This window comes from Mixophyes fleayi, chromosome 4, assembly GCF_038048845.1.
Source record: "Mixophyes fleayi isolate aMixFle1 chromosome 4, aMixFle1.hap1, whole genome shotgun sequence".
Classification (NCBI taxonomy): Eukaryota; Metazoa; Chordata; class Amphibia; order Anura; family Limnodynastidae; genus Mixophyes; species Mixophyes fleayi.
In genome coordinates, this window is record NC_134405.1 from 62,386,457 (window position 1) to 62,458,545 (window position 72,089).

General features: G+C 42.4%; 1 protein-coding gene across 1 annotated transcript; it reads right to left on the bottom strand.

The window, feature by feature from the left end:
• Positions 1–14,387: 14,387 nt before the first annotated feature.
• LOC142151515 (NPC1-like intracellular cholesterol transporter 1) lies at positions 14,388–44,890 on the bottom strand. The gene is made up of 20 exons (XM_075207245.1): positions 44,837–44,890; positions 42,948–44,276; positions 36,280–36,494; positions 33,665–33,765; positions 31,857–32,029; positions 31,609–31,737; positions 30,834–31,016; positions 30,184–30,298; positions 28,788–28,915; positions 28,530–28,670; positions 26,823–26,912; positions 26,278–26,468; positions 24,296–24,411; positions 22,774–22,900; positions 21,975–22,030; positions 21,729–21,879; positions 17,369–17,600; positions 16,602–16,715; positions 16,110–16,272; positions 14,388–15,002 (listed from the first exon to the last, which is right to left on the bottom strand). The coding sequence occupies exons 1-20, from the start codon at positions 44,888–44,890 to the stop codon at positions 14,653–14,655; spliced, it is 4,158 nt and encodes a 1,385-aa protein (XP_075063346.1). The 3' UTR covers positions 14,388–14,652.
• Positions 44,891–72,089: the final 27,199 nt, after the last annotated feature.

Genomic DNA, 72,089 nt, shown 5'->3' on the forward strand with positions numbered 1-72,089 from the left:
ACAATTGGTGCCAAGCACTGGAGGGTAGCACCAGTGATGGGAGCGCGCCCAGGAGTGAGCAGCAAGGTAGTTTCCGATGCAGGTTTACCCATACTTGCCTAGACGCTCCTGAATTTCGGGACTCCCGTAAGAGTAGGCAAACCCCCCGGATTCGCCAAAATTCACTGCATTGAATAGCGGGGGTGGGTCTTACTCGCGTCATTAAGCCCCGCCCCGCTGTTCAATGCCGTGGATTTCGGCATTTTATAGAGGGAGTGGAACTATGGAATCGGCAATGTGGGGACCCCAAAGGTTAAGTGCTTAAACACTTAACTACACATTGCCTCTTTAAATTTGGATTGGCAAACGTCGCAATGACGTCACCCCACACTGCCGAAGACTTCTTCAATCGGAATCCTTTGCTTTCAACATTGTGCTTTAATCGCTCACCTACAGCGTTGGATTCAAAGTAAGTCTCTTTATTTTACAGTCAGAATTTTTTCGCAGCGGGAGGAATTCGGAGTGGTGGTAATCGTATAAGCGATTACCACCATGTTTAACTATAACCTTAAATAACTGACACGAGACCTGAGTGTGGCAAATTTTAATTATTTATTTAAATATGGTGGTGGAAAAGAGAGCAGTCTGTCCGACATCTGCCAGGTAAAACCCAACTGTCCCAGCATTAACCATTGGGACCTCATCAACTGGGGACAACCAATCAAATCCCTGGGTTCAAGTGTGGGACAACCAATCACACCCCAGGCGCACATATCTACCTTAGCGGGACACCGCATCCCGGGCTTACAGAACCCGCCCATCCTCTGGGCTAGACGAAAAGCAACCACAGAGCAACCAACATGAGCGGTAGCCGATTCACTCAAAGAGAGGCAGGTTCAGCGTGCCCACTACCATAATGTGCACCCAAACCACTGGCCGTCGAATGTACTGCGTTTCCTGACCACGCCCGGATCTCTAAGAGCCGTGACCCGCCACCATACCTATACCTACCTATGCCACACTCCTACCTGTCTCCTACAACAAAGCCAGTGCCCTCATCACACAAGCGAACTCCAACCCGGCCTATAGAGGGACAGGCACTGGAATCCAATTTGCGGGTGCTCCATCCGGAAGCCAACTAAAGGGCACATGAACCAAGACAACATGAGACAAACTATCATTCCGGTTCACAACTGCCCCGCACTTCAGGGAAGAAACGCCAGGCTCTCCTAGGCAGTACATCGGACCAGCATAGGAGAAGGGCAATCCACAAGGCATGGACCTAAGCTATGACGAATTGCAGCAATAACATCAGGTCCATGGATTTACAGCGGCCCAAATAATTTCTCTGAATGTATCACCAAGATATAGGGAATCCCGTGTCTAGCTATGTCAACTTCCCGAAACACCCTACTCCTGGGCCATCATAAACCCATATAATCTCTCCCATAGACTACTACTGACCCCGGAAATGTAAAGGTGTCCCCAGCTGCCCTCTGCAACAAGGGCCATTGTACATCTAAGTGTACCATCACTCAAATCTGCAGCGTGCTCCGGTTGTCTATAAGACAGGAAAGAAACCAAAATGTTAGCATACCTAAGCAGAGGCAAATTAAAAATAGGTGGAGTAGGGAAAAGGAAATTGAAAAAGAAAGAAAGAATAGAGGGACCAGTGGAGAAACTCACACACCCAGCAGCACCAGCAGCTCACCATACCAGAGGTGTACACGCTCACAAGGCAAAAGCGGAAACAAAAGGAGGGGCGGAAGACACAAGCAAAGGTAAAATCCTAAAACTTTGTTATGCCAAGTGCAAATCAGGCCCACATTTTAGAGGAAAAAATGGACAAATCCCTTCACGCCTTGCTTCCAAATGCAACAAGCAGCCGTAACCCTATGTCATCACAGCAGCGAGAGTAAGGCAGAAGTAAACTAGGAAGTGATACCCACACATAACACTTGGCAACGTTAGTTTTCCATCTGCCTAGTGCCTTAACATACTAGACAGAAGTGCCAGCAACCTCTGCAGATGGGGCGGGCCCAGTCTAGAAGGAATGTGTGCCGAATTGAACAACTATCCAAGTCTAGTGCAACCCATATCTGCCTGAAAAAACTATCAAGAACGGGTACCTGGTGAGGGGAGAACCATCACCACTTCCCCCCGCCATGGAACCACAGCCGAAGGTTGCAAAATTCACCGACAATTGCAACCAATCTTACAGAGAAACCAACCCTGGTCACTAGCGTGATCCAGCGTCCCCTACTCAGCTGGCCTGAGTTGAACCTCCTCAATGTACAGGTGACCTGGGAGTGTGCAACACCATGTGCAATCACTTTGCTCATCTGAAACCCAAGTACAATCTCAAAAAGGCAGCGCAAACCAGTGAACTATCACACACAATGCCCGTCAGCTCGTGGAAATCCCTGCCATAAGGAGTAACCCGTAACACGCCTGCCATGCCTAATGGAACCATAAGGGACTGCAGTGTAAATATTGTTCACCAAACAGTATAAATGAAGTGAGCAAAGCATAAACATAAGGGACTGCAGCGCCATAGGAGACTGCATTACAAATACTGTATGCAAGATTAATCAAATGCGCAGGCTATGGTGCAGTTCCATTTACTTCAAGCAAAGCCCGCTCATACAAGAGTAACACCCACACCCAAGCTGAAAATGAGAGGCCATAAATATGGGGCTATGTTTATACCATGTCCCTGCAGTCTCAATGATTACCAGATAACATTGACACCCATAAGGTGAACTGAGCCGAATCGAAAGACCTTGAGGGTGAGCTACACCCTGGAACTGGAGTGATCAGTGGCTCCTAACAAGACTACAAGGACATTTGTTTAAATTCATATATACAAGTAACGTCCAGCTCCAAAATACCACTTCCCATCCATATAACTAGGGTCCAAACCCAGATCCATAACCAGGAGAAGGAAGAACCTCCATGCTGCAAAGCATCTTGTCTGCCCCACAGGGCATGAGGGAAACTGTATCAACCCGACTCCTTCACTCGACCTATCCTTGTTCAGTAACTGCAGATGGGTAAATTTGTATTGGAGATATTAATGAAAAAATGGCTCTACGTAACCTCCCCCCAGAAAACATACTTTACTGAGTAGCATGGGGAAGTAAATCAGGGAAGAAGTAGGGCTGCGACACCAGGTCAGAGGCCCCCCTTGATGACCTACTCCTGTAGGAGGGGAAAGGCGACAGCGTCGTTAACAGAGAAGACTACTTACAAAATATCTTCAGCTGATGGGCTCAATCCAAAATGAAAGAGTGCATCCCTACCGCCTGCCCCAGGAACACATATTACCATACGTAAGGAAATACTCTGAAAGTAAAGCCCTCTTCTTTTTAACTAGTACTTTCGCTGATAGCCAATAGTTCTCTGCATGTACTATATCCAAATGCCCTGTGCCTTTTGTAAATTAAGTCTAAAATTCAACAATTCTGTCTTGGACGCTCTACAGACTCTGTAGCTTTATATGAGGAGCACTGCTTGATCACATGCACCCAGCGGTGCCAGGTCCCCACGTGTATCCATATCATCCTATCGTTCATGTATCTGTATCCGATTATCATATCTGAATCAGTATCATGTCTCTGCATATGTATCCGTATCTGTACCTATATTTAACAACACCAAAATATTCACTTAACAGAAAAATAGAAAATGAAATTAAAAAAACCTGTCCCCACAGATGCAGATAGAACAGTAGATACAGACTTGGGGTTAAATGTATCAATATGCGGGTTCTTCAACACCCGCGTGTTCAGCCTCTTCCGCGATTAAATTTCAAGCGGCGCTGCATTGTAAAGGGAAGTTAACCCTTTACAATGCAGTGCCGCTTGAAATTTAATCGCGGAAGAGGCTGAACACGCGGGTGTTGAAGAACCCACATATTGATACATTTACCCCTTAGTGTTATATAAAGCTGAGTGATGTTATCCTTTCACATTGCAGCTAAAACAGGTTTGTTCCACCGTGTTAGTAGTGTAAACAGCATGCATAGGCCTGCACACAAATAAAGTTAATATGCCATAGTGTCCTTGACACGTCCTGAGAATATTCGGCCAGTGTAGCTAAAGAAAAAATTAGATCGGGTGGATAGCCCAGTGGCGCCTTAGGTGATATATCAAATGGCACTATCTTTAATAAAAGATAACCTGTTACCCCGTGGATCATAGAACACCTAGCAAATATAGTAAATCCCACTGAGAATTACTGTTAGGGAATGTATCACAAAGATCATCTGCCTCCTCTATTAGCACAGATGACACAAATTGGTCCTGTCTTTCTCCAGTTCATTGGGGTATTGCTCCAGTAATTGGCCCTCAGTGTGTAAAAATCGTTTCACTGTTTACTCCCTTTAACTATGTTACTCCCAGGAGGTTCTGTTTAAGTGTAGATCTGTATCCACAACAGATGGATACCTGATCGCCCACAAGATGTCCCTAAAAATAACAATGGCCCAGGTTGGCACAATAAACCCATATGGCCCCTGCTGGTAGAATATTACAGAATAGTGTACTACCTACACACGTGCAAGAACAATCCCACATATACCTAATAAGTGAACCAGGAGGAGCCCGGGGTGTCGCTACCCACCATCAACTGAATGTTATAGATAAAAATTATCATGTGATAACTGCTATACCCAGGAAGAAGTCCTAAAGCTTTGTGTACCTAATAAGTCTGCACGCATCGTGTCAACTGCGAAAATAGAGGGAACTTGCTAAGGACACACCCCACTCTAAACCTGTAAGCTATGTCGCATAGCTGGCAGCTTCTCCATAATCTTAAATGTACTCCCTGCCCTTCCTTATAGCAGATCCCATCCTTATGAACTGCATCTGTTACCAGGACAAAATGAAAGTGTAAGAAAATATGCATACATATACTGATATCCTTACCGTATATGGAGATGTGACAGTACAAAAATATACATCACAATTATATTATGGACAGTCAAACCTTTAACCATCACATAAAATCATAGTTGCCTACTCTCCCGGAATGTCCGGGAGACTCCGGAATTTTTCGGAGTTCTCCTGGACTCCCGAGAGCGCAGGCAAAAATCCCGGATCCAGCTGCCACCGTTGCTGAAGATGGTGGGGGCGGGGCTAAATGCGCCATTGCGTGGCCATGCCCCCCTCGATGGACTCCCTCCCGGACAGCTGCCTTCAAAAGTAGGCAAGTATGCATAAAATTACATATAAGTTCAGCATGGATTCTGCGACACAACTCACAAATCCTGTCACAAAGGCAGTAATGAGCTGCCAGCTATGAGACATAGCTTACAGGTTTGGAGTGGGGTGTGTCCTTAGCAAGTTCCCTCTATTTTCTATTGATACAATCCCTAATGGGCACGTCCCTACATGTTATATAAGCAATTAGCTCATGTAAATTGATATATGGTAATGAGAATATCAGATGTTACACATCAGGGGCCCTGACACTGCAGGCATCAAGCAGAGGTGTAGGGCCATACGAAATTTATACCTGTGGAAGGGGGAAACTGTTGGCAGAAAAACTGCGATGGGCCCTGCATGTGGAAGCTGTGGGCAGACACCCCTTTCTCCGCATGCAGGTAGTGGGCGCACTTATAACCGTGGGCATTGCTGCCAATGAGGGGGGGAACACAACCTTATTAAGTATTTGCAAATCAGTATCTACATTTAAATACAATAGGTGGGGCAGCATGTATGGAGCATCCCAATGTATGCAAGCTATAAGCAGCACCTTAAACGCACAGGTCAGTGAAAATAAACCTCTTTTTTTTTTTTTTTATTAAATTGACATTTGAAGTGTGAAGTAACTACATAAGACGGTTCACATACCCCCTTATTGCCATGAGCTATGTGTCTGCCTAGATGGACAAATAAGATGTGGCAAGTAGAAAAAAACAGCACACGTGCAACAGAAACTTCTGTGTACACTGCATATGTCTGTGAACTGCATGTTCCTATGTGGCTAAAGAAAAGCTGGAGGGGGGAGGGAATCCTTGATGCATGATGAGTGCAAATATTGATATCACATAAAATCTTAATTAACCTGAAAATTACCACACATGTATTCTATAACCACTGACCCACATACCATCAAATGGCTGGGAGGGGGAAGTAAAAAAGCACAGAGGACAATGATGAAGACTAAAATAGGTGTTCTAAAGATTAGCTGCAGGCAAAACCCTTTTGGAATACAATATCATAACTAGAACAGCCATAATAGTACACTTAGCTCTGTGCCTCCTGCAGCCCACATGCTGAACTCAAGAGGAAAAGTTTATGCAAGTGTGGAAACTCTAAGGGAGGGGAGGGCTAAATTTAAAGGGGGTTTGCAAAGTACAGTTATGTGGAAATAAACAGGGAGGAAAAAACAGTAAAAGACAGGAGAGGTATAGAATAAGAAAAGGGAAAGAACAAAAGGAGAAAGTCACAGGACGGGAAATACAAAGAAAAATGCAGCAAAGTACAGGCAGGGGACATATACTCACCCAGCAAGGTGCAGAACTGCAGAGACTGATTAATTCTCTGTCCATCCCACTTATAGCCCTGTCTCCCCCTCCTCTATGACAATAGATGGGCATACTCCCATAGTTAACTATTAAACTCCAGAGAATAATCCAGTTTGAGGATATAGCCTCAGCTTTTAAATTGCCTTCAGGCTTATTTTCAGCCCTCAGGGCCTGATTCATTAAGGATCTTAGCAAATTAGTATTCTTTTTTGCACATAAGTTAAATACTGACTGTTTTTTCATGTAGCACACAAATACTTGATAGCTTATTCGTACACTGAAATTTAAAGTTGATATTTGGGTGCTACATGAAAAAAACAGTCAGTATTTAACTTATGTGCAAAACAGGATACTAATTTGCACCCCTTGCATTGTAACATGGTTTTGTCCAGGAGACTGAAATAAGAAGTTTCTCAAGTTAAGATCCTTAATGAATCAGGCCCTCAGTTCTTATTCTTGATAAACTACTTGAATGAGCTTGCTGCAAATAATGTAACAGGGAGATTGTAAGCTTGCGATCAGGGCCTTCTCTCTGTCTGTCTGTATTAGACACGTACACACTACAGGAAAATACTAACGATTATCAATTTTTCAACGACCGGTGGGGGAAAAAAAGTCCTGGTCCCCATGCCGATTCACGTGTACACACTACACACGATTTGCATTCAGATCTGTGCTCTTCATCTGGTCCAAGAGCAGTGTAGTCATTTAGAAAATGACACAGTTTTATTTTCTTTGGCACCCATATACAGAACTTGCATCACTGTTACAAGCCTGGGAGAGAGGCTTAGATACACACCTTTGATAGAAGCATGGTGACAATCTATACTCTGTCTAACATTATTATTTATTATTATTCATGACTAAGCAACTATGCGGTGATCCTTAAATTATTTGAGGTTATTACTTTGAATACCTTCAATAGTGGGTTTACTAGGACACCACAATTAAAAATCACTGAGTGTACTACCATAATCTACCCCCCTTATAACCACTTCACTATGCCCGTATCCCCATTAACACCTCTATGACCACTCTCACTGCTCACTCCATTCTCTTCTAACCCCCCCCAGTAACTGCTCTCCCTCACTCTCATCTTTGCCCCATCTCTCGCTGTTCACAGTTCCCTCGGTATCTCCCACCCCCTGTAAATGAGACCAGGTTAACTCAAGAAAAAAAGGAGGATACTATATTCTGGAGCAGATATGTCCCAGATGAAACAGGTCAGGCTGAATGCAGCATGTGCATCATCTAGAATTGGGATGGATTTCAAGGTCAAGATTTTTTTTTAATGATTAATACATTTGGTAATATTTACCCCTCATAAAACCAACAAATAAAATAACTGACTAGATGCCGGCAAAAGATTAGGCAGCTGTCAGATGATTGCAACTGCTAATACTAAGCAAAACAAACGAAATACTCAGGTATATGGGTGTGCAAGAATACTGGAGCCTAATTTACTTTTAATTAGCAATTACACGATCAATAAGCAAGTTTTTAGATCTTAAAATATGTAGTGTAGGACTAGGGTTAGGAGAGCTACGTGAGGGAGATGAAGGTGGCACTGGGGAGCAGAATTGGAGACTGTGGGACAGGGGATCTTCTCTGCGAGATGGGAGATGGGCACTGTGGGACTGGGGAGCGGCGCTGTGAGGATGGAGAGTAGCAGAGAGAGGAAGGAGAGTACTGCCGTTTAGCTAAATTGTCGTTCCAATTCTGCAGAGTGCATACACACAGCAGAATTGGAACAACATTGTTCCATCGTTGACCGAAGCGAGATTTTTAAGTTTGAAAATCTTGATCAACGATTTTATTTGCTTTGGAACGATAATCTCTCATCGCTCCAGAGTACACACTACTGTCATATCGGACCATTAAGTCGTTTATCGTCTGATTGGCCCAATAATCTACTGAAAACACTGTAGTGTGTACCTAGCCTTGCCCAGTATTGTTTTATTACTGTGCTTGTTTCCATTTGTAAAGTGCTACGGAATATGCTGGGTCATTCCACATCAGATCACCCAAAAAAACATGATTTGTCCACCACCCGTCTCAGATTTTTTTGAATTTTTTTTAGTTAAGAGAGGATGTCAAAACAACTATTTCTGCCAAATATCTCGACTGTCTGACAATTAGTTGATTATATATTGATTTTTCAATGTATTAAATAATTTACTAATCGCAGCTTCTTTATCCAGTTTATTTGAAGTATTATGGGTGTTTATTAAGGAATCAACACAAAATTTGGACCCCTAAGATAACTCTTCCTCCCGAATCCAAAAATCCAAACCAAATTACTTTATCTGCCTCATGTTTTGCGTTACGGCAAAAACGCACGTTTTTCGAATATCATTAAAAACGCTAGATTCAATTGACATTAGGGATCCCATTTTTGGGGGGGGGGTGTTTAAAAAAGGTGTAAATTACTACCACAAAAAAAATCAGCCGGGTACTCTCTTTCATAGTGGAGAAAAAAAATAATGAAGTTGATGCTCGATTACTGCTGTACAACATACATAATTTACACATTGTTAAAAACCATACCAAAAAAGTGAACTAAACTGAAGCAATGGGATAAACCTCCCATACAAGGAAATGAAACAAACAGACTGATGGGAGGGGATTCCTTTTAGAGACCAAAACTGAAACTTTCCAGAGAAAGAGAGAGGGAGACACAGAAAGAATCAATCATGGCAGCTGCTCATTTGGTAGTCTTTTACATACAGACTGCCATATTACTATTTACTCAAAAACCATTGGATTCTATAGCTGGGACCACTTTACATTTCACATTAGGGATCCCGTTTTTGGGGGGTGTTTTAAAAAAGGTACATATTACTACCACACAAAAAATCAGCAGGGTACTCTGTTTCATAGTGGAGAAAAAAAAATAATGAAGTGGATGCTGATGTTCGATTACTGTTGCACCGCATACATAATTAACACAAGAAATCATGACATTTAAAACCTTTAACATAACTTAAGCCCTTAACTGAAGTTGAGTCAACAATCTCATTATTTTTCCCTTGTTTGGGACTTGTAACGGTCTGTAATTTTCCTTAAAGTGTCAGCAGAAAGGGTATACTGCCTTCCAGTACTTCCTTGGATTGTAGGCACTTCCGTTACACAGAGGACGTGAATAAAAGGAACAAAACTCTTATCTCTTGAAGGCCAGGACAGCACATTTGTTGATTGGTTTCATTAAGTGTATCAGCACATCTTGGGCCTGATTCATTAAGGATCTTAACTTGAGAAACTTCTTATTTCAGTCTCCTGGACAAAACCATGTTACAATGCAAGGGGTGCAAATTAGTATTCTGTTTTGCACATAAGTTAAATACTGACTGTTTTTTCATGTAGCACACAAATACTTGATAGCTTATTTGTAAACTGAAATTTAAAGTTGATATTTGTGTGCTACATGAAAAAACAGTCAGTATTTAACTTATGTGCAAAACAGAAAACTAATTTGCACCCCTTGCATTGTAACATGGTTTTGTCCAGGAGACTGAAATAAGAAGTTTCTCAAGTTAGATCCTTAATGAATCAGGCCCCTTGTTCCTCCTCATTACATTGAATGATATACCCAATGTTCCAGATATTATAATACACTGCTGCTATGTATTTTCCAGGTTGCAGATCACTTTTGTCCACATTTTTTGTGACTGTGGTCATAGTGACACTAACTTTGGTTCCTCCTGTCTTTATGTCGTCTGATGACAATCGATATATGTGTAGCTCATCATTACTAATAGGCCGAAATCTGTGATGAGAAAGTGTTCCTGCCACAGTGTTTGCTGTTTCTAGACGGCTATGCAGCTTGGTTTCGCAGTCTTGTATTTCGTTTTGTGACACATAAAAAAAACTTTATGCCATGGACATTTTCATTTGCCCAGGTCCAAAGGCATCAAGATGTGAATGGTTTCCACTGCTTGCAGACTGGTGCGTGTGTGGCTAGATGTTTAACTGTCCCTCCAATGCCATCACATGGACTCTTACCATGAGATTTCATTCTGCTTGAATGTTGAAGTCATCCTTATTGAAGCATAAATTAAACACGTTTTTGCAGTTCTTATATTGTGCTAGTGCACCATCACTAAATTCACATACTACAATTTTGACAATAATATCGCTAAGTGTTTCATAACTACCCTAACGAAGGCATGCACAGTTATAGCTACATGGTCATGGGTATCGCTAATAACGCACAGGCTCACACAGTTTGAAGTGTCACAATCATCTTGCCTAAAATATACAACAAGCTGACAGTTACCCTGTTCTTTGGTGCACTTCAGTGACATAACTTTTAAGCTTTTTTTTGTGAGACAAAAAAGGATTACTGCATGTTTTCTGAAATTCTTCATATCTTAACTTCAGTTCTCAGAATCAAAAGTTCTTTTTCTTCATCTGTAAAGTGGTCCCAGCTATGAAATCCAATGGTTTTTGAGTAAATAGTAATATGGCAATCCGTATGTAAAAGACTACCAAATGAGCAGCTGCCATGATTGATTCTTTCTGTGTCTCCCTCTCTCTTTCTCTGGAAAGTTTCAGTTTTGGTCTCTCTAAAGGGAATCCCCTTCCCATCAGTTTGTTTGTTTCATTTCCTGTATGGGAGGTTTATCCCATTGCCTCAGTTTAGTTCACTTTTTTGGTATGGTTTTTAATAATGTGTAAATTATGTATGTTGTACAGCAGTAATCGAGCATCAACTTCATTATTTTTTTTCTCCACTATGAAAGAGATTAACTGGCTGATTTTTTTTGTGGTAGTAATTTATACCTTTTTTAAACACCCCCCAAAAAATGGGATCCCTAATGTCAATTGAATCTAGCGTTTTTAATGATATTCGAAAAACGTGCATTTTTGCCGCAACGCAAAATATGAGGCAGATAAAGTAATTTGGTTTGGATTTTTGGATTCAGGAGGAAGAGTTACCTTAGGGGTCCAAATTTTGTGTTGATTCCTTAATAAACACCAGTAATACTTCAAATAAACTGGATAAAGAAGCCGCGATTAATAAATTATTTAATAAATTGAAAAATCAATATATAATCAACTAATTGTCAGACAGTCAAGATATTTGGCAGAAATAGTTGTTTTGACATCCTCTCTTAACTAAAAATTTTTTGTAGAAATCTGAGATGGGTGGTGGACAACCTTGGTTGAACTGACGTGGAATGACCCTGCTGGTGCTATATTGTCACGAATGCCCAGCCTGTCCCAGATACAGCAGTCTGAACAGTTGGCCGTGACTGGTGTTACCTTAGTTAATTAACAATGAATACACCTTTTCTGCCACCACAAAGGATTTATTGTGGTGTCCTTCCGTTCACCAGAACCACTTAGTAATGTTTCACACTTAAATACTTAAATCACATACATGTGTAGCATGAACCGCCCTGGGCTTCATAAATTCACAAAGAATCACGGAGAAATACGCTAAATTAAATATGTTTAATCTGAAAAATATTTCCAAGGCTTATTTACAAAAAGGTAATAAACAGACATACATTAGGTTGCACATAAGTTTCAAAAAATAAAATAGTAAATAAAATCAGATTACTACTTACGAGGTAGTCTTGCTGTTTGTGAGGGAACACAAAGAAAAGAATGGGACATTTCAGTCTTGATAGACCCCTTAAATGCACACCTTATTCTCTAAGGTAGAAGATTTTAAACCCTTCTTACAAGCTCTTCACCCCCACCTTAGGAATTTACACTTTCAATTAAATTAAGATTGATTCCCAAAATGACACAGAGTTTTCCCGAAGTAAATTATTTATCACTAAGATATATGTTTGGGCACCTCAGAGAATCTCTCACCTCTGATGCCTGGCTAAGCCTAGCTCCACTGCATACACAAACTACTCAGATATCTGTCTCTGGGCCTGGCTGCTTTCAAAATACCATTGAAACATGCCTAGGTCAGACTCAGGTCAGTTAACCAAATACACTTTGAAAGGTTACATGAAATATTCACAGTGTTATACATAGATTCAACAGAAAATAACAATCAGTCATTAGATATACTACATTTTGTCACATATATAAATAAATGATGCTGATGTTGAAGGGCGGAGGTATAGATATAATATGGGAAATACCAAGCGTGTTCTTATTGCCATGCAGCTGGTACCATATATAACATGGGATATATATAACACCGAGCGCGGGCTTCTTATTTCTCTGGTTTTGTCTCAAACTATTGCCTTATGTTGTCTTAGCAGCTGTCCATCAAGCCTATTTAAGGCTCATTTGGGTGTTCTTGATGCCATACTTACTATCTGTCCTTATCCTATATGTAGGGACAATCGCTCCATGGACAAAAATTTGGACCCTAAAAAATGCTACAAATGTCATCCTTGCCATGCACTAAAGTCAACTCTGAAATACACAGTACCACTTCCCTAGCAGTTTATGTTAGAAGCAGTTTCACTATTTGTTATCATTGTTTGATGGTATAACTTTGTATGTAATGTAATGCAGCGGCTGTTCACGTATGTAATGCCCATGTCACAGTACTTCTCCCGAATGAACACTGGACATGATCATAAAACAATGTTATATAAAATTATCAATTTCAATGTCTGAAATAGAGTACAGATGTAACACCCCCTCTGGTGTTGTTCACACCACCCAGTGGCTGAGTGTGTGGCCTAGCACTAGGACCCAGAAGCAACACACTGGGAATGTTACTTAGCAATATCAGACTGGTATGAGCTGAGGGAATCAGAACCTGTGCAGAGAGAGTGTGAGCCAGGGACCAGGACAGAGGGGAGAAGATCCTGGGAACCCCCATGTAATCTGGGGAGCTGGTCCATTGCCTGCTGCCATTAGGGACTATAGTACTACATCACAGACAGAATACCAGTGACATGGGGCAGATTTCAGGGATAATTTACCTCAGAAAGTGACAGGATGATAGAAAGGAGCAGCACACAGGGAGTGTCTGTCAGCGTCCGACTGAGAGATATTACCCCCATAGAGCATGGGAGAGAGATGTTACCCCTGCAGAGGACGGGAGAGAGGTATTACCCCCACAGAGGAAGGGTGAGTGAACACTGCTGTGAGAGAGAGATGAGGGTGAGCTGGAGAGCCACCATTTTGGATGTGACCCATTGATATTCTGCCCATGTAGCCCTTAAGAACTGTGCAGGAGGAGACAGGAGATGTATATAGGAACTGTATATATTTATCACTGTAACAGTTTTAGAATGTGCTTGAGTGGAGCAGTGTAAATAAACAGTTTGTTTTGCAATATAGAGATGGTCTGGCGCCCGCATTATTGAGACATCTGATTGCACTGCACCACCCAATTACATCACTTGTGTCCCAACATCTTCACAGAGACTCTATAAAAAATAACCTGCATGTGCTGGGACCCTCTGGTCATCTACATCCACACCAATCAGGGAGACCGACCCGGATTTGGGGAGTCTCCCGGAATGTCAAGTTGGCAAGTATGAAGCACTTACAGGGACAAATCTAAACAGATTTCCTAGATATTAAAGTTGGCAACCATGCCAACTTTAATATCTTTAATAACTTTACCACAGGTAAAATCTATCAATGCTGAGCAATTAACACAGGTGCAGCTCTCCAGCGGTGATAGAACCACAAGTACCAGCATGCCCAGCCTGCCAGAGGCTGGAGGACCACAGGTCACTTACCTCTGTTTTGAAATATAACAGAATTATATTATGAGCACGTCTCCCAGATGTGACATTAGCAGGTAAGCCTGCAAAGCAGAAAAGTGTCCCTGCAAATTGTGTTTGTTTTGACAACCTTTAAAAGCCGCTTGCTAAAACAGACAAGGTGCAAAAATAATGTTTTATTATACAATCTTGGTCTTTATAATAGTAATGGAAAAAAACAAGCAATTAACTGCTCTCCCCTTAAGTGTCCCGTCCTCAGATGGTATTGGTGTGTTTTATGATCCTTCCTGTTGGTTTATGTAATGTCCATTTGATACCTGTATTCATGTGTAAATACACTTGAGATGCTGCAGTTAGTGTGAGGTTTTCTGTGATGTCCCTGTGTTTAGGACACTAATTGCAACAGTGTGCTGGTTTGTGGTGCATGGCAGTGGCCATCTTGAAATAGTCCATGAGGCAATCCAGGGCTGCTGAGAAGTGACTTTAAGATTTGGTTTCCTTCTCAGGTATGTCCTGACCCTTTATGACTTTACTGTATACATGAACGCCATTCTCCCCTTTTTTATCCATCTCTTTCTCTGCTTCCTGGAAGGTCATGTTATCGTATACATGAACGCCATTCTCCCCTTTTTTATCCATCTCTTTCTCTGCTTCCTGGAAGGTCATGTTATCGTATACATTAACGCCATTCTCCTCTCTTTTACCCATCTCTTTATCTGCTTCCTGGAAGGTCATGTTATCGTATACATGAACGCCATTCTCCTCTCTTTTACCCATCTCTTTCTCTTCTCTCTCCTGCTGCTGTAATAACACTGCTCGGTTCACGTTAGGACCTGCGTGTGAACAATGACCACAATCAGTCACATAATGGAATGCATGAAGGTTGGATGCTTTTTTTTAACAATATTGTATTTCTAACAATATTAGCAGCTGAGATGCCTTTTGTGGTGGATGATTTATTAAGTTTAGAAATGTGATGACTGTATTCAGGGGTGAAAGTTGACATTTGTGGGCCCCATAGCAAAATTTGATAAGGGCGCCATGTACCACCCAAGGGAGAAGAGAACACATATACACATGTGGCTTTGACAAGGGAGTCACCTCCCTCAAATGTGGGCACGAGAGCAGATGCACCCCTAGATACAGGCCCGCATATAAATTCTCTCTAGGACACATTTCTTTGCTGTCCCGTAACCTCACCCCATCTCCATAATCTTCTACAGTCTAACAATTTTCTATATCCCATATGTATAAAATAAATAGATGGATATTATTCAGCACTACTTTAGTCCACAGTTTCATTTATTAATTAATAAATTATTATTAGGAAACTATGAAGAATGGTGTATTTCACAATTAATGCTTAAAATTAAATAAAAATATATAAAATCTATGTGGAAGAATAATAGAAAACACAATTAGAGCTCAAGTGTACTCTGGTCTACAATGTATACAAAGCTTATACTATTTTATTGTGTACGTGTCTAATATACTTTAGAAATTAAAAAAATCTTCTGTAAGATTACTGGCCCTATTTATACCTTTTATGTTCCTGAGCTATTGTGTACCATACTTCATATACTGCGATGCTCCATACACCCAAGACTGTAGAATACCATATAAGTCATCCACTCAGAAGAGTATATAACAATTTTATATCTAATACATTCAGTTGGTGGTATTATTGGGCACATGATTTAACAGTAGAACCTTACACATAGGTAGAACCTGACACGTTACAGAAGATCACTGCCCTATCCGGATGAGGGAGTGAAGAACAGATTTGTAGGTTTTATTGCCCATTATTACCTAAATACGCTACACTGTTTATCTTGCTGACTTGAGAGCTTCCTATTCAGGGCATGTTATTACAATGCCTATTTTTCTTTTATCTAAGTGTATCAGCTAAACTGCTAACAGCACAGCCAATACTAACTTACCAAAGTAGCTGAGTGCGACGGGCAGGAAAATGAGGCCATGTACAAGTCCCAGCAAAGTTATGGTAAGATTAAGTCGGAAGAAGAAAATCTGAATTAGCTGAGCTTTGGCAAATGCTAGGACGATGATCCCGGGGAGATTGGTCATTGCTACTCCAGCAAACACCTGTTTTCAAAAAAGGGAGAATGAATCAGGGACCAAGATAGACATTGTGTTAGCCTATGCATAGAAGTGATATTGTCTGTGATACTTGTCCTGCCTCATTTTTCCTGAAACAGCCAGTTATATTCTCTCCCCATATGCTGGCTGCCTATAGTTCCTCTGAACTGTTTCCATATCTGCTACTTCCCGTGCCTTATAGATCTTCCTATCCAAGCAATCTACAACATGTGGCAATTTTTTATCCTCCTCACAAACCCTGTACTCCCCCAGTTTCATGTCACCCTCACCACATACACCACCATTTTGCTATAGATCCCATCCCATGTACTTACAGCACTGCCCATATAGATAGTGGCGTCTTTTGCTCGAGCCACTTTGGTAGGTTTGTTGCTCATGGCAAAGGAACGAGTAAGATGGGAGACAAACTCGACTGAGATCCCAATGGCCTGTAGGGAAATGACAAGGAATTAAGTCGGAGGGGAAGGAAGACATAAGTCATAAGTGACAGACATGTTATGAGAAAGGACAGGGAGGTGAGATAGTGGGGGCCAGTCACTTTGAGAGCAAAGAAACCTGGGAAAGGAAACACAGAGGAAGGGAAGAGGAGCATCCTGATAAGGTAAATAAGTTGAGGAACATTTGTAGGGGCAGTAATAGGAAGAAAAGTACATAAAGTGAATGGTAACTGACGAGTGATAGGAAATGAATCAGGGGAACAGATGAATTAGAGAGAAATAGAGACAAGAAAGAGAGAAATAAGAAACAAACACACATAGGCATTAAAATACCATCACCTACACATAGTGGAGGCAGCCATGTTGTGGGTTGAACCATTATTCAGGAGAATGAGAAGTGCCTCATTACCTCCGTGATGTTAATAGTCAGTGGTTGAAGTGGAAATTTAGAAGTGGTGGTGTGGAAAATGTATGTGAATGGAAATTGATAGTATTACAATGAAGGCAGTAGGACAATTGCTGGTTTGGCATACCACCCCAGCCCCCACTGTTCCTAGTAGACTGATAGGCTTCATTCTCATACCCACACAATGGCTGCCTCTGCTGTTTATAGGCAACAGGTGCACTAAAGAGTGGTTACTGACCGTCACCAGATTGATGAGAGAGATGGCATTATAATCTATGCCCCAAAGAGTCATAACGCCAACAGTGTCTACGATGATCATGAAGATGGTAAACAAGTTAATGAAGCCGGAGCGCAGGTCCATGCCCAGCAGGATGCAGCAGACAGCAAAGGTTGGCAGCAGGCAGAGGGCCAGCGTGAAAAGCCCCTCTTGTACGATGGTCAGATACTGCTCATAGAACACGTATGTGATCCTGTGTAAAGAGGTGTTGTGAGTATCAGAACATGGGCACCACAAAGTATGTATGGGTCCATATGTTTTATCCATGGCAGAACATTGCTATCACTATATTATTGGGGTAAAACCCAATAGGGCACTTCACATACAACAACACACATATGGGTAATATACTTAATGAAACACCCAGAGGAATAATAGAAAGACACATTGAGCCTGTTTCAGAGTGGGAAGCAAAAAAAAGTATAACTTGCAGATGAAATAGTTTCACACTCTCTAACGATCTCTCGCGCCTATACGACCTCAACTTTAAACCACTTCTTGGGAATCTCCGGGCTGATTTGAGAGAGTGGCAGAGCAAGAATTTCACATGGATAGGTAGGGTTAACATTATAAAAATGAATGTTCTACCTCGACTTCTCTACCTTATACAGACGTTACCTATTTTAATCCTCGACTCCTGGTTTCAGGGCATCCAACGTTTGGTGCGGGACTTTGTGTGGAGTGGGAGGCGCCCAAGATTCAAGCACGAAACTTTATTTAGACGAAGACACTTGGGGGGTCTCCAGCTTCCCCACATACCCTCATATTATGATGCTGCAATCTTAAGAATAATGGAGATGTCAGTTCAAGAGGGTAGGAAACAATGGGTAGCGATCGAATCATCATATCTCGACTCCTCTAGTACTACGTTAATTTGGTTAACCAAATTACCCAGAATCTCGCACCCTACCCTAGGGCCCACTCTTATTAAATGGTCTAAGTTAAGAACTCTTACTCATATATCATCTTTAATATCTCCACTAACGCCATTGTTCAATAACCCTAAGTTCCCCCCTAGAACTACTCCATTAGCGTTTAACCTGTGGTTGCGAGCAGGAATCCATCGTGTCGGCCAGTTGGTGGGAGCTACTGAGGTCCTCTCATTTGTAGAGATTCAAACTAAGTGGAAACTACCAAATATAGAGATCTGGCGATATCTCCAGCTTAAACATTTTCTCTCCTTTAGTCTCTCAAAACATGATATCAATAGGAATTTGACAGTCTTTGAATCCCTTTGTAGCAAACCTCACCACACCCCACACTCCTTATCGACTATCTACAAACTCTTAATCGAGTTTAGCTTTAGATCTCCCCTGAAATTCCTCTCGGAATGGGAAAGGGATCTAGGAATAGAACTACGAGAGACTGATTGGTCGAAAATTTTCCAGGCAATCCATGCTTGTTCACCTAACGTCTCAATATTAGAGACCCACTTTAAGGTTCTTACCAGGTGGTACAGATGCCCGGGACATCTTGCAAAAATGTTTTGCGGACTGTCTAGTTCCTGTTGGAGATGTAGTTCAGGATCAGGATCTTTATTACATATCTGGTGGGAGTGCCCCGTACTAAAACCCTTTTGGTCACAGGTTATAGACATCACACGGAAGATGCTTGGCCAGGCTATTCCCGATACCCCGGTGTACTGGCTCCTCAATAAAGTAGATATGCCAATTTCCTGCTTTAAAAAATCTCTGTTAAAATTTGTGATATCAGCCGCCAAGGCAGTCATACCTGTGAGATGGAAAACAACCACGCCACCAAATGTTCGGGATTGGATCAGGAGATTAGAATATTACAGGTCCATGGAAGAATTATATTTGTCAGATAGGGACTCTTTTGTAACATATTATACTATATGGAGACCTTGGCTGGACTTTATAGATTCGCCAGAGTTTGCGGCCTTGGGCTTATCCGTCTGAAACATGTATCTTTAGGTTACAGGGGTGAACCAGCCGTCTGTAATGGTTGGATTAGGCTATGTTTTATATTTCCTCTGTATATGCTGTAGGCCTTTTATTATTATGATGACTTGCATCATGCCATCCCCCATTCTTTCCTTATGTTTCTTTGTTATATCCCCGCCCCCCTGTCTGTCTTTATGTTTTATATGTCAGGTCAGCTATACCCACCTTTCGTGGATGGGAATGTTCGCACTCTCTGACACATTTAGCCACCTTTGGCTTAGTACTATGTTGTTATGATGTTATAATCTCTTTATTATTCGCCATCCAAAACGAATATTGTTGAAATTGCATATATGTAACCTGTGTTTGTTACTAAAAACCTCAATAAAATCTTATTTTAAAAAAAAAAAATAGTTTCACACTAAAAATGCTTATTTCTGCCCTTAATTAAGTGACGCATATGGAGGACAAGGTCACCAGGGGGGGGGGGGGGTGATCTAGTATAGTGATGGTGGAGTGTCACATAGCATTGTGCCATCAGGGGAATCTTAGCCAGCACTGACTATGGGAGCCCCACATGGGAGCCAAAGTCTATAAAGTCTCTGGCTTCCTGCAATTGGAATGGTAGCCATCTTGCTGGGGACCCGAGACAGGAGGCTCCCCCGGCATTCGGGAACGGTTGCATTGAGGACGCCGCTAGGCTGCAAGATTGGAGTAACCCATTAGTGGGGTAAGTAAACAAGGATCCCCACTATCAGGATTACCCAGGAAGGGTCACCAGATGGGTGGGTGCGTGGTGGTTAGGCTAACTATTAATGAAAGTAGGGATGTAAACTCCAATAACAAGAAGAGCCCTAAATAAATGTTTAGAGTCCCCATGACAGTTGAAGTGTGCCCTGATGTTAGAGTCCCTGTGGGGGATGGAAGCAGCCTGCAGAGAGGAGAGCACTGTGAGAAGGCAGTGTGGCTAAACTAAGTACAATGCTCTGAAGCAGACATTTGTTTAAAACTGGAAGTAGCTGATTCATAGTGCACAGCAAGATACCGGCTTCAGGAGTACCCCAGAAACAACATCACAGCAGACATAGGTTGACACTACAGCGTGAAAGACAGTGAGAGTCTGAGAGCGGCTTCTACCAGGTACCCTAATGAGTAGCCCCTTGGAAAGACCCCCATACCATGAGGGGGCGTCGCTGCACGGTGCAGAACAACTGTGGGATGGAAGTCCTGAGGATCTGTAATTGTCCGTTTGTATGCCTGTTATTCGATGAGCTGATCAAGTTTGAAAAGCCTGTGTAATGCAATCTGTAGTCTGTGTTTGTGAACTACCGTTACCAGCAGCAGTGGCTGGTATGTAACGGCTGTAAAATTTCTACTGTGCAGGAGTGTGAGGGAATGATGAGAAAGTGTTACCATCTGCTTAGATGGCCTGGCCCCCAATATTATTGTCATTGCACCATGCACACACTAGTATCCACTGCACACCATGACTGTGTTAAATACCCGTGTATTCGGGGGAAGAGGGGGGGGGTCATCCTCTGAAACTGGTTGCCTGTACCCACCAGCTAGCAGTGGCAACAAGGACTGCATGTAGTTACATCATGTATTAGATCAGGTCACCAGGGGCACCCTTCACATTCAGAGTTGGAGATGCGTCCAGATCTGAAAAAGTAGCACATGCGTCCTCTTTACTACAGACACACCATTCAGACACTGACGTCCCAACAATGTAATAAACTTTATATTTTATATGTTACAAATGCTATGAAGCATAATTTAATCTGGAATAACCTATCTAATGAAGTAATAACAACTGCCCGTCGTGTGTCCCAAAATAAAATTTAAAAAATGTATTCCTACAAAACGCTCGCAAAATCCTAATCTATGCCCGAGAGACTACTAAATAAGCCTCTACAAATCATTTGCAAACAGCTATTTATAAGTGATTCGCTAGTTCCGGTGGTCATCATCATAACTATCCGCTACTTACACCTGCCTCTGACCACACGCAAATAAAACAACTTTTTCTGCCATATCTGTGTCTTTATCCCAGTCTGAATTGGTGCGTAATTGCTCAAAAACACCCTTACTGTATATTAGAACAGCCATACCCTCCTACATTACGCCTCTTCCATCGTAAAGGAGTCATAAGTGCCAAAAAATTGTAGGTGTGCATCACTGCATTTTGCATATGTAGACTTCTGGGCGTGCACAGTGCGAAAAATGCAAGATACGCTATGCAAACGGGCGTATGTCCCATTCTGAATCAGGTCCAATATGTCAAGAGGGTCCCTGTATGTATATATTGTAAGGAGCACCCAGAATTAAGAAAATTATACACTACAGAAACAGCATACTGAAAAGGTACAAGTCGGGATCGATAGCAAATCTGAAAATGGTGCAAAAATATCACTCACGTGTACGGGAAGACTTCAAAATTCGGATCTGTGCCATTCACCTTTCTTAAAGACTTTGTGATGTCCGCTGCCAGTTCTCGTGTGTATTTCAGGGCACCTGTATATTCTTGTGAGTTCTTTAAAGGAGAGTGATACGCCATGAAACGCGTTGCTGCAGGAGAATTCCAAGCCAAAGAACATTTATGAAGTGGGTTCCAGTGACATAAAAGGTCGCTTCATACACACAACGTAGAAAAATCTACTTACCGATTATCTCTCCCTGATCATTGAATTTAACAGCAGTATCATAAGCACCCAAACCCCTGCAGAAAAATAACATATTAGGTGCATATAGACTCTGCGGCCAATATACAAAACTGTCCCTGACTGTGTACCTGTATGTTGGACATTTTTTGGTTATACTATATATATTTAGTTTGGTTATATTAAATGTTAGCACTAAGAATGTGTGTCATGTATAACAGGCACGTGAACTAGGTAAAAAGGTGTATGTCATATAACAAATACATATAAGTCTTATCATGTAAATAAATAAGACTCAATAAGACTGGTTTAGATTAATATGTTTGTGTTACCTCAAATATTTATCAATTTAACCCACTAAACATTGCTCTGTCCCTAGTTTCCCCACATATTTCTATACTGAATACACCTTAGTTGAAAGATGTTATTTAAAGAATCTGACTCAATTTAGACAAGATTAACAGAGCTGTGAAATAGGTGAGGAAAACTAGCAGAGCACAATGTCCTGTGATAAATGGGTCATGTTGGGAGCTAGGCATTATGTGCTATTTACAACTATTACACAAATAGTCGACATCACTGTGGGTGTATTCCCCAAATGAGTGCAATTAAATAGAATAGATCCCCTTGTGATCCACTAACTCAGACTAAACACCAAGTGGCTGGTTCTATCCAACAGCGCATATGTGGCTTAATAGGATTCTGGTGTTCGTGCTTGAGCTTATCGGCTTATGTCCCATGATCTACCAAGGTTTCTTGTATTACCTTATGGAAGTACCATGTAATGTTCCTGTTCACTTACCCCTTGGAACATTTCAGATTTGGATAGTCTCCCAGAAAAAGTGGCAAATATTTTTCAAATTCTTCCAACGTTGGTCTCAGGGGCCCAGTCGGAGTTCTCATACACCTTCTTATACATCCAGGAACCGCTGTTTTTAAAGGAAGGGGATAAATATAAGCACTTTATAGTGACAAGACCAACACAATAAAGTGCACGGAAATCAACACACCACAAGCGAACTTCACTGTGTCCAGGGGAAAGTTCACCCGCTGTATAGAGCAAGTATACTACAACCACTCATCACTAAGCAACATCTAGGGCTAGATTTACTAAGCTGCGGGTTTGAAAAAGTGGGGATGTTGCCTATAGCAACCAATCAGATTCTAGCTGTCATTTATTTAGTACCTTCCACAAAATGACAGCTAGAATCTGATTGGTTGCTATAGGCAACATCCCCACTTTTTCAAACCCGCAGCTTAGTAAATCTAGCCCCTAGTGTTAAAATGTAAGCAAAGATTTATACTTCAACGAAGAATGTAGTGCCTACCTCGGATTTAATTTGAAATATACTGTAGATTTCTTTAACTGCATACTGTCCAGCAACTTTGCTAAAATAATATTGAGTTACATGTGTCTCCATATAGGTCACAGAGACAGACTGATGGAGTTCTTAATTTAGCTCTGCTGTATAAGTAAATAGTAGTATTAGATCATTTGTTCATAATGTACAATGTTGAGTGGTGTAGTATTCAGTGATATATTCTTTATTTGGAATAAGTTCATTTTTCAGGGAAAGCTTGACAGATGGCTGTGGATGTCTCCAGCAGTACTACGCAAGATCTGGGGGTAAATGTATCATACTCTGGTTTCTTCAACTCGCGGGAGTTCGGCGAGATGACAGCTAAAATTTAAAGCGGCGCTGCCTTGTAAAGACAAGTTTCCCTTTACAAGGCAGCGCCGCTTTAAATTTTAGCTGTCATCTCGCCGAACTCCCGCGAGTTGAGGAAACCAGAGTATGATACATTTACCCCCTGGAGTGATTCAACAGCTGTTGAATCACTCCAGATCCAGAACAGAACAGCTGATGTTTTATATTTGAAGAAATGAAATGATCACTTGAAAATATGAGCCGCTAATATTCCAAATGCAATATTCCAATGAAATAAGTATTACCAGTACTTTACACTAAAGAAAAAAATATAGAAGGTAAAGAATAAAAGATATAAAAATACATGAGATTTGAATGGTTTAAGAAGTATGGAGCAGTAGCCACAACTAAACAGAACTGAAAAAAATTATAATACAACCTCTACAATATTATTTCAGCAAAATGGCTAACTAGGTACATCATGCTAAGTATTATTACTATTATTATTATTATTGTTATTATTATTATTATAATTATTATGTCTGACAGTTTCAGTTTATATGCATTTCTTTTAATTAAAAAGAACTGAACCATGATTTTTCATAGTGTCCCCTACAAAGGTCTGCAGCAGTGTTTGGAATGTGCGATACCTCTCTACAATATCCTAGTACTTACTGCTGGTGGAGGAGCAGAATGTCCCATTTAATAACAGTCTGCAGCAGTCCGATGAGGGGTTCAGCCAGTCTATGAAGTCATCCACCCAGGAGGATGCTGGGACGGCCACGTAAGATCTGGGGAGAGACAATGGTACAAAAGAATGATGTGTGTATTTGGACAAGAGGAGGACAACAAAGGTGAATACAAATCAGGAACTGTAATAGGCCTTATAGAATAGCAAGCTTACCTCCCATCAAATTGAAAGTGAAGCGTAAATCAGGATTTTGGGTAAAAGTGCAAGAATAGTAATCTCCCCATTATGTTTTAACCTGTCATTATTGTTTCTACTGGTAGGTATGGTTAACCCAGGTGAGCTGGGTTAACCATACCTACCAGTAGATACAATAATTTTTAATTACTAGTGTAATATATTCATTTATTTTGAAGGGATGTGGTAAAATATACAGCTATGTGCCAATAGCAGGTGGAGGACACTGTAAAAGCCTAGATGGGGCAAAAATTTTAGTTAGAGCTTAACCATAATGTCTAGTAGGCAGGATAGATAATTAAGCACATGTGAGACGGGAACCATCTTTTCTGGGGTAGTTAGAACCCAATAAAATGCACTAAATGGCAATTATGAAATAACTCTTAAAAATGGCTGGCAAATGCAACTTTTGGGGATACAGCACAGCTATAAGGTGAATAATATTTTACTGCATCCATCCCTCTGTGGCATGGAAGTTGCAAATTGGATCCAAAAAATGAATGTAATATACAATAGCACAAGCTAGATGGCCCATCATAAGGTTCAAAGACTATTTATGAATTGTACATAATCAAGTAGCATGATTAGATTAGAGTAACTGCAGAAAGGTGACAGGGCTGTCTCAAGAGATAATTGGTGACTCAGGGTGTGAATATTAGATAACAGATGGGTTGAATGAAGAACAAGGAATAACAAAGATAAGGTAGAGCTAGCAACGTCAGAATTACATGTAAGTTGTCTCTACATCAGGTTTCACCCTCGGTGGCTGCACACGCCAGGATTTTTGTAATATTCCCACTTAAGCTCCCTCGAGTTAATCACCAGCTCTTGATTATGATTTAGCCACTTGTTAAAGAAAATAGAGACTGGAAATATGGCCTGTGCGTAGCCCCAACTGATAACCAATAATCATGAATGTTTCACCTGGGTGGAGTCAGCATAGGACTGTCTTTTCACTAGTTTTCTCTCCTGCTCTCCAAGCTTGCTGAATCCATAAAACGACCTATACTTCTGAATTGCCAATAAGATTGCCATTCATGGAGCAATAGGGCTTAAGTTGAAAACACAACTAATCTGATCAAAATCCAGTTGGGACCTGTCAGATTTTGATTGGTCTTGTTGGAAATTTTGATTGGTAGTTGACAACTATTTGCCCATGTATGGATTTTGCTTGTTGGACATTTAAGTTTATGTACTATTCCCAACTGTACAGCGCTGTGGAATTTGTGACACCATATAGTCCATATAATCATTAAGCTTAAAAGCTTAATCACCTCCTCACGTGGAACCGCACTGAATTAGGAGATCTGCCGGTGTGAGGCAGTTGTACTAAAGAAGTGCAGTGCCCCAATTAAAATATACATTTTTTTTAAACAATTTAAATAAATATAATTTTATTGATAATGAAAGGTTTAATATATATCGAGGAGTCCTTGCTTATTGCTGAACATTATTACCAAACATAACGCAAAAAATTAAAATCGTTAAACAATCACTACACATACAATAAAGAAATATAAAGAAATAATTGTGAACCAATTTGTATCCCCTAATACCATTTTTTGTAACCAAATTCACCTGCAGTATCTGGTTAGGGTGCCCACTACTGGCTGTTAACAATATAACAATGGTTATACCGAAGCTCACTAAATAATATGTTGTATACATCACACTTGCTTAGCAGAACAGCACAGGTGGAATGAGTTGTCCTGGGACAATGGGTGGCACTTACCGATCAGAATACTCAGTGGCATACCGTATCTTCTGTGTCAGTGAGTAGTCATCGCAGCCAGCACTGGAGCAGATACCATTCATTCCTTCTATACTGGAAAAGTTATACCCAGATTTGGTCACAAAGTATGTGGGGACACCAACCTCAAAATACACGTTGAGATGGTTTAAATACTCCAGCACATAGGAGTCCTGTGGAGAGGTAAGTCAGGGAGGCATTAGCTGTATAGTGATTTGCACAAAGAATTCTCTATGTATAAATGTATAGGGCTCACATGTGGGCCTGTTTCCCAGGGCAGACCACTTTTTTTCCAACAAAATATTTAGCGTACAATAATTATTTTCCCAAAATATTATCTCCCGATGAACCAAAATATACCAGACCAGTGGGAATAGGCTCTTATAACAATTTCCCCTTATCTGGGACATTAAAAGACCTATGGAGTGAGTTTTAGAGCCACAGCACACTTCAGGTTACATGTGTGCCATGATTCTTTATGTCAGAACAGTAATTAAACAGAACTGCCAAAGAAATGTAATATTTACCAGGGGGACAGACAGCTCCTGATTTAGACCCACACGAGAATGCATCATAAAATATATCCCACAGCAGAACAGGAAGATGAAAAGCACCATCTGTGGACAGAGGAGGAGACATCAGAGAGATAAGTGGATGAGTACATGATATGTACAGAGAATTAAAGAGAACCTGTAAATATCATAAACTGTGCAGTGGAATATACAACTAACTGCATGAAGTGGATAAAACAGCAACGAACAATAGCTGTGTACTAGATTGCACCGTATGGGATATGAAATGTATGCTGGATTGCACCGCAGGGAATATGAGATATTGTGCAGTGGATTACACAGTATGGGATATGAGATGTTGCGTACTGGATTACACAGTATGGGATATGAACTCTTGTGCAGTGGATTACACAGTATGGGAGATGAGCTGTTGTGCGGTGGATTACACAGTATGGGATATGAGATGTTGTGTACTGGATTACACAGCATGGGATATGAGATGTTGTGTATTGGATTACACAGTATGGGATATGAGATGTTGTGTACTGGATTACACAGCATGGGATATGAGATGTTGTGTACTGGATTACACAGTATGGGATATGAACTCTTGTGCAGTGGATTACACAGTATGGGAGATGAGCTGTTGTGCAGTGGATTACACAGTATGGGATATGAGATGTTGTGTACTGGATTACACAGCATGGGATATGAGATGTTGTGTATTGGATTACACAGTATGGGATATGAGATGTTGTGTACTGGATTACACAGTATGGGATATGAGCTCTTGTGCAGTGGATTACACAGTATGGGATATGAGCTGTTGTGCAGTGGATTACACAGTATGGGATATGAGATGTTGTGTACTGGATTACACAGTATGGGATATGAACTCTTGTGCAGTGGATTACACAGTATAGGAGATGAGCTGTTGTGCAGTGGATTACACAGTATGGGATATGAGATGTTGTGTACTGGATTACACAGTATGGGATATGAGCTCTTGTGCAGTGGATTACACAGTATGGGATATGAGATGCTGTACAGTGGAATACACAGTATGGGATATGAGCTGTCTGTTGTGCAGTGGATTACACAGTATGAGATATAAAGTATTGTGTACTGGATTACACAGTATGAGATATACACTGTATGATATGACCTGTTGTGCAGTGGATTATACAGTATGGGATAGGATATGAGCTGTTGTGTACTGGATTATACAGTATGGGATATGAGCTGTTGTGCAGTGGATTACACAATATGGAATATGAGGTGTTGTGCAGTGGATTACACAGTATGGGATTTAAAATGTTGTGCAGTGGATTACACAGTATGGGATATGAGCTGTTTTGAAGTGGATTACACAGTATGGAATATAAAATGTTGTGCAGTGGATTACACAGTATGGGATATAAAATGTTGTGCAGTGTATTGCACAGTATGGGATATGAGCTGTTGTGCAGTGGATTACACAGTATGGAATATAAAATGTTGTGCAGTGGATTACACAGTATGGGATATAAAATGTGCAGTGGATTGCACAGTATGGGATATGAGCTGTTGTGCAGTGGATTGTGTGTGAGTGTGTTAAGGAATTTAGACTGTAAGCCCCAATGGGGCAGGGAGTGATGTGAGTGAGTTCTCTGTACAGCGCTGCGGAATCAGTGGCGCTATATAAATAAATGGTGATGATGATGATGAGAGATCACTACTCACCACTATGACCCGACTGACAGGGTTGAGTATAATGGGACAATACACCTTCTTCATGAATGTGACCAACAGCCCCTTAGACTTCTTCTTCTTAGGTTTTTCACTTTTACTCTTGATGCAGCAGCAGATGTCAAATCGAGAGCCCTGGTGACAAGAGGAGACAATGATTTCTCACAGTAAGTGGAACTGTATGAAACATAGAATATAGAAAGTGCATAGAGCAATGAGGTATCCCCCATATCTCCACATCACTTGTTTTACCTCTTGTCGCTTTGTATCCAGTGACACAAGAGCCACAAACATGGAGATCTGAAGAAAAAAATCAAGCAGGATGGCAAGGGCCGCATTCAGGGCAAAGGTACGAACAGCGGGCATCTGTGTGAGGGCACCTGCAGCCAAGGTAAACAGACATCAAAATTGCAAATAACACAGAATTACAAAGCAACATTATGGTTTTGTTGTTTTTAACTTGCCAAAAGGGATGTAGTGAAAGAAAGTATTAGGGAGCTGGACTATGCTAGCAAACATTTGTTAAAATGGGCTGTCCTGCATTTAATAAAACAGCTGCAGGATGTATCCACTGTACACTCTGCAACTGGCCCCCACTAATGTACTTGGTAAGCTGTGCTACCAATAGACTGATGTAGTTACACCGTGAATGATGGGGCCCTTTGTGACATCATTAGACTGGACAATGTGTTTTTGGCTTTAGGCCCATACACCAATTTGGACTGGTGTAGTCCATATGCCAGGACTGTTTTTGAGTCTAAGTCTAGCCCTGTTTGTCACATACAAACAGTAATGTCACTGGTTGTTAGTGAATTCTTTGGTTACTTTTCATGAATTTTAGTGCACCCCACAAAATTATCCTTTGATGGAAAAGTATGGCTTATTTTAACCAGTTTCTGCTATTAATTACTAAAAGGTTGTTTAGTAGTGAGCTGTACTATTGCATTCTGTAGATGACTTTAATAGTGTTTGATGTATAAATCAGTGGTTCCCAAACTTTTTCAGTTCGCAGCACCCTTAGAGTCTCCATAATTTTTTCAAGGCACCCCTCCAAAATAATTACCAAGCAGTCCCGTTTTATAAGTAGTTGGGTCAAAAAAACGTAATAAGTATTTAGGTCAGGACAGAAATACTTATTTAGTTGTATGCTAAAATAATACACATAAATCCAAGGGAAAAGAATATTTTTATATATTTTTTTCAATTATATTTCTGTCAAAGAATAATTTACAGCTAACTCACTCTGCCCCCTCTGCATCCTGGGTGCCAGGACGATAAAAAACGAAAAAACTTACCAATCCGGTGGCGCCCGGGACCCAGCATCCTCCTCTCTCCTGCCGCTTGTCACTTGAATGTCGGGCGTGATGACGTCCCACCCGACATTCAGTGAGAAGCGAGGAGGGAGCAGGATGCTGAATCCAGGGCGCCTACGGATTGGTAAGTTTTGTTTTTTCTCTTCCTGGCCGCGGCACGCCTGTGACAGCGCCGCGGCACCCCTGGAGCACACACTTTGGGAATCGCTGGTATAAATACTTCCTACACCTGATGTAGCACCACCTACTGTCCATCAGATGATTCTACACCCCACCTATAAAATTAAATCAGCAGCTAATGGAGTGTTGTGATGCTGCTTCTGTGAATGTATTACCTAGAAAAAAACAAAGGGACTCCGAGAGGCTGCATAGCAACATGCTAGGGGCCACTTGGCCAAGGACTCTTCCGATCTGCTCCTCCCTTTGCTCACCCTCCTTCCGCTCATCTCTCTGGAAAATGAACAAAAAAAGAGCAAATCACCAACAGGCATATAATGATGGAAACATGCTCATAATTGATATATAACGCTGAACCCATGCTGCTGCTCAGCCCATGTAAGATATCTGCATACAGGTTTTACAACATCAAATATCTGTTTATATTTCTGTTCACCTAATAAATTCACATACAGCAACTCCTGCCATGCCAGCCTTCACCCTGCACAAGTGCTGCTAGATGTACTTTACACTTTACAGGGACAAGTGTACATTGCTTACACTGGATCATCTATAGGTATATCTTGTAGGTGGATAAATACACATGGTTGTCTATTACAAGCTCAGACAACCTATGGATCTCTAGTGGTTGTGGAACCACAAATGCCAGAATATCCTAGGACATAATGTGACTTGTACTTTTACAACACATGGAGAGCCAGAGATTTCCTGTGCTCTATGACATGTCATGGTGTACCTCTTCTATGTAGCAGCCACAGATAGGTAATGACGGAGCGCTCAAGCTTGGTCTTTGGTTGAATCGTAGTACCTGTAATTCCAGCACAAAGATGAAGATGTTGTCAGCTCCCACAGCCAGAACCAAGAACGGGACGACCTCCACAATGATGAGTGTGGATGGTATACCAAGGTAACAATAGAAACCCATTGAGGACAACACAGCCCCCAGGACAACCATTATTCCCCCAAGGCCTAGGGTCACTTTAGAGTCCACCTAAGGAGAAACAGGAGTGATTAAAGATCACAATCTTTGGCTTTTATCCATAGAGGAAGAATAGATTAGTTTTTTATTTAGAAAGAGTAGATTGCAGTTGTTATAATGGGTGTGGCTGCCATCTGATTGTTAAACTCGAAGTTTGGTTGTGATATGGAGTTTTGTTGTTCGTTGCAGCACATTGTGTAGGAAGGTACTGTGCGCCGGGACGGTGCTAAATGTTTCAAAAAGCTTGCTCTGTTTAAGGGAAAAATTGAAATGTTTTATAATTTAGCCGTCCACATATAAGGAGGGGCCATAAATCTATGATCTGCAAGTATACCTAGCTCTTTATTCATCATAGACTTCCCAATATTGTTCCACTTAGGGTGTAAGCTGCATCGATATTTTTAATCCTTTAATGTGTAACCTTAATTTTATCCAGAAAAGGATAAAATTGAAAAGAGCCATTTTGAAATACATGGGGTCTTTATGTCAGATAGCTCTATGATGAATGAATCTGTACTTTGTATTTAAGAAAGGAATCTCTGATCATTCAAATTTCAGAACAGGTTGGGAACAAAAACAAAATAGCTTAATTGCCATCTCTCACCAGCACCCTCCGGCAGCTGCTGTACTCCCCTAGAGCCAATGCTATGTACAAGAAGATCACCAAGTAACTGATGGCAAAGATGGGAATGTCTTCTGTGGTGGTTCGGCTGATCTCATCCTCCAAAGATCGCTATTGAAAAATAAGACTTAGAAACCAGACACAGTCGAGCAGAAAGAGGAATAGCATGGGGCGCTAGGTAGTTTTAAATTTAAACAAAAATAAATAAGGCAAAGTGGGGAATCACTTACCTCTGCCATATATGCAAAGGTCAGTTTACTATTTGGGTTACTTCGATATTCTTTCAAGATATCCAGGAGTTTTTGTTCCCAAAGCAATGCGTATTCAAACCGGGGGTCCGTACGGGCAAAATTGTTAAGCGATATGGTCAAAATCAGAGCTTCTGATTCAGAGTAGCGATTGTCTGTGGGGACATAGAAAGAGGATGGAGGTTTGTCAGACTAGCAAAAGGGAAGCAGCATTCTTCCTGACAGTCAGTTCATTATGTCACTGTTATTGCTTTATGTGATTTGCAAGGAAACAGTACTTTCTAACAGGCATAAATGCAGTTACGTTTTGTTGCTAGTTATTCAAAAGAATGTACTAAACCACACACCTGGTGGCTGAGAGAAGGTACTGCACCCATAAGTGACATCTGAGAAAAACTCATGCTGTACAAGCAATAACTCAGGAATGATTACATTTTTGGCAGGTCGGGTTCATTAGATTTTATTGGCAGAACTGTGAGGACAGGACATTTCAGAAAAACAATGACAGCAAAATGACAGTAATTATGATAAAGGAATAACAGATTTATTTTTTGGTCTCCTTTTCCTAAAAACATTGCTTTATATAAACTGCGTCCCTCCAATCTTTTCAGCCATATTTTCATATTATTTATACTTGTTGCCCTTGGACATGACACAGCTCTGCTGTGATCTGTGCATTGGATACATTTTTATCCAGAGAACAGCTCTGTGATGATCCTATGGCAACAAAATAACAGCCAGATATGATAGTATAAATACAAGTCTGCAAACCACCAAAGGAACAAATAAAGGAATGTAGTAGTTAGTAAAATTTAAGGGAACTCATGCAAGTTAATACATTTTAGGAATCTAAAAGACCCCCTTCTAAATAGGGAATGCATTTAATGCGGGTGGAAAGGAGAAAATGAACAATCTCATATAATAAGGATGTTCTACATGGATGAGGAAGTGTATAGGTAATAAGAAGAGGACAGACATGTGATGTGAAGTAGTGACAGATGCCAGGGACCTGATTCATTAAGACACACATTCTGAGTACGCGCGCTTGGTGAAAAATGCACGTAAAAGGCCGCTGCCTACTCTCGAATTCAAGAAGGAGCGAATCTGAAGACACGTGCGCTAATAAATTCAGGTGTAGGTCTGCTCTTCTCTACTACACAAGACACTGCAAGATACGTCCAATGCCTATAAGGATTATATGTGGATTATAAATTCACAAAAGAGCACACAGAAAAAAAAATATTAAATGAATGTTACCAGGTAATAATATAGGTATTAGTGATAAAACAGTACAAAAATATGTTTTTTTCCATAAAAAAAACATTTATTAGGATGTTCTTAATATCTACTGAACAGGAAAAACATTTTTACAGTTGCTCCTGATTGCAAACACATGTTATAGCATGCATACAAGACTGTCATAACTAGTGATCAGGACTTAGACTAGATATGGCAGAAAAAAACAGGTAACTTTGAGATGCTCAGAGCTTGATTTGGAGTTTGGGTTTAGCACGCCCTTACTGTACATTGACTACGGCCAAATGTCCCTTCACCCTGTTCAGTTCCCAAATGATAGGCTGTAGTAAGTGTCCTTTGCACATGAAGACTGAGCGGACATGGCTGCGTTTACAGACGTATCTCCCGATTCTGGACATGCAAGTGATTTTGCGTACAATTTGCTCAAAATCGGCAGATACGTGCCTTGATGAATCAGGCCCAGGGGTTTATAATGTGTAAATCGGATAGAAGAGAGTATTATAATACATTAATATAGAATGAGCAGCTTTTACCATCATAGCCTCCCACAGCAAGGAAGGGGAAGACAGGTGCACCATACTCAGATATGCAGCTCAGTTCCAAGTCTGTTATGTCCTTAAATGACAGCGGGGTGCTGCAAAGAGAAATCATAGAGATGAGTAGCTGAAATTAGATCGGGAGTCATGCACCGATTTAAAACCTAAAAACAGGGACGGGTTATTACAGGCCGAAATGTCCTATTGCTGACAAAAACGGCTGTATCACAGCAATACTTATTCTGTTATCCCCAGGATGACAATAAGAGAAGAAAATCATTAAATTGAATAAAGTCATTTTTTTTAACATGTAAAGGTTTTTAAATATTTTTACATGTTTTAAATAGTTCATCTATTTTTTAGCACTTTCTTTTTCAGGTCCACTGCAATCTGTATGAACTAGAGATGTTCACTGACCCCCGTGTTCTAATTTTGGTTTTGGATCAGGATTAACTTTGTGTTTTGGTTGTGGCTTTGGCAAAACCGCCCTTGCGTGGTTTGGTTTTGGATCCCGATTTTTTTCTAAAATCCCTGGTTTTTTTTGCTAAAATCACATATTTTTGCTTTTTTTCCCCCTCTACATTATTATTAACCTCAATAACACTAATTTCAAGTCGTTTGCAGTCAATTACATTACTGTGGCTTTACAAACGCTACAAATGGCTAGACAACTGTTATCAGGATTTGGGTAAAAATAATTCCACACATAAGTGGTGGATTTTTTGGTCTTATGCCGAGGCATGACAATGGCCTTCTTCTTATCACGTGCAAGAACTGCTTCCACTGGGGCAGGACTTACACAAACAACATCATCCTCATCAACATCCTCATTAGCGCCCTTGTCAGCCACCCAAATATCCCCCTCATCCTGTTGCAATTCCAAAGTGGCATCCTCAACTTGTGTATCACCGGCTACATTTTGGCTGTTCAAGCACACATCTGCAGATAAGGATTACACATAGCACTTGTAGATAGACTCTCCTTAGGGAATTGTGTCATTTCTGAATCTGAACATACATTTTCCTCTAATGCCTTACTGTTTTCTTCCAGCTCGGCTTTTACACTTAAAAGTATTTGGACACCACATTTGGAGTCAGAATGACAAGGTCTTGCTTGGTCATGACTGACCTTACAAGAAGATGCCCCAGTGACAGTTGCAGAACTAGCACTCATAGAGAAAGATGAAGGCCTCATTCTTTCCTTGCCACTGTGTGTGTAGAATGGCATGTTGGCAATTTTATTTTTTTCTGCAGATAACTTTGCATGGATTACAGGTCTTTTTTTTACCAGGGTAAAAGGTGTTTTTTTACATTTTTGTGTCCCTGACTTAAAAACACTATGCACTTTAACATAGGCTTTAGCAGATGACGTAGAGGGATTACTATCATCATGACTGGTGCCAGCAGCTGCTTGGTGCTCCTGGTCTTCTGTGTACTGCTGTGAATCCATTTTGATTACACAGTACAATGTGACTGCAGATTTAGAAGACCAAGCCTGCCAACCCTATTATTTCTATTTCAGCAATGACAATTAGCAACGAAGCTCTCATCTTTGTGTTTTACCTATATAACACAGTACAATGTGACTGCAGATTTAGAAGACCAAGCCTGCCTGGCCTATTATTTCTATTTGAGCAATGACAATTAGCAATGGAGCAATGGAGCTCTCTTCTTCGTGTCTTACCTATATAACACAGTACAATGTGACTGCAGATTTAGAAGACCAAGCCTGCCAGTGCTATTATTTCTATTTCAGCAATGACAATTAGCAATGGAGCTCTTCTGAATTTTACTGGAGAGTTTGAAGAACACTTTCTTTCCTACCTATGATGCTGCCCAACAGCACTAGAGACTGCCAAGAACGGTGCTACCCCTTCTGTGTCCCTCTGTGAAATGGCGCTGGATCGCCATGGAGGGCAATACTTTTAGAATCCAAAACTCGCGAGATCCGAAATCCGACGAAGGATCGATGACTTTTTGCCTCGTTTTCAATTCCGAGGGCGCGCAAAAGTACCGAGCCGAAGTACTCGAATCTGCTAAGTTCAGGTGTGTTCGGTTCTTGGGGAACCGAGCCTGAGCATCTCTAGTGTGAACCAGCCAGATGACTTACGCATCTGAATGACAGTAGAGACTGGCCATGACTGGACTGGCAAAGTGGTAAGTTAACCTTTACTGCTCCAAGCCAGTATTGCCAGGACAGCTCGATGGACCATGAGGGCAGCATGATCAATGCAAAAAGATCAGATAAAAAAATCATCCTTATCACTAGAGAGTCTCTTTTTACTCAGTCAGGACAGATATTTCTAATAGTTGTCAGCTTTAGTCCCCCTACTCCCATGCTGGTCTGTGACTTGTACTGCTGTTGTTCCGGCCACTCAGTTGGTTCTACTGCACGTACACTCTTTCTAAACAAAATCATACCTGTTCTACAACTATATATATATATATATATATATATATATATATATATGCTCAGAAGATCAGAGCAGGGGCCTCAGGGATCGACCAGCATCGTCTAGCCTCTCCTATCCCCCAAATTTTGCTTTGGAGCTGGTGATGCAGCGTTACGCCCCTGGCAGTGGCTCCATGTAAATCCTCTGCTGTATTACTCACTTGACGCAGTACAGGAAATGATCCCTCCACCCCACAAGACCAGTTTCTCCAGACATCGTCTGTGTCACCTCCATGTTGAATCTAGTTTTGTTGTTCTGAAAGTATTGCATCAAGCTGTTCACACAGCAATCCTCTGCTGAGGGGTTTGAGGGATTCAGGGGCGCGTAGCAGATATCACGTATTGTTATGTTTTTCTTATGCTTCTCTGACCACACCTAGAAGGGAAAAAGTTAAGATTCAGCATGTTGCGGAAAGACATTTCCAAGGTTGAGACTGGTCATTGTGCACAGATGTGAAAGCTTGAAAATATTTCTTACTGGCAATGCTACAAAAATTTACTGGCAGACATAATTTGACTGACATGCTATTCATGTAATGCTGAGGTGTAGTGTTTAGTGTGTGCAGTCAGGGATTAGAAATAAGATTTTCATTATTGTCTTCTGACCGCAAATCCCTAGTAAAGCAAGGTATTAAAGGGAGAGGTGGGCAGAGCTTCGCGGCACAATTCACATATATAAATGGGCATAATGTATGATAACATTAATTATGACATAATACCCCTTGAGCCACTGAGTCTAGGACCTGGTGCCAATGCAGTCTAGCAACACCTCTGTTGGTGGGGACACATTTATGTCAGTATTTTACCTCATTTAAATTTAAGGAAAGCACAAAGGGTAATTCTTATGGACTGTGCAGACAAGTTGTAACATGGAAGCTCTAGTCAAATAGTAGCATATTTCCCTCTTTATGACCTTCCCTCAAGGAGATCCAAATAGTCAAACGAAGATGCTACTGGCTTTGAAAATGTAAAATCAAAGTATGCTTCTACAATATATACTTCTAGAATATGCTATAATTACTGAAAGGTCAGGAGGCTTGATGGCACACTTTACGCCATCACGACTCCAGTCCCATTATTGTGACGTGGGGTAAAGACTTGATGACGTAATTTGCATCATCGAGGCCCTGCCCACTTTACTAGAAATATTATATGAATGAATGTCACACACTGAGTAGTATGCGATGTAGCCGGACTGCATAGGCGTCACTGTGACATCACCAGGTCATGTGGCTGTAGCAGTCACATGGTACACAGTGCTGAAAATCTTCTTGTTCCTGTGCAGCCGGAAATCCCTGGTGAATAAAAAGATAAGTAGAAGGGGTAATGTGATGGAGTGAGGGCATGTGTATGTAAAGTTGCGTGACAATTATGTAGTATATCTAATGACTGATTGTTATTTTCTATTGAATTCATGTATGACAATGTATATTGTATGTAACCTTGTAATGTAATCTCATTGTGTGCTTTGCTAGATGACATGAGTTTGAACCTATGCAAGTCTTTTGAACCTAGCCAGACCAAGGATAGATAAGGTTCTTGGAGGAGTTTGAAGCCCCAAAGTAGTAAACCATCTAGCCACTAAGGCAGAACCAGCAGAGGTGAGAATTCAGGGTCCTGTGAACATTCCTGATCTCAGGACATCCCTATCTCACTTCAAAAGCCCTGTGACATTTGGGAGATCAATCTGTCTTTATTGACAGCTAAACTCCAAAGGTGGGGGGTAAGGGCTATGTGGAAAAAAGGTTTAGACATCAGATTGTGCATTTTCATGAGGGGGTCTAACAAGACTGAAATGTCCCATCGTTCTCATTTATGTTCCTTCACACACCAAGGGGTAAATGTATCAAGCTGAGAGTTTTCTGGCGGGTTTGAAAAGTGGAGATGTTGCCTATAACAACCAGTCAGATTCTAGCTATCATTTTCTAGAATGTACTAAATAAATGATAGCTAGAATCTGATTGGTTTTTCAAACCTGCCGGAAAATTTTCAGCTTGGTACATTTACCCCCAAGTCTTACCTTGTAATAGTAGACTGGTTTTATTTCCTATTTAATTTTCTGAAACTTACTTGTGCAATGCATTGTATGTCTTGTTATTAATTTTTTGCATAATTAAGCCTTGGAAACATTTTTCAGATTAAATAAATTTAATCTAGTGAGTTCTTCGTGATTCTTTGTGAACTTACAAAGCCCAGAGAGACTTATGCTACATGTGTACGTGATTAAGTGTGAAATATTAATACGTGGTTTTGGTGAATGTAAGGACACCATAATAAATGATTTGTGGTGGCAGAAAAGGTGTAGTCATTGCTAAGTGATTAAGGTGACGTTAGTCACGGCCAGCTGTTCAGATTGCTGTATCTGGGACAGGCAGGGCGTTCGTGACAAACTGCTTGGCGGAGGGTGTATGTATGTGTAAAGCATGTGGGCAGAGGGGGGATTAGTGAATAAAGCATGTTGGCACTGGGGACATGTGTGAGTTAAGCTGCTGGGCAGAGGAGGGCATGTGCAAGTAAAGCATGTGAGCAGAGGAGGCATGTGCAAATAAAGCTTGTGGGCAGAGGGGACATGTGTAAGTAAAGCTGCTGGGCAGAGGGTACATATGTGAGTAAAGTTGTGCAGAGGGGGGCAAGTGCGAGTAATGTTGCTGGGCAGAGGGGGGCATGTGTGAGTAAAGCATGTGGGCAGAAGCGACATGTGTGAGTAAAGCATCATCATCATCACCATTTATTTATATAGCGCCACTGATTCCGCAGCACTGTACAGAGAACTCATTCACATCAGTCCCTGCCCCATTGGAGCGTACAGTCTAAATTCCCTAACATACATACACACAGACAGACAGACAGACATAGAGAGAGAGACTAGGGTTAATTTTTTGATAGCAGCCAATTAACCTACTAGTATGTTTTTGGAGTGTGAGAGGAAACCAGAGCACCCGGAGGAAACCCACGCAAACACGAAGAGAACATACAAACTCCTCACAGATAGGGCCATGGTTGGGAATTGAACTCATGACCCCAGCGCTGTGAGGCAGAGGTGCTAACCACTTAGCCACCAGGCATTTCTGTAATGACAGTGCTACAAGGCTCCTTCCCTAGACAACAGGAGCCCTGTAGCACCAACTCCTCTAATGACAATATATTAAATTATTCTTTGCCTTGCGCTTTTCCCCTGCCAGCCAGGTCCCCAATGGTATGGCTACATCCTCTTTAACGGCAGCACATACATTTGCAATTTACATACTAGTCAACTATAGGGGGGGCCACATAAAGTTGCTGTACCGAGGCCCAAAATTCTTTGTGATGCCCTGCTCGCTTGCATGCTATAACATGTGTTTGCAATCACAAGCAACTGTAAACATGTATTTTATGCTTAGTAGACATTAATAAAATGCTCATAAATGTATTTGATGGGGGGAAAAAAAGAAAATGTTTTTTTTATTTTTTACTTTTTTAACATTAATGCCTTTATTATTAATAGGTAACGATACCACAAGAGGTTTTTTTTTTATCTATGTGCTCTTTTGTAATTATGTAATCCACATAGGTATTGGATGCTTCCTGCTGCGTCTGGTGTGGTAGAGCACAGCAGACCTGCCCCCAATTTCAAAAGCCCACTCATCTTGACATCTGTGACTTGCTGAATTTGGGTGCACTCAAAGACTAAATACAATCATGGCCAAAAGTTTTGAGAATGACACAAATATTGGTTTTCACAAAGTTTGCTGCTTCGGTGTTATTAGACCTTTTTGTCAGATGTTGCTATGGTATACTGAAGTAAAATTACAAGCATTTCATAAGTGACAAACACTTTTATTGACAATTACATTAAGTTTATGCAAACAGTCAATATTTGCAGTGTTGACCCTTCTTTCTGAAGACCTCTGCAATTTGCCCTGGCATGCTGTCAATCAACTTCCTGGCCACATACTGACTGATGGCCACTCATTCTTACCTAATCAATGCTTGGAGTTTGTCAGAATGTGTGGGTTTTTGTTTGTCCACCCGCCTCTTGAGGATTGACTACAAGTTCTCAATGGGATTAAGGTCTGGGGAGTTTCCTGGCCATGGACCGAAAATCTTGATGTTTTGAGCCCACTCCCTTAGCTGAGAAGCAACCCCACACATGAATGGTCTCAGGATTTACTGTTGGCATGACACAGGACTGATGGTAGCGCTCACCTTTCCCTCTCCAGACAAGCGATTTTTCAGATGCCCCAAACAAATTACTTTACCCCAGTTCTCAGCAGTCCAATCCCTGTACCTTTTGCAGAATATCAGTCTGTCCCTGATGTTTTTCCTGGAGAGAAGTAACTTCTTTGCTGACCTTCTTGACACCAGGTCATCCTCCAAAAGTGTTCCCCTCACTGTGTGTGCAGATGCACTCACACCTGTCTGCTGCAATTCCTGAGCAAGCTCTGCACTGGTGGGAATGGGACTCCCCAGACCCCAGACCTTAACCCCATTGAGAACTTGTAAATCCTCAAGAAGCGGGTGGACAAACAAAAATCCACACATTCTGGCAAACTCCAAGCATTGATTAGGCAAGAATGGGCGGCCATCAGTCAGTATGTGGCCCAGAAGTTGATTGACAGCACGCCAGGGCGAATTGCAGAGGTCTTCAAAAAGAAGGGTTAACACTGCAAATATTGACTCTTTGCATAAACTTAATGTAATTGCCAATAAAAGTTTTTGACACTTACGAAATGCTTGTAATTTTACTTCAGTATACCATAGCAACATCTGACAAACAGGTCTAAAAACAATGAACTAGCAAACTTTGTGAAAACCAATATTTGTGTCAGTCTCAAAACTTTTGGCCATGACTGTACATGCGCATAGAACGAAGCACAGGATGCGCTCAGGATACGTGCCTTAATGAATCAGGTCCACTGTGTTCTGTAACTATTTTCTACAATATAATTCAGAATGACATACCCCAGAATTTCTTGAAACAATTTCCTATAATTCCCTAAATACGAGTCCATAAATATAAGAAATAGTGGCTTATCAACTAGCATTTTAGAAGCCATTCTCTGAGTTTTTTTATTTATTTAATGTATTTTTGGAGATTTGGCTCCCAGGACTGTACACAGTACCCTAGGTGATGTTTTACCAATGAACTGTAACCTCTCTTTTCCTGCTATTAATGAATATTCTACTGACTTATCCGACGGCTTGACTACACTCTATTTTCACTACATTGCTATGCATTTTTATAAATTCCTTCTAGGGTATCAACTCTGTTACAAATGTTTATATCATCTGTAAAATTACATTTGTAAACCACAAGTAATATCATTAATGATATTTTTAAACAAAACAGGACCCAAGACTGATCCATGAGTTAGGCTGGGTACACACTACAGGTTTTTCACCTGATTATCAGGCCAATCGAACGATAAACAACAGTTTGGCCCAATATCACTTTAGTATGTACGTTTCAGCGATGAACATTTATCGCTCCAAAGCCCATTGTATCGTTTGATTTGATTTTATAAACGGGCTACAAATCTCATTCAACGATGGAACGATGTCGTTCCAATTGTGCAGCGTGTACGTACTCACAGTCAGCAGTGTAGGCAGCTCTCCATAGAGTTCACATAGTCACAATCTTTTCAGCCAATGGTTATGACAGATGAAGAGCACAGATCTGAAGGTAAATCTTGTAGAATGTGTATAGTGTGTACACATGAATTGGCTGCTGATCGGGACTTTCAGTTGTTGGTAAAATTGCTAAATATGTCACATCGTGCTGTGTACCCAGCATTACTTTACTGGATATCACCCTTTATCTGAGTGTACACCATTGACTACAACATTCTTTCGCCTGTTCGTTAACTTTTAACCATTCCACTATGTTTGAGTCACACCAAGTGATTTTTAGCTTCTGAATGAATTTATGGTGGACATTGCTAAAATCTAAATAATCTACAGCCACTGATCCTCTGTCATCTACCACTTCGCTTAAAGGCTCAAAAATCCATTAGGTTTCTATGACATGATCTGCCAACAGCAAATCTATGCTGCATTGGGTCTTTCAATAAGTTTGAATTTTTTTAAAAACTCTTGGATCTCTACCAAAACCATGATTCTTGTTATCAGATCTACTGGTTGGCTTTGGTCACCAGTATCTTAATATGATGTCCTTATTTCTGTATTATTTTACCTGAAAATCTTATACCATTATCAAGGAAATGTAATAAGGCTGTGGAAAGACTTTATACAAGTTGTATTTTCTCTGTGGTGAATTGTGAATAAATGCTAAAATTTCTTAACTTGCTTTCCAAATATAACAATTAGCATTTTAGGACAAAGTCACAAATAGGAATGCAATTATCATCATGGGCAAATGAAAAAATTAGCACTGAATATTTTAGAACGGCAAGTTAATGTAGAGGTTATTCACAAGCAGGATATAAGTGCTAAGGACTTTTAGCAAATGTATGTAGCTCTTAAACTTGTTGCTGCTGAATTTTGCTAGCTACTAAGAGCAAAGATGAACGTGTTTTCACTTAGCTTTTCCATTGTCTTAAGCATGTACAATATGTCTTGCAATGATGGCTTACTGTGGCATTTTAAAACTGGAATTCACAGTGAAAGAGTGGCTGCTTTTAATGTTGTTTAATGTGACCTTCATTATTTATCACATCCCTCTAATCTCATTTTCCTCACTCCTTACCCTTTATTCTTCCTTCCCACCTCGGTTTATCTATCTATTTTAATACGTGAAACACAAACTACACGAAAATAATATTGCATCCTTTTTCAGAATATGTTGATGTGATGTCACTGGGCAAAGGTGCTTGTCTATTAACATACTTACTTCAATGTTCTGCAGCTTGGTCTGAAGGTCCAGCATCTCCAGGAGGATATCTGGGGAAAGGATTCCACTAAAGTTCAGTTGCCCAAAGAAGAGAGAGTTATAGGTGTATGAAGACCGATTCGGCATTGTGATGATAAGCTGGTTAGTTCTGAAGAACGGATCAAAATGTGAATCGTGAAAGTCTTTTTCTTGTCTAGCTCGACTGTTTGGTGCTGACCACAGTTCTACAGGATCTGTAGTCAACTTAATTAAGGCCATGCCGGCTGAAAGTACAACAACCACAATTACAGAGATACCAATGACTGTTTTAGGGTAAGTTGCCATGCGAGTGCCCCACCATTGGAATGTTCTCTCCATGGAACGGTTAGTCAACAAGCTCACCTTCTCTGAGCAATTCAGGTCAGCATATACAACACGTGGCACTTCTTTCTTTTTGTCTTTCTTGCACTTATTTGTGGCACATGTTATAACCCAGAACATAAAGAAGAAAAAGATCAAAATGAGAAAAATGGCAATGCTCACTATCAAGTACCCATCAATATCTGCTAGCATGAACGGTTCTGGTAGAGGCTCTAGTGAGGGAATTTTAGGGCATGCCTCCGTACAGTCCTGGCAAGTGCAGGCATTTCCTTCCTGTCCTCCTGGACTTTCGCTACAACTCCACACTGTGCTGTCATGTGGCACAATACCACCACCAACTTCAGTGCCACTGTCTAGTAGTCTGAAATCAATGACTAGAGGTGCTAACCCATTGCTTATGTCTCCTTGGAAGTCCAGCCAGCGCTGACTGGTGCAAAGTTTTGCTCCATATCTTCCACACATTGTATCAAGAGCATATCCCCCTGTGGAGGGTAGACGCACATTCTTGCAGGAGTCAAAGGTTTTGTCTGCAAACTGGCGCTGATAGAAGCACTGGTACTCCAGTAAACCTAGCTCAGGCTTCCCATTTATAGTGGTGTTAAATGTACGGGTGACATTAATGAACAAGCTTTGGTTTGGGCTGCAGGTGTTCTGGCAATGAATGTTGGCAAAGTTATCAGCACATGACGGACATCGACTCAAGATGACCTTGGACAGCGCAAAGCTTCTCTGGATGCTCCGTAGTTGATCAGGAGCACAGCAGACATACGTATTGTCATCACCATTGTACAACATTGGGCAGACGTCTCTGAGGAGCAGTAGATGTGTCCCATTTATCTTCCTGGCCTTCTCATTTGACACACAAGGAGTAATAGCTGGGATCAGGCTATTAGACACATCCGGATTAATACCACACTCTGTGTACATTGAACAAAACCCCTCCTGGTGTATAGGGGTGAACCCTATAACCTGTATGGTAAAAACATAATGAAACATAAGGAGACATGGAATAAATTGTGTGGGGCTTAGTGATACAGTAAGAATGCGTGGTAAAGTAGTAGAATGAACAGTAGCAAAGCAGATAGAGGCTTTAAGAGCAAAGTGAACCTTGTATATGGTTAGAATGAGATTAAAACTATGGGGAAAGAAGTTACAAATGACAAAGTAAATCTGATTTCTCACTCTATAGTCAAAAGACTTGTGGGAAGTTTTCACATTTTTTGGTCACTTTTTTGGTGACCTAGAGGGATGGGTTTAGAGTCTGTACTGCACATGGTCGTACCTAATTTACAGATTTGTGCAACATCCTTTCCTCTATAGTTCATAAGCAGGGGAAAAATCTGAATAGAGAAAGGGAAAAACATAAAGCTATGCTGTACCTGCTAAGTGCTCAGTGCAGTCCCAGCCCTGGCCCTCCCAAGTTACATATTGTAAATATAGTCCTTCAGCCTCCCTTGGAACAATGTTATGTATTGTGTAAAGTTATAGTCACAAGAGGAAATGGATTACCATTTAATAAGAGTACTCACCTGAAGGGGAAACACTGCCCCCAGTATTACCACTGTGATAATACTGGGCAGCATCCTTCTCTCCTTAAAAATAGCCCAAGGAGGTGGGTGACAGGTAGACCGGATGGTAGCTGTGCCAGGAGCAGGGATATTCCCACTGTACAAGCAAAACTGACAATGTAGTATAGATCTGACTTTTTCAAGCTATGTATTTTCTACAGGAGCCAATTGGGAGTGACAGATGTTATTAATCCTGCTTCTTATTAACTAAGTGAGGAGGGGGTAGGGGAGAAGTACAAGCCACAATGTATGACTATGAGAATGTCACTAAATAAATTGAAAGCTAATGCAGATATTTGTGTTATACAATGCAGCAATTTGCAGCATGCAAAATATTTATGTAAAAGGTTCCACACTTTGAACATGCTGCTTCCAAAACTGAGAGAAGCAATTTCCCATCATACTCTCTGTGATCTGAACATAATGCCTCTCTGAAATGTTTTTATATTGACCTAGTATACCTATAAAACTTCAGCATTTCAAATATAAAGATCACTTCATTAAGATTTCCCTAACATGGAAATCTATAAGGTAGGGAAATGACAATGAAAAATGAAATTCTGTGTCCAGGACCGGATTTACTTGCTCACCACCTCCCCTTGCTCATGTGGCGTCTCCTCACTCTTCTCATCAATACAGAATCCAATCTGCCCCAGGTTCCATGTAGGTAAAGGGAGCAGGGGCAGGCTGGTCTGGGGGGCAGGGGGGCATCTGCCCTCCGGGCCAGTACCATACTGGGCTGCCTTGGAACGGGTTACTGGGCCATCTGCATTTTTTTTCCTTTAAAATGTTACAAATAGGTTGCTGAATCAAGTCTTGCCCCCCGGGCTAAAATTTGCCAGCCCTCCCCTTTAAGGGAGTAAATGTTTTCTATAAATAAATAAAAATGAGCATGACTTTTTATACCTAGCAAGCCTGTGTACCCCCAAAACACTAACTTCAGGCCTCCACTTGCAGCCGCCATCTCCTTCCTGCTTTATTGTTAGATTTGTTTGTTATAGCTTGTAACACTTGTTTAAAATGTTTGCCAATATGTTATTACAGATAGGTGTCTCTTTCTTTGATCATCTGTATTTTTTAACTTATTACTGTAGTTAGTGCTTTTTTTGTAAGAAAAAAGCTGCCGGAACTCACCTCTTTCTACCCCCTCATTTATGTGTAGCCCTCTCTTTCTGCCCCCTCATTCTGCCCTCCTCATTTTTATGTAGCCCTCTCTCTCTGCCCCCCTCATTTTTCTGTTGCCCTCTCTTTCTGCCCCCTTGTTTTTCTGTATTCCTCTTTCTGCCCCCCCTCGTTTTTCTGTAGCCCTCTCTTTCTGCCCCCCTCGTTTTTCTGTATCCCTCTTTCTGCCCCCTCGTTTTTCTGTATCCCTCTTTCTGCCCCCCCTCGTTTTTCTGTAGCTCTCTCTTTCTGCCCCCCCCCTAGTTTTTCTGTAGCCCTCTTTCTGCCCCCTCGTTTTTCTGTACCCCATTCTTTCTGCCCCCTCATTTTTCTGTAGCCCTCTCTTTCTGCGCCCCTCCCCCGCTTTCTGTAGTCTGTACTTACCTTCTATGCTTCTTCTCTCACTTCTCTGCTTGATCGCGGCTCCTCTCACTGGCACGGTTAAAAAGTTAATTAGAGTGGTTACAGTAAATGGAAGTTGCTGATCAGGGGCGTAAATTTAATTTATCATAGAGGTGCATTTGATAACAAAATGTTTCCACACTAATTTGACAGAAGACAGTTTAGTATTCTGTGCTTCAATGACAGACTTGCGGGACAATTGGAAAAGTCCTATTATTGCTGCCAGCCATTTGTATTTGAAATATCATGATAGAAGATTTGTTTAAGCAGAGATAGAAAATCTTCATAGTGGAGGGCTCTTGTTAATAGATCCCTGAATACAATAGGTGATCTCTCAAATTCATCTAAAAGTTACTCCTATTGAAACCAACGTTGAGCAAAATTGGCCTGGTCATTGAAGTTCTCACCATCTCCTATTTTAAAGTAATGAATTAAAAATTGATGTCTGCAATGGACAACATTACACAATATGTAACAAAGAAATTGGATTATGGGAGAATTGCGCTTCCTAATTGAAAAGTATGCAGTCAGGGGAATTAGTATCAGCTGAGGAGAAAGGGCCCAATCTCCTAGTAATTTGGAAAAAATGTAATTCCCCTGCGCAATAATTGAGAAAAGTGAATGTACTGGTCAATCTGACTTTATAGTTGCAATAGTGTAAATGATTAATACAATACACAAACAAATATAAAAAAGTGATCACAATCAAATCAAATTAATCTCTCTAGCACTAGGAGACTGCAGACCATGGGGTATAGAGGACACTGTGGATTACAGGCACTAAAAAGACTTGTCTGTCCTGCTCCCACCCCTCTATGCCCCCACTCCACTGGAATTATTCAGTTATTTTTTAGTGTCCAACAGAGTCGGGCACACTTTAGACTAGTTATTTATTTTATTTTAATTTATTTTTTTAGCAGCCTGCTTTATTTTCTTTGGGCCTTTCACGGGGTGAACGCCGCAGATGCTGACAGGGAGAGCACTCACAGCGCTTTACAACCCCCCATGTCATGTAGTGGACCCGCAGGAAAAGGGTCACCCCCTCTCTGGAGGTTCGGGGACCCAGCCACTGCCAGGGAAGTGGATCGAGCATCCCTGGGGGTAGCGGTCACAAATTGCCGGTCCCTATTGAAGGGGTGATGGCGCAGTCTGCGGCTCATGCCCTACGTACAGAAATAAATACTCACATGGAGTGAGGTACAGACAGCGATGGATCTGACAGGTATTTTTATGGGTATTTCTGGTGAGCAGCTGTCGTCTGAGCGCAGTCCTCACCAGATTACACTGAAAGATATGGGCGGCCATTTTCTATAGAGGAGGTATAAGAGAAAGGGCCAATGACCAACTGTCATTCCCGGGCTCTGCATTTTTCAGCACCATTTTACCTCACTCTGTCTCAGTATCCCTGAGGAGGGAGTTCACTTAGATATTCCTGTCCAATCTGTGATATTCTAACTGAATTATTGTGCTGTTTTGTATTGTCAGTACTCTCTGTATTCTGGTGTTTTCTCCCTCTGTGTTTGTATACCATTCTGATATACCTTGTTTTATATAGAGTGGGAATAGTATTTTCTCAGGTTACAACTCTGTTTTTAGACAGTTATACACATTCTGTAAGAACTCTATTATATACATAGACTGTTCTACAGTAGTTTTTTTCTCTCTTAACTGTTTCTTTCTCCATTTCAATATGTCCGGTGCAAAGTCCAAAGCTGCATCTGTGATGTATTTCACCTGTTCCAGGTGCCAGTCTCAAATGTCAAGTGGACGGTCAGACCCAGTGGGCCTGTGCGCAGGTTGTGAGTTTGGGAACTAGGCCAGCATTCGTCTGAGGAGGTGACGGATTTGGCGGAATTGGCATGGGCCAAGGAACTGGCGCGGTCCATTGCGGAACTTCAGAGAGATTATTCATGTTTGGGGTCGGTAAGTGCTGAACTATTTATGTCCACTTTGTTAGCTACACATTCCTCAGATGCCCTTCCTTCAGGTCAGGCATCTCAGTCTATTGCCGGGGTGTCAGAAAGTTCGGCTGAACCTCCATGGATGCGGAATATGGAGAGATCGGTACAGGGACTAGGTCAGGACGGTTCAATCACAAGTCAAGACACTGCTTTCTTGGCCACGAGTTTCAGTTCTGCAGTGCATGAGACTGATGGGTCGCATGGTGTCCTGCTTCGAGGCGGTCCAGTTTGCCTGGTTTTGTTCTCAAAGGTTCCAGAAGGAGATCCTGTCAAATTGGTCCAAAATAATTCCTCAGTTGGACAAACAGTTTCTTTACCTGTCGGTGGAGACATGTCTCTCTCTCCTGTGGTGGCTCAGGGCAGATCATCTGAACCAGGGCTGTTCACTTGTATCCTGGGACTGGATGGTAGTGACAACCGATGCCAGTCTTTTCGGATGGCAGGTGGTGACTATGCATCTTTGCATGCAGGGCACTTGGTTCCACGAAGAAGCCTGTCTTCCCATAAACATATTGTAGGTGAGGGCCATTTTCAATGCGCTGACTCAGGCTCAGGAGAGTTTGAGGGACAGACCCCTCATGATACAATCAGAGACAACGCCAAGGCAGCGGCTTACATAAACCATCAGGGAGAAACCAGGAGTTCTTTGGCGATGTTGGAGGTGTCCAAAATATTAAAATGGGTGGAACGTTGGGTTTCAGTCATCTCAGCGGTTTCCATCCCTGGTGATCAGAACTGGGAGGCGGACTACTTTAGTCACCATGTTCTGCATCCGGGAGAGTGGTCACTGCACCCGGAGGTTTTCCAAATCATTGTTCACAAATGGGGTCTGCCAGAAGTGGATTTGATGGCCTCATGGCTCAATTACAAAATGTTGTGCCAGGACCAGGGATCCACAGGCATTTTTAGTGGATGCCATGATGGTACTTTGGCATTTCGACCTGGGGTACGTGTTTCCTCAACTTACAATGTTGCCAGTGGTTCTTCAAAAGGTAAGAAGAGAAAGGATCAAAGTCATTCTTCTGGCTCCCGATTGGCCTTGGAGGTCCTGGTACACAGATCTTCTCAGGTTGGCGGTGGAACCCCCTGGCGTCTTTCATTAAGGAAGGATCTGTTAAACCAAGGTCCATTCTTCCACCATGACCTGGCATGGTTGGCTTTGATGGCTTGGAGGTTGAGACCTTGATTTTGAAGCACAAGGGTTTCACTGACAGGGTTGTTCACACGATGATCAGTGCTTCAAAGTCCTCCTCTTCCGCCAATTACCACAGGATCTGGTGGTCGTACATCGGCTGGTGTGAGTTGAGAAAGTATCCTACTTTTTCCGTTAGAATGCTTGCTGGCTTTTCTTCAGGATGGGTTGGACAAAGGCTTGCGGATGGCATCGCTTAAGGTACAGGTTTCAGCCTTGTCTGTTTGCTTTCAGAGATGGTTGGCGTCTCTACTGGATGTACAGACTTTTCTTCAAGGAGTGTTGCACGTGCAAACCCCCTTTGTGTCTCCGGTAGAACCATGGGGCTTAAACATGGTACTCTGCATTACAGGAACTGCCGCTTGAGCCACTGGGGTCAGTTCCTCTAAAGTTTCTTACGTGGAAAATAGTATTATTACTAGCTCTTTCTTCGGCCAGGAGGGTCTCGGAATTAGCGGCTTTGTCTTGTCGACCTCCTCTTCTTATCTTCCACGATGACAGGGCTGTATTTCGTACAGTCCCTTCCTTTCTTCTGAAAGTGGTTTTGAGGTTTCATGTCAATGATGACATTGTCATCCTTGCCCTTTTGGGTAGAAGTAAGTCAAACTAACGGAATTCATTGGGGTTGTTGGATGTGGTCCATGCCTTGCAGGTCTACGTGGATAGATTGGCCTCTGTTAGGAGGACTGACAGTCTTCTGGTCTTGTATAATGTACGGAAGCGAGGCTGGCCAGCCACCAAACAGACAATTTCTAGGTGGATAACAGATACTATTCGCCAGGCTTATGTTTCTGCGGGACAGCAGGTTCCAGGAGGCCTTAGAGCACATTCCACTAGGTTGGTCAGTGCTTCTTGGGCAGCACGGCATAAGGCTTCAGATGAGCAGGTGTGCTGGCCTGCTACATGGTCTTCCGTCCACACGTTCACAAAATTTGACAATTTTCATGTGTTTGCTTCTAAGGATGCAAGTTTTGGCTGTAAAGTGTTATGTGCGGCTCGCTTTCTAGCATTCCCATCCATAGGGGCAGCTTTGGAATGTCCACATGGTCTGCAGTGTCCCCCAACCGGTTGTGCTAGAGAAAACAAGATTTATGTACTCACCGTAAAATTCCGGTGGAGTGGGGTCAGAGAGGGGTGGAAGCAGGACAGACAAGTCTTTTAGTGCCCACAGCACCCTCTATACCCCATGGTCTGCAGTGTCCCACATCTGTGTTTAGAGAAAGAGATTTTACAGTGAGTACAAAACTCTTGTTATAACATTAATATGAAATAAAAGCAGAGCAGCATGAATAAAACACTTCCGTTGCTTCAGCAAAAGCAAAGTATGAAGAAGAGCTATAGCAAGCTCAACAAACAAATTATTAGCTAGCCACCCAATAAATAACCAAGACAAAGATCTTAGCTTGAACCTTGGCAGAGTTAATAGATTGCCCTTGGATGAATGAATCAAGTACGAATCCCAACTCACAATGGGTTGTAGAAAAAGAAGGTAAACGGCAGTACACAGCGGTCTGGGAGGTGGGTAAGCTGGCTTACCCTTCTTGTTTGGTAAATTTCCTGGATTCCTGGTCCTCCGATCCTCCCCCTTGTTTAAGTCTGCAGTGCCATCCTCTCCTTTACGGTGTCTGTAGTTCCCAGATGCGTCTGGCGGTAATCCGCCTTCTCACTAATGCCGGCCAGCATTAGCGAGAAGGTGTGATCACTTTTTTATATTTGTTTGTGTATTGTATTAATCATTTGCACTATTGTAACTATAAAGTCAGATTGACCATTACATTAACTTTTCTCAATCATTGAGCCGGGGAATTCAATTACACAATATGGGAATTGTTTCAAAACATACCTTTTTAGCAATGTACAGAGGTCAAAGTTATATCATGTTGGGACATCCTGGTATCTCTGGTCAGTTGAGACCTTTGGAGTACATTCTGCTTTGTTTGTTATGAAGTTTCAAAGCCCAGAATTTCTACTTGAATAGCAGAGTAAAGCAGAGGATATATTAAAAACAAGTACGCTTGGACATTATTTACTATTTTAGGATCAATACACTTGATCGAATTTCTACACTTTACACTGAGCAAAGTCACATCGCAATACAATATCAGTCATTATTCTGATCTGACACCACCACATTTATTAGGGATATGTGTAGCGCTTTGATTTCTCTTTTTGTTTAAACAATTGTGAAGAGGCAGGAAACCTCTTATCTTAGCAGCTCCCATGCCACTATTACCATCCTGAAGGAGGGGATTGTTAATTAGTAGCAGGATCAGAGGATATAAAAATGGTCCTGGCGAATCCTAGGGAAGGTGTGGGGAAGGCAATTTGTGGTTGTCCCAGGGGAAATTAGTGAAGCCACTGCCGCGTTTTATTGCCATTGCTATTTGTTACAGCTAGCTGCTATTGACATAAACTTCTAGAACTGGTGAAAAAAAGGTCTTCACCTATAGCAGCCGCCTTTTCCATAGAGCTACTGTAGTTGCGCTCACAGGTACTTGGATGCCCCCAGATCTTAACTCTTAGCGTAGTAGAAGTTTATATGCATACCACAGCTGGTAGGAGGCGGAAGCCAAAAACAGGAGTGGATGGTCAGGAGCAGTCTGTAGCAAGCAGGCCAAAGGGTCAGGGCTGGCAGCAAGCAAGAATATCCAGTAACAAAGCCAAAGGTCAGGGCAATCAGAGTTCAAGCAGGGTTCACAAACAAGCTAGCGGTCACAACAGAGATCAGAATCAAACGGAGAGAGTATCTACAGCACTTGGAGCAGGTCAGCAAGTGGGTTACACAAAGGCTATAACTGGCAGGGAGGCTAAGCCCTCCATGCCTTAAATGGTCACAGCCATCAATAAAATGTTAGGGAAACAGCCCAATCTAATCAGCCACAGGAGGCTGTAATTAACAGCCGGGATGCGCTTCCCAGTGACAGACGAGCCTCGTAACTGTCCCTACCCCCTTGAGGAGGGGTTAAGTAACCCCCATCATCCAGGTTTCCCAGGAAGTTGTTTGAAGAACTGCTTGAGCAATTTATTTGCATGCAGGTGTTTCTGAGGTATCCAATTACGTTCTTCTGGGCCATAACCCTTCCAGTGTACCAAGAAGTGAACTTGACTTGGAATCTTTTTGAATCAAGATTTTTTTCTATAATAAATTCCTGACATCCGTTGACCTGACAGGATGAGGTTGGTGAGCTCGATGGGGCTTGAACTTGCTGGACAAGGACACTGGTTTGAAAAGCGAACAATGTAAGTTATTCAGATTTCTGAGAGAATGAGGGAGATCCAACGTAAAGGCCACAGGGTTAACTTGCTTAATGATGACAAAAGCCCCAATGAATCTGGGATCAAGTTTCTTGCAGGGCTGTTGGAGTTTGATATTCCCTGTTGAGAGCCAGACCCTATCATCAACTTTAAGAGAGCAATGCCTACAATGCAGATCTGCAAAGTGTTTGGACCAAAAAGAGACTTGTTTGAGAGCAGAATGAACCTTCTTCCATATTTGAGTGAGGCGAATAGCAGTACTATGGGGGTCAGGCAGATTTGAAAGCATCAGAAAGGCCAAGGAGTTGGCCTGAGGGTGGAAGCTGAGGTTGCAGAAGACGGGGGAGACATATGAAGAAGAATGGCAGGCATTGTTGTGGGCAAACTCTGCCCATGGGCGCATGGGAGCCAAATTGTCTTGAAATTTCGAAACTTATAAACGTAGTAATTGCTTGAAAGATTGGTTAACCCTCTCGGTTTGCCTGTTTGACTGTGGGTGGTAGACTGAGGATAAACTGAGCTTAATTCCAAGTAAGGTACAGAAAGATCTGCAGAAGGTGGCAATAAATTGAGACCCACTAACTGATACAATGTTGACAGGGAGTCCATGAAGCTGGAAGACATGCTGAATGAACAGGGCATCCAAGGTGCTAGCACACTATAATACACCAGTGGAATGAAGTGGGCCATATTACTGAACCGGTACACAATTACCTAGGTGGTGTTGCACCCAGAAGACTGAGGTAGGGCTACAATGAATAAATGTGTTCAGGGTCTTTCCAGAATGGACAAGGGCATTAATGGACCTGTAGAACAATGAGACGATTTCTTCCTGGTTCAGACTTCACAAGAAAGCACAAACTCCCTAGCATCAGCATTGAGGGCCACCACACTACACGGGAGAGACTCTTGATAGTCTATGTTGTCCAGAAGTTCTGCTTTCATGAGATTCGATGAGAACTGCCCTCCTAAGATGGTCGGGAACAAACAGCCTGTCATCAGGAGTCTCAGGAGGTGCCAAGTGTTGAAGGTTGTGAAGGGTCATGCCCAGATCTTGAGTTAACCCAGAAATGATGGGGGAAGTAGGAATAATTGCAAAGGGCTCAACAGCAGAGGAATGAGTAGACACAAAACTGCAGGACAAGGCGTTGGCCTTGATATTTTTAGACCCTGGTCGAAATTTGATAAGGAACTTGAAACAGTTGAAGAAGAGGGCCAATTGAGCTTGCCTGGAGTTCAGGGTCTAAGCAGATTGAATGTACTGGAGGTTTTTATGAGCCTTGAATGATGCCAAAGCTGCAGGAGACAAATTAGCAGTATCAGCACCTTTGTGGGTAAGGACTGTGATGGGTGCCAAATGATAAAAAGAATGAACGGATGAACCTCTGGTAGTAGTTTGAAAAGCCCAAGAATCTCTGAATGGCTTTTAAATTTGTAGGTAGCACCCAATCTTAGATTGCCTAGACCTTGCTGGAATCCATAGAGAACCCACTAGGGGAGATGACATACCCCAGGAATGTAACTTGGGTGACCTCAAACTTGCACTTCTCGAGCTTAGCATAAAGGTGATGTTGGCAAATTTTGAGGAGCACCTCTCTGACATGCTGGCTGTGTTGTGCCAGGGATTGGGAGTAAATTAAGATGTCATTAAGGTAAACCACAATGAATTTGCCAAGGAACTCCCACAAGACATCATAAATTAGATCCTGGAAAACAGGTGTGGCATTACAGAGACCAAATGGCATAACCAAGTATTCGTAGTGACCCGAGTGAGTATTAAAGGCGGTTTTCCACTCATCTACCTCTCTTATCCTGACAAGATTGTAAGCTCCCCGAAGATCGATCTTGGAGAAGATTGTGGCCTACTTATGCTGATCAAACAGAACCGAAATAAGAGTAGGTGGATATCCTTTTTGGATACAAAGAAGAAACCGGCTCCTACCGGTGACATAGAGGATCTGATAAGCCCATTTTGCAGAATTTCTTTCATGTACTCCACCATGGCCTTGGTGTCTGGAAAGGAAAGTGCATACAATCGGCCTTTATGTAGCTTAAAAACAGGGATGGTGTTGATTGCACAGTCATAGTCCTGATGAGGAGGACGTGAGTTCTTCTTTGAGAATACATCTTAGAACTCCCAGAAAGGAGATGGAAGCTGTTCCGGACAAAGCTGTAGGATCTGGAGGGACAAGGTCAAAGAGGTCAAGGAGCAGGTTGCACTCCAACATATGATCTCCTCCTTGCTCCACTCAATATGAGGATTATGGCTCTGGGGCCTGTGATCCCCTAGAATCAAGGGAACCGAAGGGCATTAGATCAGGTAGAAAAAGATGGTTTTGGAATGGAGATGAGATAATCCTGACCCCAATCAAGGGGTTTCCATCGAAACTGCAAACGGGGATACTGGAGACCAGCTTGACTGAGAAAATTCCTAGAGTCTGGGTGAGTTTCACATCAAGAAAATTATTGGCTGCGCCGCTATCCAAGAAGGTGGGACCAGAGGTGGAAATGGCTCCATAGGCCATGCGAGCAGGGATCAAAACGAAATTCTTGAAAGAGACTATTTGAAGACCTAGTGTCACTCACTGGAGTGTGAGTGCCTCCACTCTGGTACGTGGTTCTCCATCTTTCCCGCTCACACCTGTGTTGAACCGCGGCCGTCCGCCATCCTGTCGCACTGCGCATGCGCAGGTCCCTTTAACAACTACACCTGACCACTAATGTGATTGATGAATCAATCACCTCACCCTACTTAAGTATTAAGGTGATTCTATCGTTTTAAAATAAGCATTGCCCAATCAATTGTATGTGTGTCCAAAGCACAAAGTGATTTATTTTTAACAGATGTAAATAGTCAACAATTCAATACATTATTATATCATGATAAAGTACAGTACAGCACAGCCAATACCAAAAGATAAGTACATACCAATGCAATCGCTTGCGCACGCTGCGCAACCACGGGACCCGATGGACAATATTCTGTATAGAATATTGTGTCAGAGTTGACTGAGGCCCCAGTGAGATGCAGCTAATATATATACAGTCGGTGTTTCATTGTGAACAATAGAGATGACGTAGATTGTTTCTATAGGTCCAGACGTTGGGTGGGTCCAGGCCAGACAGGTAATAGGTTGATTCAATCTAAGGAATCCAAAGGTGGGGGTCTTCTCTCCAGGGGGTCTGCTCCTTTTCATAGCCAGTATCATACAAAGGTTTTACTCTCTAATATCAATAACTAAAGTATGCAATGTGCGATCTCTTCGCCGACTGCACCGGACAGCTGCTGATGATTAGGGCTTCAATATGATATCAGGCATGACACCTTTCCTATTACCTAAACCTTTAATAACACTACAATGTACATATAATCAACATATACATATATATATATATATATATATATATATATATATATATATATATATAGACTAATAATAAACCGAATACTATCTGCTCCTGAATTACAGTGTAACAGAACCAATATGAAATTATATAAATAACTAACTGTTGTAATGCGAGTGTGTGCGTGCGTATTTTACCGTGCGAACGCACCACGTCACGTAACACGTGGCGTACGCTTCGCAATACGCACGGCAAACCAATATTAAACCAATATACTTTCGTTCATCCAATTATACGACTTCAACATAAGGCACCTGCAGCCTTAGGTAGTTGCCTGATCCTGGAGTCTCATTCCCAGTGATTCTCTATAGGTGTCTGCAGTTTCCAAGCTGTTTCCAGCTCTACTTGTGTCTGTAGTTTCCAAGCTGCTTCCAGCTCTACTCGTGTCTGCAGTTTCCAAGCTGCTTCCAGCTCTACTCATCGGCGGTTCCCATATCCGCTTCAGCATTACTACTCAGCTGATCATCAGCAGTTTCCAAGCTGCTTCCTGCTCTACTCACCGGCGGTTCCCATACCCGCTACAGCGTGTCTACTCAGCTGATCGTCTGCAGTTTTCAAGCTGCTTCCTGCTCTACTTGGTATGCATAACCACTATTGACTATTATTGTTTACTTGCATACCTATTGAACTATACGTGACTACTGCACTAAGGTACAGTTACCTTTGATAGACTGTCTATGCTACATTGCCTGTTTACCCGGACAAGCTTCTCACTCAGCTGCGGTATGCTCTCATCATATTCACTTTGTTGTTACTTGCATATCCGCGCTGACCCGCTTCTCCACACTGCAGAGCCAGCTACTATATTGACAGACTATTCATTGTACTTACCTACCTGTGTTGTACAAAACTCCTTTCTACTCGTGCTGTTTCCACACAGCTACAGTTTGCCGTTTCCACACCACTCTCCTGCACCTGGACAAGTCCTCATTCCTCCTCACAGCAGTGGTACAACTTGCTACACGCAGACCACTGACTTCCCTGCTACCTACCAGCACCTGGACAAGTCCTCCTATCACAGCAGTGGTACAACTTGCTATTCGCAGACCACTGACTCTCCTGCTACCTACCTACACCTGGACATTCCTCATCACAGCGGTGGTACAACTTGCTATACGCAGACCACCGACTACCCCGCTAACTACCTGCACCAGTACAACTCTTCCCATCACAGCGGTGGTACAACTTGCTATACGCAGACCACCGACTACCCTTCTACCTACCTGCACCAGGACAACTTCCTCATCACTACAGTGGTACAACTTGCTGTAGGCAGACCACTGACTCCTCCACGAGCTACCTTCACCTACTCACATCCTCTCATCTCATCTGAAGCTATATCGCTTCTTCTCTACAGTTCCAAGTCGCTGACCTTCCACCATCAACAGCTGCAAGTCATTGACTTCATAAGACATTCTCTACTTTCCTGCTGTTATCATCATTCCAATCATTCACCTAACTGCCCTGAGGTCCGTGGTCAACACCGCCCCTCTGTCAGTTATAACATCAGGTGAAACTCGGGTATAAACTCCTAGTGCCCGTGACAGTAAGATCAGGCCATGACAGACCCAGGATTGGAACCAACAGCTAGGGAGATGCTGCAGCATCTGGTCACTCGGGTAGAACAACAGGGTGTTCGGCAGCAGCACTTGTTCCAGTGTTTCCAGACTCTGGCCGCCCGAGGAGATCCTCCACAAAATGTTTCAGCGACTGTTGAACCTCCAGAGTCTTCTCCTTCCCCAGTGCCATCCCAGGTGTCTATTGTTTCCACGCTACACCTGCCTACTCCCTCAAAATATGATGGTGATCCCAAGATGTGTAGAGGTTTTCTGAATCAGTGCTCTCTCCATTTCGAGCTTCAACCTCACCATTTTGCCACTCACCGTGCCAAGATTGCCTACCTCATTTCTCTGTTTTCCGGACAGGCTCTTGCGTGGGCCTCCCCTCTGTGGGAGAAAAATAACCCCCTATTGGAGGATAGTGCACTCTTCATTTCGACGTTTCGCAAAATTTTCTATGAACCTGGCCGCGTTGTATCTGCGGCTTCCAGCATTCTCCGACTACGCCAAGGATCACACTCTGTGGCTTAGTACGTCATTCAGTTTCGGATACTCGCCCCTGAACTACAGTGGAACACCGAGGCCCTGATAGCTGCCTTCTGGCAGGGTCCGACGGATAAGATCAAAGACGCACTGACCACACAAGAGTTACCCTCCTCCTTGGACGATCTAATTTCCCTATGTCATAGGGTAGACATGAGATTCCATGAGAGGGAGTCTGAAAGAACAAGCACCTCTAAGGGGTTCACTCGTCCATCACCTCAAGTTCGTCATCTTCCCCCTCCAGTGGAACCCATGGAGGTAGGACGCTCTAAGTTAACATCTAAAGAGAGGGATCGACGAATACAAAATAGACTCTGCATCTATTGTGCTGACCCTACTCACAGCCTGAACTCATGCCCTAAGAAGTCGGGAAATGCCAGGCCCTAACCAGTTCTGGAGAGGTAAGGTTAGGGTCCCTGGACTCCTCTCCATCTTCTATGGATTCCAAAGTGTGTGCATTTGATGTCACCATCTTCTCAGCCACCAAATCTTTTATCTCTCAAGCACTTCTGGATTCCGGCGCTGCCGGCAACTTTATCTCCAGTGCTCTAGTTAACCAGAGGTCCCTACCAGTGGTCCCGTTAAAAACTGCCATAGCGGTCAACGCTATAGACGGCTCTCGTATCATTAATGGACTTATCACTCACTGTACGACTCCTTTGACCCTCCAAATTGGAGCCTTACACCGAGAAAAAATCTCTTTGCCTGTCCTTACTGCTACTACTAGTCCCATCGTTCTTGGCCTTCCATGGCTTCAGCTTCATTCACCACAAGTTGATTGGAGTACTCCCCAAGTCACATCCTGGGGCCCGGATTGTCATCATAGATGCCTAACCCAAGTGGTACCACTCAAAATCAACAGATCGTCTATAACACCTGGTCCTCCGGGCTTTCCTCCACAGTATGCCCCGTTCGCTGACGTGTTCGATAAGGCGCAATCTGAACGCCTGCCACCTCATCGGGCATGGGATTGTCCCATAGATCTACCTGGCAAAAACCCTCCTAGGGGCCGTGTATGCCCTCTCTCGCTACCAGAGACACAGGCTATGTCAGAGTATATCAAGGACAACCTTCATCACGGGTTCATTCGACCTTCCAGCTCTCCCGCTGGAGCGGGCTTCTTTTTCGTGAAGAAGAAAGATGGGACCTTAAGACCCGGCATTGATTATCGGGGGCTTAATGCCATAACCGTGAAAAATCGGTACCCGATTCCACTTATCACCGAACTCTTCAATCGTATTAAAGGTGCTCAGATTTTTACCAAACTTGATCTCCGTGGCGCTTACAACCTAATCCGGATCAAGTCAGGCGACGAATGGAAGACAGCATTCAACACCAGGGATGGGCATTACGAATACCTAGTTATGCCCTTTGGACTGTGTAATGCCCCAGCTGTCTTCCAAGGATTCGTGAACGAGATCTTCCGGGACCTATTATACGTGTGCGTTGTAGTCTATCTGGACGACATTTTAATCTTCTCTCAAGATCTTGTCTCCCACCATCAACATGTGGCAGAAGTTCCCTCCAGACTGCGGAAGAACCTCCTATTCTGCAAATTAGAAAAATGCTCCTTCGAATTATCCCAAATTCCATTCTTGGGATACATCGTGTCCGGAGTAGGTCTGGAGATGGACCCTGACAAAGTTAATACCGTCCTACTTTGGCCTCAGCCAACTACCCTCAGGGCTATACAACGCTTCCTGGGTTTTGCGAATTATTACAGACGCTTTATCTTGAACTTCTCCTCTATTGCCTCTCCTATTGTGGCCCTGACCAGGAAGGGTGCCAATACTAAACACTGGTCCTCCGAGGCCCTTCAAGCTTTCCAAAGCCTTAAAGAGGCCTTTTTCACCACTCCTGTTCTGCGGCAGCCTGATGTGAACCTTCCCTTCTTTCTCGAGGTAGATGCCTCCAATGTCGGACTAGGGGCCATTCTCTCCCAAAGATCTGAGCAACAGAAGTTCCATCCTTGTGCTTTCTACTCCCGGGGTATTCTACCCGCGGAAAAAAACTACACCATCAGTGACAAGGAACTGTTAGCTATAAAAGTCGCATTGGAGGAGTGGAGATATCTCCTGGAGGGGGCTCGTTTCCCTGTAACCATCTTTACAGACCATAAAAATCTCCTCTATTTACAAACAGCTCAATGCTTAAACCCTCGACAGGCGAGATGGTCACTCTTCTTTTCCCGCTTCGAGCTCATCATTACGTTCAAACCAGCTGCAAAGAACAAAAAAGCAGACGCTTTATCCCGGGCGTTTGCACCTCCCTCTGACATCACGGATTGTTCCGACCATCCTATACTGGATCCCAAATGTGTGACTTTGGCCACGTCTTCCACCAATGTGCTACCGTTTGGGAAAACCCTCGTTCCGCCATCTCTTCATAAGAGAATATTGTCATGGTACCATTCTTCACGCTTCTCTGGACATTCTGGTGAACTAAAGACTTTTGAGATCCTTTCCAGGAGTTATTGGTGGCCCTCTATCAGAAAGGATGTCAGACAGTTTGTGGCCGCTTGTGAGATTTGCTCTCAATTTAAGTCTTCCCGCAGAACACCAGCGGGATTGCTCCAACCACTACCTATCCCTACCAAACCATGGACCCATATAAGTATGGACTTTGTCACCGAACTTCCTCTTAGCAAGAGATGTAATACCATCTGGGTAGTGGTGGACAGATTCTCCAAGATGGTTCACTTCGTCCCTCTAACTGGATTACCATCTTCTTCTACCTTGGCTGACCATTTTATTAAAGAGATCTTTTGGATTCATGGCTGTCCCTCCGAGATTGTGTCTGATAGAGGAGTACAATTCGTCTCCAGATTCTGGCGAGCCCTTTGCAAGACCTTGGGTATCCGACTCTCCCTATCATCTGCTTACCACCCTCAATCAAACGGACAGACCGAAAGAGTCAATCAAGACCTTGAGACCTTCATAAGAATCTTCTCCTCAGCCAGCCTAGATAATTGGGTAGATCTACTCCCGTGGGCTGAGTTTGCCCACAATAACATGTACCATGAATCTTCAACTAAAACTCCTTTTTTCGTGGTTTACGGCCACCATCCATCTCTCCCAGAGTTTCCTGCCCTCCCTCAACACCCAAGTTCCTGTGGTGGAGAAACTTTGTAAAAACTTCAAAACCATCTGGACTCAGGTGATATCCTCCCTGAGAAAGGCATCAACCAGATACAAATTCTTCGCAGATAAACAGAGACGAGCCATTCCACCACTCAAGATTGGAGACCGTGTATGGCTTTCTACAAAAAATATCCGCCTGAAGGTTCCGTCCATGAAGTTTGCGCCACGCTTCATCGGACCATACAAGATCACTCAAGTCATAAATCCTGTATGCTTCAAACTACTATTACCAAAGAACCTCCGGATCTTCAATGCCTTCCATGTCTCACTGCTCAAACCTCTTATTATTAATCGCTTTTCTGCTCCTCCTTCTGTACCTAAACCAGTACAGATTCATCAAGAAGAGGAGTTCGAGATATCTCAAATTCTGGATGCAAAAATTTCGCGAGGAACTCTCCGATTCCTCGTTCATTGGAAGGGCTTTGGTCCAGAAGAACGCTCCTGGATTCGCGCTGATGACCTCAACACTCCAGCCCTGCTTAAATAATTCTACCAAAAATTTCCGGCCAAACCCGGTTCCAAGTGTTCTGTGCCCACCTTTAAAAGGGGGGGTACTGTCACTCACCGGAGTGTGAGTGCCTCCACTCTGGTACGTGGTTCTCCATCTTTCCCGCTCACACCTGTGTTGAACCGCGGCCGTTCGCCATCCTGTCGCACTGCGCATGCGCAGGTCCCTTTAACAACTACACCTGACCACTAATGTGATTGATGGATCAATCACCTCACCCTACTTAAGGCACCTGCAGCCTTAGGTAGTTGCCTGATCTTGGAGTCTCATTCCCAGTGATTCTCTATAGGTGTCTGCAGTTTCCAAGCTGCTTCCAGCTCTACTCGTGTCTGCAGTTTCCAAGCTGCTTCCAGCTCTACTCGTGTCTGTAGTTTCCAAGCTGCTTCCAGCTCTACTCATCGGCGGTTCCCATATCCGCTTCAGCATTACTACTCAGCTGATCGTCAGCAGTTTCCAAGCTGCTTCCTGCTCTATTCACCGGCGGTTCCCATACCCGCTACAGCGTGTCTACTCAGCTGATCGTCTGCAGTTTCCAAGCTGCTTCCTGCTCTACTCACCGGCGGTTCCCATACCCGCTACAGCGTGTCTACTCAGCTGATCGTCTGCAGTTTCCAAGCTACTTCCTGCTCTACTCACCGGCGGTTCCCATACCCGCTACAGCGTGTCTACTCAGCTGATCGTCTACAGTTTCCAAGCTGGTCCCTGCTCTACTCAACGGCGGTTCCCATACCCGCTACAGCGTGTCTACTCAGCTGATCGCTTCTTCAGCTTCCCAGCTGATTCCTGCTCTATTTGGTATGCATAACCCCTATTGACTATTATTGTTTACTTGCATACCTATTGAACTATACGTGACTACTGCACTAAGGTACAGTTACCTATGATAGACTGTCTATGCTACATTGCCTGTTTACCCGGACAAGCTTCTCACTCAGCTGCGGTATGCTCTCATCATATTGACTTTGTTGTTACTTGCATATCCGCGCTGACCCGCTTCTCCACACTGCAGAGCCAGCTACTATATTGACAGACTATTCATTGTACTTACCTACTTGTGTTGTACAAAACTCCTTTCTACTCGTGCTGTTTCCACACAGCTACAGTTTGCCGTTTCCACACCACTCTCCTGCACCTGGACAAGTCCTCATTCCTCCTCACAGCAGTGGTACAACTTGCTACACGCAGACCACTGACTTCCCTGCTACCTACCAGCACCTGGACAAGTCCTCCTATCACAGCAGTGGTACAACTTGCTATACGCAGACCACTGACTCTCCTGCTACCTACCTACACCTGGACATTCCTCATCACAGCGGTGGTACAACTTGCTATACGCAGACCACCGACTATCCCGCTACCTACCTGCACCCGTACAACTCTTCTCATCATAGCGGTGGTACAACTTGCTATACGCAGACCACCGACTACCCTTCTACCTACCTGCACCAGGACAACTTCCTCATCACTACAGTGGTACAACTTGCTGTACGCAGACCACTGACTCCTCCACGAGCTACCTTCACCTACTCACGTCCTCTCATCTCGTCTGAAGCTATATCGCTTCTTCTCTACAGTTCCAAGTCGCTGACCTTCCACCATCAACAGCAGCAAGTCATTGACTTCATAAGACATTCTCTACTTTCCTGCTGTTATCATCATTCCAATCATTCACCTAACTGCCCTGAGGTCCGTGGTCAACACCGCCCCTCTGTCAGTTATAGCATCAGGTGAAACTCGGGTATAAACTCCTAGTGCCCGTGACACCTAGGTGCATCTCTTCTTCAATGCCTAGGCCTTATCTTTTCCCACCTTGTTAGGGCAAGAGCAAAATAGATGACCCTTGTTGCCACAGTACAGGCAGAAAGCCAAGGGGCACCGATTGGATCTTTCCTCTGGATCTTTCCTCTGGAGACAGACGATAAGCTCCCAAATGCATGGATTCAGAAGAATCCAGTGGTATGGATTAAGAGACCGGAGAGGAGCAGGAGGATGACAATACGTCCTTTTCAGCCTTCCTTTTTTTTTGATCAAATGCATGAGACTCTGCAAAGTAGTTGGCAAGGGATACTGCACTAGGGAGATCTTGATCTGCTCGGACAGGCCGAGACGAGATTGACTGCGGAGTGCAGGATCATTCCATTCACTATCTGTGGACAGGAAGAGAAATCTAAATGCTACAGGCCCTTCCACTCATGTGAAACGCTTCTAACCTGTCACTGTCAGGCTCAGCTGGAGTATGGAAATACGCAAACTACTAACCGGTATTGACGCCACTGAATCAGCGGGTGCGGAGTCTAACGTGCCCCTCGTTTTCACCAGGGATCCCCGCTTAGCTGCGCAGGGCACGCAGGTCGCGGTCCCACTGAACAGTTGCCGGTGCCAAACGGTCCGGGTCAGAACCAATCAGAGCAGACGGAGCCAAAGGACAATCTAGAGAGAAGTCAGGCAGGTCAATCACGGTAACAGAACGGGACAACCAGAGGAAGAATCGTCAGCAAGCCCGGTCACAACGGAAAGGTAATAGCAGGAGAAAAGTCAAGGTAGCCGGGTCACAACAGGGAGGCACTATAAACGGAGACACTATAAGCTAGAGGCAGGAACACAAGGGAACACTGATACTCTGGCGCCCTAATGGCGCCAGAGGGAGTTTTAAATAGGGGCAAGAGGCAGGTGATTGGTGTGCAAGGAGGGCGGTCTGACCGCCGACACGAAGCGTCCCGTTGCCTAACAAGGGGGCGCGTCAGAGCGCCTGTGCCTGGCAAGCAGAGGACGGCCGGGGACGCCGCGCCTGTTGCTTAGCAACCAGGCGCCCCTGGCCGAGACTATCAGGCGGCCGTCCCTGCACTGGAGGAAAAAAGCGGGGAAGGCGCCTGACAGCCACACAATGCGCCTGATTCATTGAGGAACGTAACTTAATTTAAGTGTTGTATGTTGGCTAAAATCTCTCTGCACATGCACCATTACACCACAACTGCATGCAATTCATGTGCGCACGCAAATTACACTTCCGACTGACTACGATTTAAAGGGCGGAACGCAGGTGGGAAAGGAAGGACTAACATAAGTCATGTACAGTACAGGGGCGGAGCTAGACTTTATGTTTAGGGGGGCGATTTTGCATAATCACGCCCCTACTTTGCTCTGATTGGCTGGCCTGTGTTAACCCCGCCTTCCGCCCGCAATTGGCCCCGCCCCCTCCCGTTGTGGTCGCCGGCTGGGACCACTCTGATTGGCTGGCCCACATTTAGCCCCGACCCGCTCACGCTTAGCTTAACAGTAGGGGGGGGGGGGGGCGAATGCCCCGATCGCCCCCCCCTGGATCCGCCACTGGTACAGTAAGGGAGTGCCAAGGAAGAGCACACGAGCATGCGGGCGATTTCAATCTCTTAGGTATCACTTGCTCTAGCTACAGAGTTAAGTGCTAACTGATAGTGATGACTACACATATGCATGCCACAATATGAGTTTGCAAGTAAGAGAAACTGTACAAATGTATGCATTAAGAACATCATGATTTACGTATTGCATGTAAAACAAAAAAAAAATTCAATATATTGTTAGTAATATTATTATTAGTGACTATAGTATTAAGAGTTTGAAATTTCTTTTATAAAAATATTTTTTTTTCTATGCGCTCTCATGTAACTTTATATTGCACATATGCATGTGCGTATCCTGCAGTCTCTTCTATTTGTCTGCACATGGCAAGTAACGTAGAGTTAGACCCTGCTTAAACCTATATTCAAATGGCAGTGTTTCTTCAGATCTGCTTGTACTTGAATATGGGTGGTCGTGGTATTTTTTAAAATACAAATTGCGTTTAGATTGCATTCCTAGATAAATCAGGCCCAATATGAGGTGAGTAAAGGAATATCAGACAATGAGGTCTATTTAACAAAGGGGGAAACCCTTTTCTCCCTATCAATGGGTTACTGTCGTATTTCTCTCAGGATAAGCTTCCCCATGCAAAACCTATTTAAGAAGGATAGCAGTGGTCCTGTCGCAAATCTCATAATGCTATCGCCGGCCTGAGGTGGCGGTAGCAAAATGAGAATTGCGGTGGTAGAAGGGTTTTTTAATAGACAAAAAAAATGCTTTATGTAAATAAGAAATATTTTACATAGGTTTTGCAGTTTAATTTTTCTTCTTTTTTAACAATTGTTTTAAACATTTTTTTCCCATAGAAGTGGAACAGGTAGTCCAAGCGAAGGTGACTTGCAAAAACTCAGCTCATGCAGATGCATGCAGGACTGCCTGGTAAAGTGATAAGACTCTTCTTACCGCTGCGAGCCAGCATCGCTGGTAAATATCACTCAATTTTCTGAAAAAATTGAAAAGATAGAAAACCTAATTGTCGCTACATAATAGTAAATAGTCCTGTCTATTTCATGACAGATATTAATATGCAGTCAGTACGGTGCAAGGAGATGTATTCTATGTTTGTATAGCAAGCAGTGGGGCAGTGAAATGGCCTTAAAATAGGACACTGCTCCTCGCCTCTGCTGAGAATGTCCTTGGTATTTGACCCCAATAACATATCCCATCAGATTGTCTCAGAGTGCAGAGCTCGGGAGCTGATAAGAGCAAATTCAAGGACTCCAGCAAGGAACAGAGCCAAGGTAATTCCTAGAACTTTTGCTACTAGACAATCTACTAATACACTGATATGACTATGCACTGTACATACATTGTATAAGAGAGTGATCTAAATGTTGTCCTTTATATGCAGTAAACACCATGTGTGCTATATATAAAGACGCATTTCGCTGCACACTGCGTTCTTTATAAATTGACATAAATATTCAATATAATAATAATAATAATATATATATAGTGTAATATACATTACATACATCAATATAAATAATCTGTTTGATTGTGTAGTGTGAGTATGTTATACACGGCTATCTTATTTTTTCTTTTTATTCCTCTTACTTTTTCTGTTCCATATTTTGTGTTAAAACCAAATATAAATGCATTAAATCACACCAATTTTAAAATTAGGCTGCTAGTATTATATACCGAGACCTCTCCCTATATACTGTGTGTCCCACAAAGTTACTACACGTTACAGGTTTATTAATAAATGCAAATCTGTACCTAATGCAGTAAATGTAGTACATGGCGAAATGCAGCAGTTCTTCTTTTGTGGTAGAGAATGCCCAATATTGGGACTTTCTTTCCACTCTTTCCATGTTGAGTATGTAATGCCACATTATAGTGCTGCCTGCAAGTACTCAACGTGGAAAATATAGGTGCATTAGGGATCACTGAACAGACACAAACTTATTTTTGAGTTTGCCTGTTTTTCAGTTTGATTTTATGGGGGGAATGCTATAGTAAAAAAAATCCGTACATCGGGCCTCTGGAACGGCCGCAAGACACCTCGCACAGATTTGTTTTTACAGAAGAGGTGCGAGCAAAAATGAGTGTTACTGTTTACTGTAGTAATGGTAAAAATGTACGGCGTTCCTCAGAACATCGCGGCCAATTGAATCTGCCTATTCTTGAATGTATTCTACATGAACTTTATGTACCCACATCATCTTTCTAAACAGTGAATTGATATGAATAGGACAATTTTGTTACAACTATAAAATGAGCTAATTATAGTTGCATTAACAATAACATGTTTAATAAATTGTGTTGGAAACAAATGAGTTTATTTTAATGATACTTTTAAGAAATCTACTAATAACACCATTTTGAAGTTATAATCCTCTCTTTAAAAAGCAACACTTTAAACATCATTTTCACACAAAAGCTGTGGTCACTTCTAAATTTCAATTTATAAAACATTAGTTACATCACAATATACATATTTCACAATAACAAAAATCACTAAAAATTTGTTTTAGCTGACATTTTTTTCTTTAAAAAAAAAAGTGAAGCACTCTATAGTGATCACTAGTGTACATACGAACAATTGTTTCGTACTCTGCAAGTGCACCTTCTTAGCAAATACTGTATTCACTCAAGAAGTTATGCCTTCTAAAAATGAAAATGTGCAAATGTACTATTTTTTCACAATTAAGCGAGATTTAATGTCATTTGAGCTTTTAACTCTCTTTCTCTCCTTATTACTAACATTAGTAATAAACATACCAGAGCTGGCAACCACTTTGTGTACTGAACCAATATGCAGCTCATTCACTAGAAACAAGTGACATCACTGAGGTATAAGGCACAAAGTACCTCAGACTCAGTAGATTGGCTGTATATATCGCTGCAGCCCACAAACAAGCTGAAGTCACTGGTGATTACTCCATTTGAAGGGCAGAAAACCTATGGCATGTTTTACCAAAGAATCTGTCGAAGTCAGCAAATTGGATACAGTCATTTCAATTAATATCGAGCAAACTTGGTTGTCTTTAACTGAAACGCTATGGCGTGGAAGGGCGTGTCCAGCCGCAACACGTGGCAATAACAGTTTTTACACTTTTGTATACAATCGCACAAACACACACATTTGTAAATAGTACACAACAATCGTAGTTGCAACACATAGTTATTTATGTCGAAATATAGTAGTGTTTATGTGTGATATTATAAGTTATATGCATATTAGTAATACATATGGTACAGGTTAAAGGAAAAGTGTCATGTCTGGTATCATATTAATCCCCTTTACATCAGCAGCTGTCCGGTTCATTCGGTTAAGAGATCGCACATTGCATACTCTAGTTATTGATGTTAGGGAATAAACCTTTAATATGATGTTGACTATAAAATGCTAATGGACTAGTTGTAACTGGAGTCTTGGCGGGAAGAAAGGAGCACATCCCCTGGAGAGATAACCCCCACCTTTGGATTATTTAGGTTGAACTAGCCTATGATCTGCAACCCCCTGGACCTTCTTGAAGCCTGGACCAATAGAAGCAAGCCACACCATCTGCATTGTTTTACTGTATTTCTGTTTTCATATAAGCAGGAGCTTTTCATCTTGTGTTTAGTCATATTGACCACAGACTTCAGACCTGAATGACTGTTCACTGGATCCAGAGTGCCTTCGATAAGTAACGGCTGTACTTATTATTATTTCGCTTAAATTATTCTGCTACTTTTTGAGAATAAATATTTGTGCGTTGGAAACACAAATCGAGATTCGACAATCGTTATTGGATAGCGACAAAACGTGCATAACAATTAAAAGCTAAAAAAAACAAGCTGTGGTAACATCAATACAGTAATTTAAATAAAGTATATACAGACCAACATAAACCTTATACTAAAAATGTCACCTTGACCCTTTATCACTGCCGTTAATTAATTGTAGTGCATGAAAACATAAAATAGCACCTACAGTTTCAAGGTCTATGAGCCAATGACACCTGTTCTGTAAATGAATGTGCATTTGTCAGTACCACAGAGTACCAACATGTTCCATATGGGAGCATCTTGTTTTCAAATTGTTATTCAGCAATGCTCACTTTGTTTCTATGATGTGTCAGCTCTGGGTGGGGCCTCTCTGAGGCAATCTAATTTCCAGGCGGTGATTGGAGGTCTTGGGAGATCACGTAGCATAATACTGGGTGACGTTGTGTGGGGTGACTCTTATCAGCTCCTGGAATTCTGTTATTGCTGATTGAAATGATATGTAAATTCCCTTCTCACTGGGTTGTAATACACACGAACACTCACTGCCTGTCTCTTTCTCTCTTTATCAAATTGAGCTCTTTGTTACCAAACACAGCTAATTTGTATATTAGTATCTCCATGGATTCCAATATCTGATATCAGAAGAAATTTCAAGGTTGACATGTGCAAAGGGCAGCAAAGCACTTGGCATTCAGCCCAAGTGTTTGATCTAGTAAAAGAAAATATTTTCTATACAGACATGTAAATCCAGACATACTGAAAATAAACAAGATGCATGGAACATTACAACTAACCCACATGTTTGTTGCATCCCTGCATAGTCAGGGTCAGTGAAAGGTTTTGCGACACCCTAGGCAAGCCTTCACACTACTCCCCCAATACCCATTTCCAAGTCCATCGCACTCTTGACTTTTGTAAACCTAAAATAACTTTTACCTCCTCTTGGCTGGCTGTCCTGCTCTCACCTACCGGATTTTGCACCACCTGTGGCTGCTGGTGTCTTAAGCCCCAAACACCCCCGGCGTTAAATCAGTATCACCCATCCTTAATAATTAGCCCTCCCTCACTACAGCTAGCCCCAACAATTAATTTTATAAACATACCTATTTCACTCCAACCAGCCCTGACATTAATTTAATAGCATACACATTTAATAAATAGCCTTACTTCCCCCCCAACCAGCCCCAATATTAAATTAATAGTATTAACATTTAATAAATGAACCTATTTCCCTCTCTCCAAACACCGCTGGTAATAAATTATTACCATTTACATGTAACAAAAATACTTATTTCCCACAACCATCCCTGACATTAAATAATTCATATTCACATTTAATAAATAGCCAAACTCAGCTCCACATTAACCACCCCAGCATTAAATTAAAGTTCCCGTCACCTCACCTTAAATTAATAGGTCCAACTATTAAATTTAATACCCCGCCATCACCCCACAAATAAATGAATAGCATTCACCATTAAATAATTAGGCTGGTTGATTAATTTCAACTACGGTATATAATTTGAAATGGAATATATCAATCCTCTCTACATATTTCCTGTATAATCCTTTAATGTCTTTGAAATAAAAAAAGTTTTTATACAAGCCATACATGCCATAAACATAGAAGTGAAATGGGCTTACTAATATACAGTATGGTTTGTACCTGTCACACGCCGGACTCCCGCTGTCTCCCCGGGAGCCGGCGCCTGTCCCCGCTGATTCCGGAGGCCTCCTCCACCAGGATCCCCCCTGTTAAGCAAAACTCACTTACCTGGTTCCACGCCGCTGCCACCGTCCAGCGCTGTCTGGTCCCCTCTTCCGTTCGGCGCTCAGTGTTCTGCGCATGCTATTGGCTGCCTAATAGGAACTGCACTATATCTAAACCCTATGACCAGAACTCAATACTGGTTCTTTCAGTCAGTCCCTGACTCTAGTATTGGATACAGCTCCCGTGTTTTTGCTCCTCTCCGAGTTTCCAAGCCGCTATCCCTCCTGGAACACCACCTCTAGGTGGCTACGCTACCGAAGCTCCGGTCAGCACCCCCAAGTGGCAACTATATTCTACTTCTGCAAACCAACTTCCGAGTATCTACGTTGCAGTACCTTCCTGCTATTTCCACTCCCAAGTGGCAACGTCGCTGAACATTACCGGCATCATCAATATCAAGTGTCAAGTTTATTCCTAATTGATTCTACGTTCTCTCTATTGTGGTTCACTGGGAGCTTCCTTAGGGGACCGCGACCTGCAAGTGGAAGCCGCAAAAGCCCATATTCCCTTGCGGGAATCACTGGTGAACACCTTTCACTTGTTAGACTCCGCGCCCCTAGCGAGAGTAACGCCAATCCCGGCTGAACTACTAGGATCCGGTTTTAACCCTACTGGTACGTGACAGTACCATTCCTTCCATGAGGCGAGATGACAATCTCATCTCAAGCGCACTAGACGTGATTCTTTCACAGGCACTGGGGATAGAGGACCCCTCCCCTTAATCATTCGCCACTTCTCTATTGTTGTGTCATGGCGGAGGTTAACTGCTACCAACTGCGCCATTCTTTCCTTAGCATGAGTGTACGTCCATGTGGTCATGAGGTGCCTGCTGTTTATTTGAGCCGCTGAGCTCCACAGAGGCCTACCCCCCCCATTATTGTCAGGCGTTATTCTTTCTCCTCTCTTGACTCCGACTTACTCAACCGTCCAAGTCACCATGATGGATACAGTTTCACCATGGTAGAGACTTGTTTCTATGTACATTAGGCTTCTTTTCAGCAAGCCCATTGCAGGACCTTCCAGGAATGCATTTGGCCTAAAATGAGAACAGAGGACGTTTGCTGATATTGATTTATGTAACAAACTGTCATATAATTTAAGAATGAGCGGGCTCGGATTCCGCTAATCCGATCCCACCCGAACAGCGCGGATCCAAGCACTGTTTGGGTACTTCCGGCCGCCAAAGGAATCCGAAACGAGGCTATGACATCCAAGTCTC

Excerpts from the sequence above, each read along its gene's own strand:
- LOC142151515 (XM_075207245.1), bottom strand. The coding sequence starts at position 44,890 with ATGCTGCCCAGTATTATCACAGTGGTAATACTGGGGGCAGTGTTTCCC. Across the intron at positions 30,299-30,833 it reads TCTTTGTGCTGGAATTACAG|AGAGATGAGCGGAAGGAGGG; the intron begins GTACTACGATTC and ends TTCATTTTCCAG. Across the intron at positions 26,913-28,529 it reads CTGTCAGTCGGGTCATAGTG|ATGGTGCTTTTCATCTTCCT; the intron begins GTGAGTAGTGAT and ends CTCTGTCCACAG.